Genomic DNA, 72,089 nt, shown 5'->3' on the forward strand with positions numbered 1-72,089 from the left:
TCATGGTAAAATGCTCCATTTTGATGAATATGCCCCTGTGGGAGAGTGAAACACTTCTCTATCCTTGGCAGGCCATCCCCTCCACCCATGCAGTGAGTTTCCTATGTTTGCAAGCTTACTGTACACTGTATTAAATCTGCCTTCATTACTCAACCAACCACAGGGATTGATATGTAATACCATGTGAAGAGAGAAGACAGTGTGTAATGCAAGTGTGAATCCAAGCCCATGTGAATGTGTGAGTTCATGCAGCATTTTTGCACATCATCTTCTATAAAGAGGTATATTTATTCACAGAGAAAATGATGAACATCAACCTGTCATCAAGACACCCTCTCACAACACTCATCCTGTAGCAGCCTCTCACTCTGTATTATAGCACTCTTGCAGGAGTTTATACATCAGATAAAGCACAGGAAAGAGATGTATCTTTGTAGTCCTGAATTTATTTCCATTGGCTTTCTGGCAATGACTGACATCACTAACTACACAATATGCAAGTTAAAGATTTCTATTCAAGCGTTCTCCTTCCTGACCTCAGTGAAGTGTTTTTTTTTTTTTTTCTAAGCTCAATTTTTCACGGTCTTCACACCCTTTCCTTTTTCAAAGGTTTGGCCTAGAAAAACAGCCACACACCCCTCAAACCCGATGGCCATAAGATTTTCACAATAGCAGTTGGCAGGCTTTCCAGGTGAGTATTCAGGTAGCTGTTAATCATGTGCTGTGGAGCCTGTGGTGGGGAAACAGGCAGGGTTCCTTACATGACTGTAGAGAGAGGAAGCAAAAACAGTGAAGAGATGGTATGTTTTCCATGGCTCTGACTGGATGGTATGTTTGCCGTGCCTCTCCATAGAGCTGCTTTTGTTCATCACAATTACATTCTGTCTTTTCCTGGGTTTTTGTAGCCTTATTTAATGGTATCCATTCAAGTTGCCCTGTTGATGTACCTTGAACTAGATTTCCAGAGGCAGTCATCTGCTTTCATTCTGGCCTGAGAGATGGCACCACCCTTTGAGTTCAAAGCCTCTCATTGAACATAACTGGATCACCTGTGGGCAATTATTACCAAAGGTCCTTAAATGTAGTCCACTTTGAACCACAAAGCATTACAATCAGTTCACATTTCTTTAACCCCAAAGATAGCAAACAACTTTACAAAGAGCAGTCATGCATCAATCATAGCAGGTTCTTTTCAGTTTCTTCATCACATGGCCCTAATGCTGTCCGTTAAAAATAGACCACTACACTCTCCACTGGTGCTGTTCATTGCCATTTTGGGAGACAGCCCCTCCTGTAAGACCTCACAAGTGTAACTCATGACTCATGTAATTATTTTATTCTGTGAGTAGCTGCAGAGTTTGTTTCAAGTGGGGTAGTGCTTGTAGGTTTATTGTGCTCGTTAAACATGTGCATACTCAGGTTGCTCATGAGATCCACAGCATTAAGGTGAACATTCTGTATTGTGCATCAAATGAAACTAAATTCTCAGCAAAAGCAGCATGCAAACTTAGAAACACCACCACAGATGCTAAATAGGCATCCAGTGAAATCTTATTCCAGCTACCACTGTATAGACTGGGATTTAATTTTACATTTGAGATTGTCATGTGCATGTGCCCTTGAGAAAAACAAAATAAGAACACATCTCATCTCATTATCTCTAGCCGCTTTATCCTGGTAAGAACACATTTCTAGCATAAATGTATCAACTGATAGAAAACTAATAAGATAAGAGAACCTGGAAATTCATAAGAGGTCTCAAAAAATACTTGAATTAATAAGTACTCTGAATTACTCTTGAATTAGTATTAAGTTGTCTGGTTTTGGGATCTTTTTCCATTCCTTCTATGTAATCAGTACAGAAATTTATATCTGAGTGGCTGAATGGGATTGAATAATAAGAGGTTTCATGTCTTTTACAGTACTTACTCAAATATACAGTGCCTTGCAAAAGTATTCATCCCCCTTGGTATTTGTCCTGTTTTGTTGCATTACAAGCTGGAATTAAAATGGATTTTTGGAGGGTTAACACCATTTGATTTACACAACATGCCTACCACTTTAAAGGTGCACATTGTTTTTTATTGTGATACAAACAATAATTAAGATGAAAAAACAGAAATCTGGAGTGTGCATAGGTATTCACCCCCTTTTGTATGAGCCCCTAAATAAGAGCTGGTCCAACCAATTCGCTTAATAAGTCACATAATTATTTGATTAAGATCCACCTGTGTGCAAAGTGTCACATGATCTGTCACATGATGTCTGTATAAATCAACCTGTTCTGGAAGGACCCTGACACTGCAACACTACTGAGCAAGAAACATGAAAACCAAGGAGCCTCCAAACAGGTCAGAGACAAAGTTGTGGAGAAGTATAGATCAGGGTTGGGTTATGAAAAATATCCCAAACTTTGAATATCCCAGGGAGCTCCATTAAATCCATTATAGCAGAATGGAAAGAACATGGCACCACTACAAATCTGACAAGAGAAGGCTGCCCACCAAAACGCACAGACTGGGCAAGGAGGGCATTAATCAGAGATGCAATAAAGATGCCAAACATAACACTGAAGGAGCTGCAAAGATCCACAGCATTGATGGGAGTACCTGTCCATAGGACCATTTTAAGCTGTCCACCCCACAGAGCGGGGCTTGATGGAAGAATGGCCAGAAAAAAGCCACTGCTGAAGAAAACACGTTTAGAGTTTGCCCAACAGCATTTGGCAGACTCCCCAAAGACACGGAAGATTCTCTGGTCAAATGAGACAAAAATTGAACTTTTTGGCCATCATGGGAAATGGCATGTGTGGCACAAACCCCACACCCTGAGAACACCATCCCTACAATGAAGCACGGTGGTGGCAGCATCTGCAGGGACAGGAAAGTTGGTCAGGACTGAAGGAAAGGTGGATGGCACTAAATACAGGGCAATTTTGGAGGAAAACCTGTTTGAGTCAGCCAGAGGTTTCAGACTGGGACGAAGGTTCATGGTCCAGCAGGACAATGACCCTAAACAGACTGCTAAAGCTACACTGGAGTGGTTTAAAGGGAAACATTTAAATGTCTTGGAATGACCTAATCAAAGCCCAGACCTCAATCCAATCAAAAAACTGTGGCATAACTTGAAGATTGCTGTACACCAGTGCAACCCATCTAACTTGAAAGAGTTGAAGCAGTTTTGGCTTGAGGAATGGGCAAAAATCCCAGTGGCTAGATGTGCTAAGCTAATGGAGACATACCTCAAGAGACTTACAGCTGTAATTGTAGCAAAAGGTGGCTCTACAAAGTATTGACTTTTTTTTTTTTGGGGGGGGGGGGGGGGGAGAGATACCTATGCACACTCCAGATTTCTGTTTGTTTTATCTTAATTATTGTTTGTGTCACAATAAAAAAAAAAAATCTATGTGCACCTTTAAAGGTTATAGGCAATGGTTGGAGGTGAAATGTAGAATATCAACTTTATTGTCTAGAAGAACGACCCAAAAAGCGAATTCAATCTTCTTAGTCTCTAATTTGCACCCTAAAATTGAATTAAATGGTTAAAATATACTGTTTTGCCCAATTTCTGAAGGTTTGTTTACATCTCACTTATGCGCACTTTCACTGCCAGGGGACAGTCGTTGTGATGTCATTTAAGGCAAACAGACTGGGAGCAGTTCTGTGTTTATCTGCGAACCGAGCACACGAGTACAGACTTTGGTCGTGAGAGATTGTGTAAAATGTCTGAAAGCGATAGCGATTTTGAAGTAGGAAGTCTCCAAATTGAATATCGAGAAGTGAAACCATATATGAATGAACCTATGGCCGTTGCGAAGCAATCAGTGAATGTGGCTCACTGGTTTGACTGTGCAGCCTCGGAATCGGACAGCGACTCGGCCAACTCTGATCGTGGTGACCCCAGACCTCAACAAGACTTGCGCCCAAACGATTTATCCTGGTAATTATGATAAATTCTTACTTTCATCGTAATACTAAATAAGAGCCCTTTTGAAGAATAATTAAACCGCCCTCCCTAGTGGATATAGGTAACGATTACTTGACAGTGCGCCGGTAGGCCATATTAGCCTGCCATCCGCGGCATTATACTATTTATAGCCTACTCTGAGCGAGGAAATATCCCTTTGTCTCATTTCCACAATGATTGTACAGGATCCCTCAGGATTTTTGGCTTGTCAATTGTAAGCAAAAGTAAAAATGTTTGCCTCCAATCTTCTCCATTTTGCTTGAGCGTTGCTGGTCCGTTTCTTCTTTGACTGCTTGATTTTGTTTCAAGCACGCAATCCACTCTCTCCGCCTCTTCTCCTCTTCTGGAAAGAGCCAACCCTCTGGCTTCACCCGCACAATCCACTCTCTCTGCCTAGTCTCCTCTTTCGGAAAAAAACAACCCTCTCCCTCCGCCTCTTCTCCTTTTTCAGAAAAAGCCAACCCTCTCGCTCCACCTCTTCTCCTTTTTTGGAAAAAGGCAACCCACTCAGTCCGCCTCTTCTCCTTTTTCGGAAAAAGCCAACCCACTCGCTCCGCCTCTTCTCCTTTTTTGGAAAAAGTCAACCCACTTGCTCCACCTTTTCTCCTTTTTCGGAAAAAGACAATCCACTCTCTCTGTCTCTTCTCCTCTCTCGAAAAAGGTGAAAACTTCTTCCTGAACCAGTCCCGTTGTTACAGTTCACTGCACAACAATAAGGCATGTTTTTTTTTTTTTTTTTGGAAATTCCCGAATGCACGTCTGCACTCAAGCCGAACAGCATTTGGCTTAAATGACATCACGCACAGCGTGGTCACGAAAATAGCTGAACAGAAATTCGCCGCGATCCGCGCTAACTTATTTTAATTATTACTTATTAACAATACTTCTTGGGACCAGAGGAAAATTACAGAGGGTTTTTTAACATATAAAGTTTCAAATGTGCATAAAATTAAAACCATTGCCTATGAGCTTTAAAGTGGTAGGCATGTTGTGTAACTCAATAGTGCCAACTCCCCTAAAATCCATTTTAATTCCAGCTTTTAATGTAACAAAACAGGACAAACACCAAGTGGGATGAATACTTTTGCAAGGTACTGTAGGTATGAGAAGCAAGATATACACTATATGACCAAAAGTTTGTGGACACTTGACCATCATATCCATATATGCTTTTTTGAACATTACATTCAAGATTTAGACCCCATTTGCTGTTATTATAAACTTTCCCCTATATTTTGGAGTGTGGCTGTGGGAATTTGCACATCCAACCACAAGAGCATAAGTGAGGTCAAGCAATCATGTCAGGTGATGAGGCCTGGGGTGCAGTCGGCATTCAAATTAATCCCAAAGGTGTTCAGTGGAGTTGATGTCAGTACTCTGTGTAGGCCACTTGAGTTCTTCCATTCTGGCCTTGGAAAATAATATCTTCATGGACCTCACTATGTGCACAGGGGAATTGTCAGTTTGGAACAGTCCTCTTAGTTCAGGTTAAAGGAAATTGTCATTCTACAGCATACAAGACATCCTTTACAATTGTGTGCTTCCAGCAGTTTGGATGTGATGATTTGGTTTTCACAAACCTTTGGCCATGTAGTTTATTTGGGGGAGAATGAAAGGGGAAGCCAAAGTACCTAATTGATGAACCTGACAGCTGAACATATGTCTTGAAGTACTGATCAGGGAGATGAAAATAGTTACATAGTCAGAGTTGCATCATATGTATATACAAGACGAGGTATTTCCATGCCAAAGTACAGATTAAAACCAATAATGGTACTAACTCTATTTCACGTTCCAAAGAACATGCCAGGTGGTAGAGATAAAATGCAGTGTGGTATAATGAAGGTTATGGATAGCAAATCCTCTTTGATTTTCAGATTTCACAACTAAACCCACAAGAACAAGGGCGTCCAGTCTTATCCACCCAGGGCTGGCGGAGGTGCAGGTTTTTATTCCTATCAAGCAGGAGCCACACCTAATTCCACCTGTTTAATCAGTTGATTTTGGCTTCAGGTTTGGCTTCTGCTTAATGAAAACCTGCACACAAGTATTGTAATAGCACTAACAGTACCAGTCAAAAGTTTGGTCACATCTTCTAATTCAATGTAGTTTCTTTATTTTTATTAATTAAATGGACACTTCATGTATAAAAGTAATGATGGATGTTGCTTCTTTTTTACTTAGTTGAGCGGTTTCTTGACATAATATGGATTACTACAGTTGTGGAATAGAGCTGTTTACTGTATTTTTTGTTATTTACTATTTACTGTTTGATCTCAAATGCATTAAGGAGGCAAGAAATTGCACTAATTAACTTTTGACGAGGCACCTGCTAATTGAAAAGCATCCCAGGTGACTACCTCATGAAGCTGGTTAAGATAATGACAATAGTGTATGAAGCATCATCAAGGTAAATGGTGGCTACTTTGAAGAATCTAAAATATTAAGCATTTTGTTTTTTTTAAACACTTTTTTTGTTTACCACATAATTTCATATGTTATGAACTATAATTCCATATAGTTTTGATGTCTTCAGTATTGGTCTAAAATGTAGAAAATAGACAAAATACAGAAAAAAAACCTATGAATGAGTAGGTGTGTCCAAACTTTTGATTGTTGTTGTATATAGCACTTACAACACCTGCTATTTCAGAGTAATTTCTTAGTCTGTAACACAGGCACATCTCACCTTAATTACATTGGCTTTGCTAATTATACCTTTTACAGTTAAACTTATCTAAAGGGAATTTAACGCTCACGTACTCACAAGTTTTCAAGCGGAATGTCTGACATCTGTGATTTGACAATCATTGGAGTTCTCATTACTTCGCTCCTGTGGAGGATGGCCCCCATATGGACAGATACACTTAAAAGGTAGCTTTGGACAATTAATGCTGTGTTCACATATATACTGGTACGAAAGTGGTATAACTGTATCGATACAAAGTATACCGGTACAGTTTAGTGCATCTGTCCACACTAGCGAGAAATGTTTGTGGTTTTCTTTCATGGTAGTTGAAATGCGCGTGCGCGAAATGTTTCCGTGGTTACCAAGTAACTTCCTTCTGAGAATATGGCGGATGAAACAACATGTGTGTGCTTTTTGTTGTCAATGTACAGTCTGTATTTCTGGTGGTCATTTATTCAGTCGAATCGTATAAAACGTGCGAGGCAGTTGAGAAAGAAACAAAGAAAATGAATTTCTTCCCCTCACTTTCTCCCTCTTCCCTTCTCTTCCCCTCACTTTCTCCCTCTTCCCTTCTCTTCCCCTCCCTTTCTCTCCCTTTTCCCTTCTTCCTCCTTTCTTCCTCCCTTTTTTCCCCTCCCTCCTTTCTTTGCTCCATGTAGCTCCACGGTCGTTTTGAGCCATTTTGACGTTTTATTTACAGCTGGAAAGCACGTGCGTATTGCCGGAAGAAGTAGGAATGGTTCATTGCGCATGCGCATTATATTTGTATCGATACAGAACTGCTTCATCTGTCTACACTACAGCGAAGCGCTACAGTACCGATACTGTACCGGTACGAAACCCATACATTTGTGGGTTTCGTACCGATACAGTTATACCGCTACAGTACCGGTATAGTTGCTAGTGTGGACAGGTGTTGCGGTATGAAAGTAGTATTGTATCGGTACAAAATCCCTAGTGTGGACAGGGTATAATACAAACAGGTGGTGTAGTGGTTAGCACTGTCACTTCACAGCAAGAAGGTTCTGGGTTCAAGCCCAGTGGCTGATGGGGGCCTTTCTGTGTGGAATTTGCATGTTCTCCTCGTGTCTGCGTGGGTTTCCTCCGGGTCCGGTTTCCCCCACAGTCCAAAGACATGCGGTTAGGGTAACATGGGGCAGCCATGGCCTGAGGATGGGCTGAATGCCCTTGAACAAGGCACCTAATCCACAACTGCTTCCTGGGTGCTGTAACATAGCTGCCCACTGCTCTGGGTGTGTGTGTGTGTGTGTGTGTGTGTGTGTGTGTGTGTGTGTGTGTGTGTGTGTGCTCATTGCTCACTTGTGTGTGCATGTGTGTGTTCACTGTTTCAAATGGGTTAAATGCAGAGGTTAAGTTTCACTGTGTGCTTAAGCCTGTGCTTGAGTGTATATGTGACAAATAAAGGTGGCTTGGCTTGGCTTGGTTATGATGGCTTAGGACAACAAATGTCATGATAACCTGATAGGTAAGTAGTAGTATTTATAATCACGGCAAAAGATGACTGGGAGCCAATGCAGTGTAGGCATATCTTCTGGTTCTAGTAAAAACTCTTGCTTCTGCATTCTGGACTAAGTGGAGCTTGTTTATGCATGTACTGGAACATCCAGACAGTAAGCCATTACAATAATCCAATATAGAGGTACCAAAAGCATGAGCTAGTTTTTCTGCACTGTGTAGTGACATTATATTTCCTATCTTAGCAATATTTCTGAGATGAAAGAAGGCTATCCTAGTAATATTATCTATATGAGCTTCAAATGAAAGCCTGAAGTCAATAATCACACCAAGGTCTTTTACTGCTGCATATGAAGAAACAGAAAGGCCAGCCAGTGTTACTATGTCATCTGTTTCTGGAATTAAACATGAATAAACAGTACTGAGTGCGCTAAGGAGTAAACAGTCTCAAATTATTCATTTCATATATAATTCTTGATACCTATATTTGCAAATTCTCACTGTAGAAATTGCATTTTTTAAATATATGCAAGAAGACATTTAAAAATGTCAGTACTGAGATACTAGTGTTGTCATTACTTAAAATCAGTGGTATCATCCGTCTCTGTTACCTGCCTCCCTGCTTCCCACTGTTCCTACTCTCCTGGTACAGTCTCCTATGTAGGTCAGCATTAATGTATGCAGCACCTGTGCTAGTGAGAGCAGTATTAACCAGGGGAGTAGACTGCTATCAAAACAAACTGGCATAACTATTAGAAAACACAACCATTATTCTCATGTCTTTCATCAGTGTAAGATTACTTCAAAAGAGCAACTGTTTTTCTATATGCTTGCACAGAGGGCTGGAGAACCACAAAGTCATAGTGACGCTAGCCCTGTGTAATGAGGCTGACAGATTGCGGCTCAGATCTCTACTGTCAGAGAGGTGAAAGGGCACTGGGGACTGTAAGATATTACTGAGATAAAACACATCCATATGGCACAGTGAAGAAGAAAAGAGAGGCAGTATTCGAGTCTGCAGCTGAGCTCCCCAGGCAGCCTCACACACTGCATTGCAGAGAAATGGGGGAGGCACAGATGCACTCCTCTGCCTCAAAATCAGCAAAACTTCTCTTGCAAAAGAGTGAATGCAATGCTCCAGGTGAATTATTCACACTAAGAGTCTTAGGAGCCTTACTGTAAATCCACTTGGTTTAAAGCGGTCATAAAATGTGGATTTGATTATTGCTTTAAGACTTTACAGATAAAAAAGGACGATTTCTCTTCTGAGTACTTTTCACATCCACATATACTTCATCCATCCATCCATTATCTGTAGCCGCTTATCCTGTTCTACAGGGTTGCAGGCAAGCTGGAGCCTATCCCAGCTGACTATAGGCGAGAGGCGGGGTACACCTTGGACAAATTGCCAGGTCATCGCAGGGCTGACACAGAGACAAACAATCATTCACACTCAGATTCACACCTACAGTCAATTTAGAGTCACCAATTAACCTAACCTGCATGTCTTTGGACTGTGGGGGAAACCGGAGCACCCGGAGGAAACCCACACAGACACGGGGAGAACATGCAAACTCCACACAGAAAGGCCCAAGCTGGCTGCTGGGCTCGAACCCAGGACCTTCTTGCTGTGAGGCAACAGTGCTAACCACTACACCACCATGCCACCCTCCACATTTCCTCACATAAGCCAAAGACAATCTTGCATAGCAGAGGCTGAATGTCCTTTAATAATAATAATAATAATAATAATAATAATAATAATAACTCATTCCAGTGTTCAGACTCTGACCTTTCTTCTGAGATGCTCAGGTTTGTGGAATTGATTCAGAATGTGGGTGACCCCAGTGATCCCCCTCAGGATCCTAATCATGACGACTTCTGGCAGGGAACTCTGACCCCATTTATCCCCACAGAACAAGGTTAAGCTAATGCATGCCTGGTCTGTGTGGGAAGAGAAGCGATACACCCAGGGAATGCTTTCTCATTTATTGACTTTAGATAAGCTAAATGCACCAGCCTCATCCATTTCACTCATCCAAACATGTGTCTGTTACTTGAGAAGTTGTTTCCAACGTGCATTTTGCTATAGTATGTAATACCATACAATTACTAATGACATCACACCTAAAGCTTACAGTAAATAGGATTGCTGACTTATTAAGGGTCTACTATGGCTCTTTGCCAGAACAGGACTCAGACAAGAGCTGGAAGCAGCAGAGGCAGAGCAGAGCACGAGAGGTCTCTGAACTCCCCTCAGGCTGGAATCAAGGGTAACTTAGTGCAGAGTCATACACTCACCATCAAAAATATGTGACACGTGTTTCTTAGAAGTAGGTTCCCATTTAATCTGCCCAGTAACTGCAGTATGCATGAGCAAGTGAGCAGGGAGCTGGGATACGTGGCAATAGCAGAGGAGTTAAAGCTAAAGATAGGCACGCCACAAGGTTAGTACACATACACACACTGCAGCTCTCACTTGGACTTACTGAGTGGACAGAATGAGAGCTTTCACAAAAGATGCTGATGGAGAGACTGTGCTCTTATAGCCAGTGGCAAGATTTAACCAGAATAGTAATTCTGTCAATGCATTATATTCAGTCACAGAACAACACGTGTAACATTTTGAAAAAATATAAGATTTTATTAATACCAAATTCATCCATCCTTTACCTGTAACTACTTATCCTGTTCTACAGGGTCGCAGGCGAGCTGGAGCCTATCCCAGCTGACTATAGGTGAGATGCAGGGTACACCCTGGACAAGTCGCCAGGTCATCACAGGGCTGACACATAGACACAAACAACCATTCACACTCACGGTCAATTTAGAGCCACCAATTAGCCTAACCTGCATGCCTTTGGACTGTGGGGGAAACTGGAGCACCCGGAGGAAACCCACACAGACACAGGGAGAACATGCAAACTCCACACAGAAAGGCCCTTGTCGGCTGCTGGGCTCGAACCCAGGACCTTCTTGCTATGAGGCGACAGTGCTAACCACTACACCACCGTGCCACCCTACCAAATTCATAATATACTAATTAACCATTTGACTGATGAACTTTGTACAAAGTTCACATTTAAAATAGACCATAAAAGATACACTTTGAGGAAACATATTAGCAATTACCCCAGCATGTCTTATATACATATCACCGATGTAAACAACAGGAAGATTAATTTACTTAAGATAACAACAAGTAAAATATTACGAATATACAGAAAATAGCAGATTAAATCCATGGTTTAAAACAATGTCAAAATGAAAGATCTCCATCATTCTTACCAGCAGCAGCAGCAGCAGCAGCAACAACAACAACAACAACAACAACAAAAATCCTTAACAAAATCAGTTTTGTTTAGAAGATATTATAAAAACACAGATAGGACATTTTCCAAGGTGCTATGTTCAGAATATCTGAAAATTGGGATAGAGATCATTGGTCAGTGGTCATAGATGGTCATTGGTTCACAGAATGTGCTCTGGTTACCATGTGTGTACCATGCAACTGCCAAAGTTTGGATTTAGAGCAATTCAACCACAGACCACATCTTGGTTGGAAACGCTGTGCTACTCAATTTCTGCCAAGTTTGGATAGCATCTTCAAAATGATTTAGCTCTGCATCCAAGACACAGTCCACTACTGTGAGCTATACATAGCCCTAACCTTGTACTGAACTCCTGAACAACCCCCTGTGTTTTAGTGCTGCTAGAAGAGCTATTAAAACTTCTGTAATCAGATCAAGATAGCTATGTTTGAATGGCTGTTATGTCTCGAAGGAAGAGCTGGCAATCTCTCCACTGAATCATACTAAATCCTTTGACTAAGCTAACAATTTTGAACACAATATGACATGCATTATATTTGTTTAGGCCATTTATTATTATGCAAAATAAAATAAAAAGTCCTCGGTGTCAGTGTCTACATTTTGAAAAGTGTGTATTTTTGCTTTATTGTTCCATCAGTTAAATGGAAAAAACACACACACACACAAAAAACCCCAACAACACCCACTCTGTAGCTGCTCTGAGTAATACTTGGTTCAAGCAAACCAATACTGACCACAAGAAACACATAATTGTAGTATATAGAATTGTAACCCATATGGTAATTGCTGCAGGTCAGAAAGGACTTCAGGGAAGGCTTTTGTCAAGCTCCAAGTTTTCAATACATCTGTGCATCTGGCTAAAAATATAAATATGCATTTCTGTTTCAATCTCATCGGATAGATCAAAGTCTCCACAGTGAGCATGAATGTGAACTTGGTCCTTAAATTACATAATATTACTGTAAGAAACAGCTCATAGAAAGGTCAGAGCCAGTGAACTCAGGAGGCTCTGCAGATGGGGCCACAACTTTGAGGCCAACATAAAGGGAACAGCTCCCTCCTTTTCAGTATTCATCGTATGTTCACTACAGTTTGGCACAAAGTAATTTATGTCTTAACTGACTCCCTTTAATTTGAATCAGTATTTTAGTGCTGTAATTGATGAGACTAAAGCTTTGATTTAAGATAAAGAAGAACATTAAAGAGTATTGCACCCAGGGGTTGGTGGTATCAATGGGCGAGTAGGGCTGCTCCCCTTGCCTTCCAAAGATTAAAAAAACAAACAAACAAAAAAACAATATAAGGTTTCATTTTTGGTATCCAAATCATCATATTTGCATTTAACAAATATTTTAAAGAGGATTATTTTGTGTTTTTGTGAAACCGAGTGCAACAGCACCACCAGCATTTGTGAGAAAAAAAGACAGAATGGTATGAAGCGAGATTGTGGGCTAAATGTAACAAGACCAGTGCTGTAGACTTACACAGTGACAGTCTGGCAGGTGATTATGCAGAGTAAAACACCCTCTAGATGTGATCTCCATTTGGACTAATATTGTACTTTGGTGATACGTCCATTATATGTCATCAGCAGTTGTGGTACAGACTCAGTCACAGACGTAATAAAAGTGAACAAAGTGGATTGTTTATGATCTTTTTTTCCCCTAAAATGTGTTTGGAGGAGAAAATAAAAGTAGATAGACTAAGCACACATTGTCTAATCACAGTACAAATTACATGAAAGGACAGCAGAACCATTTGTTGAGAATGTTTTTTGGTTTGGATGAAAGGGTTCCTATTTGGAGGAAACACAGTATGAAGCCAGTTGAGCATTATAGATGAAAAATACACTAATGTAGCTCCCTATCTCCCATTATGTGTGTGTGTGTGTGTGTGTGTGTGTGTGTGTGTGTGTGTGTGTGTGTGATAATATGACCCAATGTGTGTGATAATATGACCCAATATTATTAACATTTACTTAAAAATGCCCTAGAGCAACTTACAGATTCTGCTTCTTCCTCTTCTTCTTCTTCTTCTTCTTCTTATTATTATTATTATAAGAGACCTAAGAATATAATTTATTACTCAACTCTAATAGTGTAATTGTCAAACTATTGATAGATACTAGACTTCAGGCCTCCCATCTAAAATGACAAGGATGATTATTCATTTTTAAAAAGAGGCCAGTGGTAGGTAATATTGACACAAACAGCATACATTCTGTTGTGAAATAATATTAAACTCTTGTACAAGCAGACTTACAGATAATGAGAGGGATGTGATTGATTGAACAGGGAGTGTTCCTTTATTGCAAAGCACCAATATGCCACAGCTTTCTCTAACACTGTTATCACTCACTATGCAGATACCTTCATGAATAGTGCAGATATCTTAACTACATGTGCTGTGTGACAAAATTGAAAAAGCACATGCCCTTGTACAATAATGTAGTGTATGGTTTCTCAGACTGTGTCTATGAGGTCTGCTGAAAGTGAAATTTCAAATTCCATATTTTCAGCTTTGTAAATTCTGAAAGAATGAAGTATTACATGTATGTAACACTATTACATGTAGTAACAATCTGAAATATGAGACATATTAAGCCTAAATAAGTGGTTTAGAGCAAGCACTAAGATGATCTGTCCCAGTTATGGCTTTTGACCCTCACAACCCTCAATACTGGGGGTTGAAAATTGAGACACGGAAGCCTCAGTGGGTCATAAAAAAAGATTTGTTGCATCTCTACAGGATATACTGGGACAGAGATACTCTTACTGTTATATTATAAAGTCAGAATACAGTGCAGATAAAGCTTGGGATTTCCAGTAGCATTGCTCTGCAGTACTAGCTTGAGGATGTGTTACTCCAATACAGATTGGGGGGGGGCACAGGATTAAAGGGAGGAGGAAAATACCACATTCTTGCCAAAGCACACAGGCAATGCTCTTCTTAAAATACACTCTTGTGCTGTTGAAGAATGGTGAAAAAGTAGATAGTTTTTTCATTAATGCCACTTATTATTATTATTATTATTATTATTATTATTATTATTATTATTATTATTATTTAAAAAATATCATTAGTTTATGCATGGGCTTCTAGAATAAAGCCTCCACTGTATCTTTAACAAATAAATGCTGTTAAAGTAACACTTACCCCTTCATGTAGCTATCGCCAAGACAGAGAACATTAAAATTCTAAAAAACACTGTTTCATGTCACAACACCACATTTAAACACCTCTTGGTGTTTACATTATGAATATGTGGCCTCTTTCTATAAAAGCAAACAAAAACGCTAAAGTCTGTGGGATACATCAGCCCAATAATAACCATGGAGCATCATGACTTCGCTTCTCACAGGTAACACACACACACACACACACACACACACACACACACACACACACACACACACACACACACACACAAAACAAAAAAAAACCCCCAAACCCCCACACACACATATTCCAAGCACCTCTGAAAAGACAGACTTGCTGACCACGTGTGTGTTGGCTAGCAGATGGTTATATTCTGCATGAGTCAGTTGTGTTGGGGTTTTGTCTGGGCAAGCTAGATTGTTTTTCAAAGGTCATTAGGCAAGGACTGTTTCAGTGAGTATTAGAAAACCTGGCAAATAAAGAGGACAGATCAAAGTCAGGCAAGAAATAATAGTGATGTCCTTGTTTTCACTTTGTAGCTTATATTTAAAAACTATATTACTAATAACAGCATACAGTTTTTGATATATTCAGGGAATATTCTATGGTGATTGTGCTTGTGTGTGTGTGTGTGTGTGTGTGTGAGAGCGAGAGAGCCCTAGTGTTCAACAAATGCCAGTAACATAGGTGAAAATGATCTACAGTCTTCTGAATTTCAGCTTTGTGTACAACCACAACCCACTTAAGGAGAATACAATTAGTTTTCCCCACAACACCGCTGATGTAACATAAGCTATTCTGTGTGTGTTTATGCATCAGTTCAGCACTGCTCAGGGTAACACGATGCAGATTTTCTCTAAAGACCAAAGCACCTGATCAGCAGAAAGTCACATGAGGCCTCTGCGAACATTTTTGTACCTAATAAGTCATATATTTTACAGATTTACAGCTAAGCCAAAGCAGATGAGCTGTCTAGTGGAATGTGATCATTAAAAAACCCAAACATATAGTGGATATTATTATTATTATTATTATTATTATTATTATTATTATTAAGGACCTCTGTCTCAGATATTTATAATAGAACATCACCAGCATGGTGTGCAAGACAAGTTAGACAGACAGACAGACAGACGATAGATAGATAGATAGATAGATAGATAGATAGATAGATAGATAGATAGATAGATAGATAGATAGATAGAAGCATGCATAAATCATGAAATAGAGAAAGAAAAACGAAGGTGGTACAAATCATCATGACATGCCTGTTTCCATGGTAAAGTAAGACTCCTTGTATCACTATGGCAACAGAAAATGTTGAGCAAGAACGTTACATGTCAAATGTAGAGACAGTAGGTAAAGTAAGCATGTAATATTTATATTTACTGCACTTTTTCATAAAATCCACAATAGCCTCTGTGAGACTGATGTGCCCTTAGACATCAGCCTCTCACTTTCCTTTCACTGATCAGTCTGCAAAGTCAGCTATTGGATAGTGTGGCATCCTAAATTAGGCCTACTTATGTAACAGATCTATTGGATTAAAGACACTAAGTAAAATCTTTCCACAAGTCTTTATCTCTGTTAGTCACTCTTACTGCTACCCTCCAACCACCATCAGACATAAATAACCACGCTGTTGTTTGTGCTGTTTCAAGATTAGGACAGATAAATTAACTTATTGCATAAAAACAGTATGAGCACTCAACACCCTGAACACTGAGGTACATAAATAATTTTGCAATAAGGGATATTTTAGTATGGTTGCATGAAATTGCCTGCATGAACACAAGTTTCAACTAAAGAAGCTTCAACTTTAACTAAAAGCTTGAAGGATTAATGTGAGAGCAGCGCCCCCTTATGGATAAAAAAACCCTGACAGATCTAATCTCATCTCATTATCTGTAGCCGCTGCGACAGGGTCGCAGGCAAGCTGGAGCCTATCCCAGCTGACTACGGGCGAAAGGCGGGGTACACCCTGGACAAGTCGCCAGGTCATCACAGGGCTGACACATAGACACAGACAACCATTCACACTCACATTCACACCTACGCTCAATTTAGAGTCACCTAACCTGCATGTCTTTGGACTGTGGGGGAAACCAGAGCACCTGGAGGAAACCCACGTGGACATGGGGAGAACATGCAAACTCCGCACAGAAAGGCCCTCGCCGGCCATGAGGCTCGAACCCGGACCTTCTTGCTGTGAGGCGACAGCGCTAACCACTACACCACCGTGCTGCCCGGTCCTGGACATCTCATCTCATCTCATCTCATTATCTCTAGCCGCTTTATCCTTCTACAGGGTCGCAGGCAAGCTGGAGCCTATCCCAGCTGACTACGGGCGAAAGGCGGGGTACACCCTGGACAAGTCGCCAGGTCATCACAGGGCTGACACATAGACACAGACAACCATTCACACTCACATTCACACCTACGGTCAATTTAGAGTCACCAGTTAACCTAACCTGCATGTCTTTGGACTGTGGGGGAAACCGGAGCACCCGGAGGAAACCCACGCGGACACGGGGAGAACATGCAAACTCCACACAGAAAGGCCCTCGCCGGCCATGAGGCTTGAACCCGGACCTTCTTGCTGTGAGGCGACAGCGCTAACCACTACACCACCGTGCTGCCCGGTCCTGGACATAATATAATAAAATAAAATAAAAATTAAGTTATTTCTTTCAAGGCATTGTCTAGGCACAAAATGGCAAATTAAAGAAAAAAACACCATAAAGTGTCAACATAAAGTTGTTGGGCCACCAGAACAACTTCAATACACCTTGGCATTGATCCCACAAATCTCTGGAACTGCAGTTAATGGCAGCTCCAGCCCACAGATTTTGGTGGGGCAAGATGACAATAATAATGACATGGCTTCAAACAAAATTAAATGGAGAGTCTATTATGCTAGACACTTGACTTATGCTATAAACTATCTAGTGAGTTTTTAGACTAGGATAGTGAGAGGTAGTTAACAGTCAGCAACTTAGTCATCCAGCATACAGTCTATCAGCTTGTTTTGAACAGTTTTAGACATAGCTTTATTCAACTTTGTTCGATACAGCAGGTGTGCTTCCTGTCACCATTATCACAGTGTGAACACACAAGATAATATCATTAACCAGGATTCCCAGGGTTAAACAAAAGTTCCAGCCCATCTATATCTAAATAAATAAATAAATAAATAAAAAATACACACTCATTGTGGTGCACACTCATTTCTGATGTACCGATTATCCACTCCATAATTCCCATTTCCCTCTCCCAATCCTTGCAATATATCTTACAATAGAAATGGTTATGTACATCATAGACACACTACCTGCACTTACACTCTGTTTGCAGAAATTTACTAGAATGAAATTCCAATTATTTGCTGTAAAACAAGATCATGGCAGCAACAGAATACTTTTAAACTAGCCCAATTTGGCATAAAAACTGCAACCTTGGCAAACTATTAAAGGGGAAATCTCACCCTTCCCAGAAACCTTTTAAATTCTTTTGACTGATCCATTCCATTTTTTGTATGGTTATTCCGTTGTAATGGACCAGAATCAGTTTTAGCCATCTAGTGAGCAGCCATGAAGGAAAGAAAATACCAGGCATACTGTGTTCAAAACTTCCACATATGACATATAGATCAAGAAAAAGTTTGAAATTGGTTTTGAAGGGATCACTAACAGTGAATTTGTGGAGGTTTTGCTCCAGTGTGCATACATTGCCCTGTATGTAAACAAAAACAATTAATTGGAATCTGGGAGGGTGAGCTGGCCCCTTTAAGGTAGACTGCCTTCCAGATTTTTCAAGTTTAGGCCATAAAAATAATTTTCCCTGACACCTAATTATTTTTGTTTAGCGGACCGAAAGCCACTGAATTTGAATCACAGACTTCCAATTTTATTATTTTTTAAAAAAGAGAACAATTAATGAATTTAGGGCCATGTGGCCCTAAATTCTCCACTATTTTTTCCTGCTTCACCGTGACCCAATTCAAGATACTACGTCATGCATCACATGGTGGGCTTTCCCTGTTCATGCAAGGCATTGTGGGATACAGATTTGAAACAGGAGAGAAAAATGGAGGACACGAGTGTGCGAATGAAATGTGAAAGACCGACTACAGTAACGGAAAGTGAGAAGAAAAGATGTTATATTGTGAAGGAAAGGAAACGCAGGACCAAACTAATAAATATCATCGGTCAGCGAGCACCTCGGTGTGATCAACTGTTCGTTTAGCGACAGAATGATGTAACTGTCAGTGCACGGTCAAAGGTAAACCTGTAGATGGCAGTAATGCAACACTGTGGATGCCAGCTGCCTTAAAACTCAAAAGAAAAAGAAGAAAAAGGTAAACCTGCGCATGCACACATGAACTTCCTCTGTCTGCTTGACTGTGTGAAGCAAGTGATTTCATGCACATTATTTGCGAGGGAATCCCCTCAAATTAAATAACTTCCCAGCCACAGAATGGCCTGATATTTCGTGAGATATTACAGAAATAAACATGTATCACAATGACCAAATTTCAGAGGGAACTAAATTTCACTGATTTTATGAAATCGAAAAGCTATCTAGCTTTAACTATCCTGTCCTCTTCTCATCCCCAGACCAGACCATGAGGCAGTGTGATTCCTACACCAGTGGACTATCAGTGCTTGTTGCAATTCCCAGTTTTGAGCTGCAATAATAACTCTGTAGAGCTATTTAGGGGCAGTGAGCATGCTGCCTGACTGCAATCATACAACATCTAGGAAGGCATCCAAATCAATGGAATATTAGTTTCTATCGGTCAATGTTTTTTCAGTTGTTGGGAGAAAAAAAAAGTATTTCAGCACAAGTTTTAAATGTAGTCGATGTTAATGGGTTCCCTGTTCATAGACAAGCTGCTACTGAACACCATTCTTCCAAAATTCTTCAACTTGTGTTTTGTTAAGGGACAAGCAGCCCAAAGGGGCAGCACGGTAGTGTAGTGGTTAGCACTGTTGCCTCACAGCAAGAAGGTCCTGGGTTCGAGCCCAGCAGCCGACGGGGGCCTTTCTGTGTGGAGTTTGCATGTTCTCCCCATGTCCGCGTGGGTCTTCTCTGGGTGCTCCCGTTTCCCCCACAGTCCAAAGACATGCAGGTTAAGCTAATTGGTGGCTCTAAATTGACCGTAGGTGTGAGTGTGAATGGTTGTCTGTGTCTATGTGTCAGCCCTGCGATAACCTGGCGACTTGTCCAGGGAGTACCCCACTTCTCGCCCATAGTCAGCTGGGATAGGCTCCAGCTTGCCTGTTACCCTGTAGAACAGGATAAGCGGCTACAGATAATGGATGGATGGAAGCAGTCCAAAATCTCCCATCGGTGTTCGACTGGGTTAGATGTGGTAACTGTGAAGGTCACAGCATATGATTTACAGCATTTGTATATTCTTCAAACCATTCCTGGAGCCCTCTTGGGATGGGGCATTGTCATCCTTCTTTCGATATAGGATGAAGATGATCAGTCAAAAGAACTTTGAATATTGATTGCACTGACACTAACTCTGCTGTCGAGGGGACATGGGTCTCCATGTCCCCTCGACGGAAGAGTTAGTGTCAGTGCAATCAATATTCATCTCATCTCATCATCTCTAGCCGCTTTATCCTGTTCTACAGGGTCGCAGGCAAGCTGGAGCCTATCCCAGCTGACTACGGGCGAAAGGCGGGGTACACCCTGGACAAGTCGCCAGGTCATCACAGGGCTGACACATAGACACAGACAACCATTCACACTCACACCTACGGTCAATTTAGAGTCACCAGTTAACCTAACCTGCATGTCTTTGGACTGTGGAGGAAACCGGAGCACCCGGAGGAAACCCACGCGGACACGGGGAGAACATGCAAACTCCGCACAGAAAGGCCCTCGCCGGCCCCGGGGCTCGAACCCAGGACCTTCTTGCTGTGAGGCGACAGCGCTAACCACTACACCACCGTGCCGCCCCGCAATCAATATTCATTATTCTTTAAGTTTGGCAAGCCCTACCAGCTTCAAATGCCCATAACAGCATAAAATGGCACTGATTTTTCTTTAATTGATCACCCGTCTGTACGTGCGAGCGCGTGACCGCGTGGTCCCTTTAATGGAGCGCTCGTGGACTTGTTCCTGAGCGCGCGCGCCGCTCTCGGTGTGTCTCCGCCACTGTCTGTCTCTCTCCGGAGTGTCTGAGCGCCTCGAGCCAATCGGGGTGTGTCTGCACAAACAAGGAAGCCACCGCGCGCAAACAACGCCACCGTCACCAGTGGAGCTAAAATGCAGCACAATGAAAAACTGACGAGCCGAATCTGACACTTGTTTGGCTTGCAAGGCGTCTAGAAAACATGAAGAAGCAGCAGCAGCACCAAAGCCCCGCTAAGCTCGCGGCGGAAGTGCGCGTGCCAGAAGGCGAAGCCACCGTGCAGCATCTCAACGAGCTTTTATCCGACGGCAGCGGCGTCTACAGTTTACCAGCGCAACATTTCAACGAGGTGTTTCCTCGGATTTACATCGGTAACGCGTAAGTTATGGTGGCCTACTGTTCTGGGCTTTCACCTGTTTACCTTCATTCCGGTAAATTACACTGGCAGGTAGACTGGGGTTCATCAGCCCATCCTGATTTTATTTTCAAACATGACACTATTCAGGGCTTCAGAACAGAGCGGGTTCATTTTGATCACCTTTCACCACCAGTCTCCCAGCATGGCACTCAGAGAGTTAAACCACTGCTCCAGTCTTGTAGGTTAATTGACCCAGTTTCTCCTGTTGGTATGAAGCAGTATTTGAACAAAGCCTGTACTCTGGAAGGAAAGAGCAAATGAGTTGTGGCTCGGGTGTCCATCCATCCATCCATCATCGGTAGCCGCTTATCCTGTTCTACAGGGTCGCAGGCGAGCTGGAGCCTATTCCAGCTGACTATGGGCGAGAGGCGGGGTAAACCCTGGACAAGTCGCCAGGTTATCGCAGGGCTGACACAGACAACCATTCATACTCACGGTCAATTTAGAGCCACCAGTTAGCCTAACCTGCATGTCTTTGGACTGTGGGGGAAACCGGAGAACCCGGAGGAAACCCACGCAGACACGGGAAGAACATGCAAACGCCACACAGAAAGGCCCTTGTCAGCCGCTGGGCTCAAACCCAGGACCTTCTTGCTGTGAGGCAACAGTGCTAACCACTACGCTACCGTGCCGCCCTCATCCATCCATCCATCCATTATCTGTAGCCGGTTATGTGCTTGGCTTATTTTCTTTGAATAACAAAAGGGACAAATTTACTTTTAGTGCATCTGCTACAGTCGACTCCTCCTTCGTATTTGGTGGTGTAAGTGGTTAGCACTGTCACCTCACAGCAAGAAGGTCCTGGGTTTGAGCCCAGCGGCTGACGAGGGCTTTTCTGTGTGGAGTTTGCATGTTCTCCCCGTGTCTGTGTGGGTTTCCTCCGGGTGCTCCAGTTTCCCCCACAGTCCAAAGACATGCAGGTTAGGTTAATCGGGGGCTCTAAATTGACTGTAGGTGTGAATGGTTGTTTGTCTCTGTGTCAGCCCTGCGATGACTTGGCGACTTGTCCAGGGTGTACCCTGCCTCTCGCCTATGGTCAGTTGGGATGGGCTCCAGCTTGCCTGCGATCCTGTAGAACAGGATAAGCGGCTACAGATGATGGATGGATGGAACAAAAGGGACAAATTTACTTTTGGTGCATCTGCTACAGTCTACCTGTCCTTCATATTTGGCAGCATGGTGGTGTAAGTGTACACATTGTAAGCATTGTTGCCTCACAGCAAGAACGTTCTGGGTTCGAGCCCAGTGGCCAATGAGGGCCTTTCTGTGTGGAGTTTGCATGTTCTCCCTGTGTCTGTGCGGGTTTCCTACGGGTGCTCCAGTTTCCCCCCACAGTTCAAAGACATGCAGTTAGGTTAACATGGGACGGCCTTGGGCTGAAGTGCCCAAGAGTGGTGGCGCGCATGTACACAGCGGCTCTGCTTTCCTATGATGAACTAAATTTTATTGTACATTTGTGCAGTGACAAAGGTCTTCTATTCTATATTTATATGACAGATTATGCTATATTCATTCTGAGAATAAAACAGATTAAAAAGTGGAACAGTAGCCTATTAATGAACACCAACTGCTTATTTATTTATTTTTAATTTTTTAAACAAAATTTAAACTCCTATCTAAATTAATTTTATGCCATACTTTAGCTCTTTATCTTATTTGCCATCATACCAGAATCCACACGTCTACTGGTAGAAGCATCCCTAGGCATGAGAAGTGTGTATTTACTGTTTCCCAAAATGTGGATATATTCAAGGTTGGTCATTTCAGCAGATGATATTATCTGTCTCAGCTGCCCAAAATCAATATGACCAGCAAACAGTGCATCCAGTGCTAAGCAGCTAAAAGAAAACAATGCATAAAGATGAGGAAGGTAAAGATGGGATTAATTTTCTGTCCCACTGAGTAGACCAGAGAGGAACCATCAGGGCCTTCTAGGCCTTCAGAGAAGGCTCAAACATGTCAGCATTTTAAATGTTATATTTAATTTCTTTCATTCTTTAATTTATTTCATAATTATATTAGAATTATTCTCTTCTAATTTGGCCTCATTTTCTATCAAATTTGCTTCAGAAATGAAAGTTACTGTCCTGAAAACATTAAAATAGAGTTATCCAGTGAGATTGTTTTGTGTGTTGTCTCTAGGCCGAGAATAGTTTAGAGCTGGCTCACTCGTTGGTTAGGACTTCATTGCCTGGACAGAAGGCTTTGCCAGTGTATGTTTATGTAGGAAGTGACAGATAAATTAACCAATCAGATTTTGAGTTATAGTGGGAGGGACCAGAAATTTATCTCCCTAGGTCTTCTCGAAGGCCAACGTGAGCTTAACCATGAGTTGGCACCATCAGTGCAACAGTGAAGTCACCTTCCAGCTGGTGTAGTGTTCATCAGTAGCGTTAGCGAATACTAATAAAGCAGTCAAGCGAGTGTTCTCGTGAGCACAGGCTAACAACCGAGAAACTAAGATTTCTGTCTCCAGACTCTTCTTCCACACACACACACACACACACACACACACACACACACTCCACAGTATTTTTCACTTGCACTTCAGTATTAATTTCCCTATGTAATTTACTTAGTTACTTTTAAAATCAACATTGACAACTACACACAACGGAGCTACCTGGCAGCCTGCCACTAATCCCTTGCAAAATCCTTTGCCCTGTTGCTTTTTTTGGTGGGTCTGACTAAGTTTTGGATGAGCTGAAGTCCCAGCACTAATAGTAACAGTTCACTACTGGAGTAGACAGGAGACTAAAGGGGATCTCTAGAACACACACATATAAAAACATATAATGAAAATTTAGAGCATAAACTGTCAGCGTGCCTAACATTCTTGCTCTTGTTTAGTCACATCCAACTATAGGCTTAACAGTGATGTGTATTTTGTAAAATTATCCAAGTGTATACAAACACTTTTTAAGATGTTTTATTGCTGTTAGTCAGAGTCCACGTTACAATCAGATTTGGACTTTTTCATTTCCATATCCTTACGTTTGTGAGCTGATCACTGATTAGAAAAAGTTATTTATATATATATCTTGAAGTGTAAAAACAATCTATTATCGTCAGATCTAAAGCTAACTACGATGAATGAGCATGGTCATGATACAAGACATGGACATGATTTTCCCCTACCAGCTGTGAAGACAAATTGGGGAAAACGAAGGATTCCATATCAAGCCATTAAAGAATGGAACAATCTAAAACTTAAACAGTGCTTTAATATTTCTAAGTTTAAGTCAAAATTCTTTCAATGTATATGATTAAATTTTACATTTTTTACACTTAAATTTCACTTTCATTCATAATTTTTAAATTTGTTTCACCTGACTATTCAAAACTTTGTCTTAAACCTTCATTTTTATACTGTAATAAGTGTACAGGACCTTCTTGAAAATCACTTTGGTGAAGAAGCATCCTGTTAAAATACCAGTGTAAATAAATAAAGTTCCTCTCAGGCTGGGAAGCTATGGCATGCTTCTTTGTTTTAAGTATTGAATTGTCAACTGAAATAGAAATGAGAAGATGAAACATGACATACTACAGATGCGGAGCAAAAATCCATAGTGTTGAACAATGCTGAAAACACTCATTGTTGTCCAGCTTGGCAAGTCCAACACTCCAGGCTTCAGTGTGTCACTATTTCAGCTTCTTGGCACTTTTAAGCAGGCCAAAATGTGATGTGTTAAAAAGTCAGTGAAATATGTTTCCTATATTTTTTCATTTATAGCTCCGGGAGAGCTTCTCCCAGCTTCCGAGGGAGGCGGGGGACATTGAGTCTGAGTGGACCATGTTCTCTGCCTCCATTGTAGATGCGGCTGTTCGGAGCTGTGGCCGCAAGGTCTGTGTGCCTGTCGTGGCAGCAATCTCCGAACCCGGTGGTGGACACCGGAAGTAAGGGATGCTGTCAAGCTGAAGGAGTCCTATCGGGCCTTGTTGGCCTCCGGAACACCTGAGGCAGCTGATGGGTATCGGCAGGCCAGGCGTGCCACAGCTCGGGCAGTTGCAGAGGCAAAAACTCGGAACTGGGAGGAGTTCGGTGAGGCCATGGAGGAGGACTGTCGGTCGGCCTCGAAGAAATTCTGGCAAACCGTCTGGCGCCTCAGGAGGGGGAAGCAGTACTCTGCCAACACTGCTTACAGTGCGGGTGGGGAGCTGTTGACCTCGACTGGGGATGTTGTTGGGCGGTGGAAGGAATACTTCGAGGATCTCCTCAATCCCACCATCACATCTTCCATTGAGGAAGCGGAGGCTGATGACTCGGAGGTGGACTCGTCCATTACCCAAGCCGAAGTCACTGAGGTGGTTTGCAAGCTCCTCGGTGGCAAGGCACCGGGGGTGGATGAGATCCGCCCTGAGTATCTCAAGTCTCTGGATGTTGTGGGGCTGTCTTGGCTGACACACCTCTGCAACATCGCGTGGCGGTTGGGGACAGTGCCTCTGGAGTGTCAGATTGGGTTGGTGGTCCCTCTTTTTAAGAAAGGGGACCGGAGAGTGTGCTCCAATTATAGGGGAATCACACTTCTCAGCCTCCCCGGGAAGGTTTACTCCAGGGTACTGGAGAGGAGAATTCGGCCGATAGTTGAACCTCGGATCCAGGCAGAACAATGTGGTTTTCGTCCTGGTCGCGGAACACTGGACCAGCTCTATACCCTTCATAGGGTGCTCGAGGGTTCATGGGAGCTTGCCCAACCAGTCCACATGTGCTTTGTGGATCTGGAGAAGACATTCGACCGTGTCCCTTGTGGTATTCTGTGGGGGGTGCTTCGGGAGTATGGGGTTCGGGGCTCTTTGCTAAGGGCTGTCCGGTCCCTATACGAATGGAGCAGGAGTCTGGTTTGTGTTGCTGGCAGTAAGTCAGACCTGTTCCCAGTGCATGTTGGACTCCGGCAGGGTTGCCCTTTGTCACCGGTTCTGGTCATAATTTTTATGGACAGAATTTCTAGGCGCAGCCAGGGGCCAGAGAGACTCCTGTTTGGGAACCACAGGATTTCATCTCTGCTTTTTGCGGATGATGATGTCCTGTTGGCTTCTTCAAACTGGGACCTTCAGCATGCACTGGGGCGGTTTGCAGTCGAGTGTGAAGCAGCTGGGATGAGAATCAGCGCCTCCAAGTCTGAGGCCATGGTTCTCGACCGGAAAAGGGTGGCTTGCCCTCTCCAGGTTGGTGGAGAAGTCCTGCCTCAAGTGGAGGAGTTTAAGTATCTCGGGATCTTGCTCACAAGTGAGGGAAGGATAGAGCGAGATCGACAGGCGGATCGGTGCAGCCTCCGCAGTGATGCGGTCGCTTTACCGCTCTGTTGTGGTGAAGAAGGAGCTGAGCCAAAAGGCGAAGCTCTAGATTTACTGGTCGAGCTACGTTCCGACTCTCACCTATGGTCATGAGCTTTGGGTAATGACCGAAAGAACAAGATCGCGGATACAAGCGGCCGAAATGAGTTTCCTTCACGGGGTGGCTGGGCGCTCCCTTAGGGTGAGAAGCATAGTCACTCGAGGAGCTTGGAGTAGAGCCGCTACTCCTCCACATCGAGAGGAATCAGCTGAGGTGGCTCGGGCATCTCTTTCGGATGCCTCCTGGACACCTCCCTGTGGAGGTGTTCCAGGCATGTCCCCCTGGGGAAGACCCAGGACACACTGGAGGGACTATGTCTCTCGGCTGGCCTGGGAACGCCTCAGTGTTCTTCCCGAGGAGCTGGTCGAGGTGTCTGGGGAAAGGGAAGTTTGGGCTTCCATGCTCAGACTGCTGCCTCCGCGACCCGGCCCCGGATAAGCGGACGAGACGATATTTATTCATTGAAACCAACTTGTCTATAGAGCAGTCTATGACAAAGGTGGTATTGATTTTGTTGAAATACCCAGTGTTGAAGGATTAGATGCCACAGAGATGATGACCTTTGAAATGAAAAGAACTTTATAGGATTTTTTTTTCCGTAGATTAATTTTTGTAGATATTTTGTAAATTAATTCTACTCCAACAAATTAAACTAGTTATTACGCAGTAGTGCACAAGTTAGAAACCAGAGTACTAATATTTATTAGATGATACTCATCACCTTAACAGTCTACTTTGATGCTTATCTTTTGTCAATATTAAGCACTTTTTAACAGGACCAGGCATATACGGTAGGAGATGTGTTGTGGAGTGGTTTCTGTTGTAGGCATGCTTCACCTCTTTGTGAGGATTCTATTAATAATGTATGTGTCGAGAGTGCATTGAGCTGGGGGTGAGGGAGCACAGCAGGCCACTGAGGCCACATCCACACGACAACGGCAACGTGATGTTATTTAAAAAAAAATATCGCCTCCAAATGGGCAACGATCAGTAGAAATCAGGTCCATATGGCAACGCAACGCTTGCTGAAAACGATGCAATACACATGCCACACCTCTAGGGGCGCTGTAAGACGGTCCCTTCGGACACACCAGAACAACCCATACGAAAAAGAACAGTAAAGGACTTATAAGAGTTTACCACTGTCTTAGTAGTAAATCCTTATAAATATAAATAAATATATATGCCATGTATGATTTACTCCTGAAAGTGGCCCATTTTGCATTTTCCTCATACAAATTTTTTATGAAAATCTAGTATGTATGAAGTGAACATTGTGCATGGTTTTTACAGATAATGTGTATGATGAATTACACTGTCTTTGTATGCTTCATGTAATGTTTGTAGTTTTAAATTATATTTTACAGTTTAAAATGTACATGCCTTTTATATGTAAATCCAACACAAACATATGTGGATTTACATATAAAAGGCATATACATTTTAAACTGTAAAATATAATTTAAAACTGCAAACATTACATGAAGCATACAAAGACGGTGTAATTCATCATACACATTATCTGTAAAAACCATGCACAATGTTCACTTCATACATACTAGATTTTCATAAAAAATTTGTATGAGGAAAATGCAAAATGGGCCACTTTCAGGAGTAAATCATACATGGCATATATATTTATTTATAAATCCTTATAAGGATTTATCCTTATATTTATAAGGATTTACTACTAAGACAGTGGTAAACTCTTATAAGTTCTTTACTGTTCTTTTTCGTATGGGAATAGAAGTAAGGACGCATGCGCATAAACTATTATGCGCGAGACTTCATATTAGCCACAAAGTCAGGAAAATCTGTTCGTAAAATTACATTATAATGACCAAATACAATGAAAAGTATTTTTCCAGTCTCACCTGTGAAAGGTAATCCCATGTGATCTCGTTTGGACAGTAAACCTGTTGGTACAGTTAAACGCAGCTAATCTTTATTCTCCGCTTTGACCTTTCCAATATGGCGGCGAGGATGACGTACGCGGAAGGCGGCGTCTTTAATGGGCCGGAATAAATTGAATACTACACGTTGATGGATTAATTTGCTGTTTCTCACCTGTGAAAGGTAATCCCATGTGATCTCCTTTGGACGGTAAACCTGTTGGTACAGTTAAACGCAGCTAATCTTTATTCTCCGCTTTGACCTTTCCAAAATGGCGACGAGGATGACGTACGCGGAAGGCGGCGTCTTTAATTGTCCGGAATAAATTGAATGATACACGTTGATGGATTAATTTGCTTTTCTACGCCCTTTTTTGAGGAATGTACTGTAGGACTTAAACCATCATCTGAAGAGGTGAGATCGCTCCTTATTTTTGCTGGCGGGATTGACTCTGCCCTAAGGGCTATTCTCTCTCTCTCTCACTTTGCACCAGGCATTACACAATAAATATTCACAGTGAAAATATTTTGTAAGCGCGTTTCATGAACCAAGTTATAGGATTTCTTGACAACTCGCATCGCAATGAGATCATTGGCACTACTGGTGTTAAGAATCAGACCATTTTATAAATGAATATTTTGCTGTAGAGCTGCAGTGTTTGTACAATTGCATGTTTTTGCTTCACTATTACTGTCACTATTCTGCTTCTTGCATTACTACTGTGAACTAACACTGAACATAATAATAATAATAATAATAATAATATCCAAGCTCGTGTTTCACTTTCACTAGTGCTCTGTAAGGCTTTTTCCTGGTGATATTCGTTACACTTCTACCCGGCGTGAAGCATTCAGTCATGTGGTTGTGACGTCATCGTAAACAAATCCGTTTTACTCATCCAGACGACTTCACAACGGCAACGTTGCCAGATCTTTCCACTCTGGAACCCGTTCTCAAAAAGATTGCGTTTTGGGCACCCAAAACGCCGGCGCCGTGTGGACGCCAGGCCTAAACGATAAGCAATTGTATCGGAGTCACCTGAATCCGTTGCCGTGTGGACAGGGCCTGAGAAGTATGACTGCAATCTCCTGCAGCTCTCAGTGGATAGACTAGTTCAGGGTGAAAATTTGATTGTTTTTGGGGATTAGATCAGGCTTCACACTTGATCATCACATTGGAGTTCATAACCCCTCAACTTATTAAGTAATAATGGGGGAGGTTTTTTTTGTAGCTAGTATTTGTAAGGTATTATATTGTAATTACTGCTGAAGCAAAACATGCAGAAGATGGTGATTATGTTAAGCAAATGGGATCTATTACATTAGTGAATAGTTTTGGGAGGAAGTGAACTTTATCTTTTTGGTAAAATGCAACTCATTATTCCTTCATTCATCTGTCTACATAGCCATTTATGTTTGTACTTGGATTGGATCATGTTCCAGTATAGCATATGACTGAAAAAAAGAGATATAAAAGGCCTAGCCTGGATGAAGATGAAAATGTTGCAGGTGCTAGAGCAGAATGGAAGCAATGCAACTGCATGATCACTGAGCACTCCACTCTGCTTGCAAGCATTTTCTCTTGTCTTGTTTTCTTTCTCTCCCTCAAAACCCTATTTTGGGCATGGTGCTCAGAGCCTGTGTCTCTTTATATGCCTTTGGGTAGCAGCCAAGATCTCATTGCTGTGTCTGTAGTGGTTTAGAACACTGCTGTCCCTTGAGGTTCAGTAACATGGATTGACATCTCCACTGTCTAAAAGTGGCTCCACAATTTATTCCTGTCAGGTTCCAGCTAAGCATGTCAAATAGTGGCAGTAGAAGAAGCTTTTCTTAAACTCTCTGGATTTTACAGTATGCAATGAACACTAAGTAGCAAGAGCGCCATTATAGAACCATTAATAATTTATGTAATGATATGGTAATGTGCATGTGTCTGTAACGAAGAAAGGAAGATGCAAAAGTTATTCATATTCAATGTAGTTCAGTTAGTGAAAGGGAAAAAAAGAGCCTTTTCAGTTGTTTTATTCTTCAAATGACAGAGTGTTAAACCTAACTGAGTCAGCACTGTCAGAATTTCTGTGGATAAGATGAGGCTCATGCGAGTTCTTTTTCTGCTCATCAGGTTTGTGGCCCAGAATGTGATGCGTCTACAGCGGCTTGGCATCACACACATACTCAACACAGCAGAGGGCAACTCCTTCATGCATGTGAACACCAATGCTGAGTTCTATGCAGGAAGTGGGATCACATACCATGGCATAAAGGCCAATGACACGGAACAGTTTAACCTCAGTGCCTTCTTTGAGGAAGGGGCTGACTTTATTGATAAGGCTTTGGCACACGCAAATGGAAAAGGTATGTCACAAATCTTGGTTATTATATACTTTTGCGAACAAGTCCTTCTCTATTACACACCAGGAGTAATTCCTCTTCAAATATATCTATATGTATTTTTGAGGTGTAATTTTCCAAGTTTGAAAGTATGCACGGTATTCATAGCTCACATTTATCTATGGACTGGAGCGCTGCTCAGACAGATGCATACACGGCAGAGTTGACTGAAACCAGGCTTTTCACGGTTATATTAATTGTTTGATAAACTGACAATTACTGTGCCTGGAAACTGAGAAACCAGTAAAGCACTGTAATTACCTCAACTAGGAATATTCAAGGAAATGAGCCCCATTATATTCTCAATGTACTGGGCTATTATTAATAATTCTATCCACATTCACTGGATGGGCGGCACGGTGGTGTAGTGGTTAGCGCTGTCGCCTCACAGCAAGAAGGTCCTGGGTTCGAGCCCCGGGGCCGGCGAGGGCCTTTCTGTGTGGAGTTTGCATGTTCTCCCCGTGTCCGCGTGGGTTTCCTCCGGGTGCTCCGGTTTCCCCCACAGTCCAAAGACATGCAGGTTAGGTTAACTGGTGACTCTAAATTGACCGTAGGTGTGAATGTGAGTGTGAATGGTTGTCTGTGTCTGTGTCAGCCCTGTGATGACCTGGCGACTTGTCCAGGGTGTACCCCGCCTTTCGCCCGTAGTCAGCTGGGATAGGCTCCAGCTTGCCTGCGACCCTGTAGAAGGATAAAGCGGCTAGAGATAATGAGATGAGATGAGATTCACTGGATATGAGCAATCGTGCGCTCTGATTGGCTACTTTACGACTAGGATCTCAGCTCATATATTGTGAGTAGAGAAAAACAAAATGGTGGCGCATGTTGCTGAACCAACCGAGGACAAAATAAAAACTCCACTCGAAAACAAAACCTCAAAAAAAGCAGCAAAAATAAAAGTATTTGATGGTAACAATGTATCTTTTTATTTTTCAAGAATTATTATTATAGAATTTTTTACAAATTGCTACGGTCATTTCGCCGGTTTGTTACATTCTAAGCTGAAATGATTTTGTCGGACGTTTTGAAATTTTTTTTTTTTTTTGAATTTGCAAAAAATTAACATAAAAATGCTCTGTTTCTCAAAATCCAGTGAATGTGGCTAGAATAAGTTATTCCACTCAATCTTGTCGTATATGGCTTATACCCTACTCGGCACCACATACCTCGTCGGCTATCAGCTCATGTAAGTCTCGATTTCGTGGAATAGCTATTAAATCTTTTATTTAAACGTTGCCTGCTTTTAATTTCTGCTTAATTTTATTACTCTTAATTGGTTTGTTCAATTGTCTTTTGTTTGCATTTGTCTGACAACATATTGCAATTTCAAAAATGAAACTTATTTCTAAATATAATTAATTTAATAATTCATAATACATATATTGTGTGTAGTTCTGTACCAAAGTCTTAAGCTCATTTCACTTATGAAAGCCGTTAAAAACAACATGGACAGATTTTCATTCCCCCACAGTCTTTACGGAAAAGTAACGTATATCATATATTCCCACCTACCTGTATTTAATGGAATATTATAGAGCGTGATCTTCCGCGAGATGTGTAAAACATGAGACCGGCTATGACGCATAGTCCAATGTTGTGAAAAGCCCAAGTGGAGACCTTCGCTCGTTAGCAACATAGCACAAGTCGAGCTGCATCACGTCTCTGGTGAGAGTTGTCTTTCTGTTCCTGAACATTTTTGTTCAAAGAGAGGCTATTTACAACACTTTTTTTTTGTATATCTGCTGAGGTTTTCTTTTCTTGTTGTTGAGTTTACTGCCAGTTGCTTTACATTAAAGCAGTACGAGTAGTTCTGTCGCAATATCATTACATCACTGCCAGCCATGTCACGACTGCTCACAACACATAAATGTGATGGCTCCAATTCCCACTGGAGCCATAGCAAAAGATTACTGTAAATGTTATTAGGTTTGAGTTTGCCATTTTTCTCCCATTCCCCCACGACATCATTACAGCATAACAGTGGAAAATATGTGTGAATGGAGTATGCGGTACATGTAAGGAAAAAAGTTTAAAAATTACCTTAAGAGCAGTAGAGAGCACTAAACAATAAAAATATATCAGTAGTCTTAGATAAACTACAGATAGTTTTATGACAACACTGGCTGGTAAGTTTTTCTCAGGATATTTTTGTCTGAAAATGTGGTTTTTAGATCATTTTTTCTTTACTGACACAATTTTTTCTGTGACTATTACTTTTTAAAAAAATTATTATTATTATTATTATTATTATTATTATTATTAATTTGTTCCCTTAACCTCATGTTTTGTGCCATGGATTTTATGCCAGCTGTGACAAAGCAGAAGAATTATTATAAAGTATCAGCATTCTTGACCAGAACCAAGACATGTTAAAGAGGACCCCAATCATTTAAGTGAGAATTTGAGCAGAAGCACAGAAATCTCTGATTATTTGCTGTACCCCGGCCCTGTTTCCCTGCTCACATTCATGACTGTTGTGTTCAGAGAATGCTCGGTGACATTCTGTGAACAGACCGAGTCACTGAATCTTAATGAGACCAGGGAGTGTCAGAGCACAAGACACACATTGATCTTGCACTGGAGAGAACATCTGCTCAGGTTTGCAATAACATGTGCGAAAGGTTATAGTTAGTGGAAGGTCACTGTTGCAGGATTGCATTAGATCCTGTTTATATCTGGTTTGTTTCATCATTCTTGTATTTGCATTGTATCTTTAAGATTTTACCCATATGCATTTACACTTGAGAAATGTGTCTACAGGGAGCTGGACTAAAACCCAATGGCCAATATATGTGAAATATGCAAATCAGCTCATTCCACTTGACCACCAGTGTCCTATGTCATTTATTGTGTCTTCTTATTGTCTGGAACAGATTGTGTCAGTATTAAAAAAAAATCATAGTCATGATGTCATTTTTTTAATTCCATAAAGGCATTCATGGACCACATAATGATGGAATGTATTGTGAGGTACAGACATTTATTAAACTGTATCTTAGAAAACAGATTTAAATCTGTTTAAATGTATTGGATGAATAAACAATTGCAGTTTTACATTATTGTGGATAATCCCTGTCTGGATAAAAGCCAATGCTCAAGACACACGAAAGTGTAAATGTGTATTCTCCGATAATCATGTATACTGTGCATATATATAATATATGCGCGCAGTATACATGATTATCGCAGAATACACGTTTACACTTTCGTGTACTCATATCACACACACTATCTTATTTATATATTAAAAAAAGCTGGATAGTACAGTGGTAATGCTCACTGACTACGACGCAGGAGATCGGGGTTCGAATCCCGGTCGGGGCAAAACATCATCCAGTAAAGGTCCTTAGGCAAGACCCCTCATGATGTATCAGCCTACCTCAGGAATGAGTGAAGACATAACTGATAGTCATACCGGCTCAAACGTCGCCCGGGTCAACAAGATCTGCGTCAGTTGCTAGGGAACCAGGGCAAACTGATGAGAAATGGGCTACTGGAACAAGACATCAATGGACGAGGACAGAAAATACGGAATTGCTGGAATGCTACTATACAAGCAATCCCAGAGAGAGGGGATACATGCAGCGAATGTGGGACCATTGGATACTTCGAAACCCACAATCAAGGCTAACAAAGAAACAGCTATTAGCCCAGTGTTCCAACATCCGTAGTCGAAATCTACTATCACAACTAGAGATTAATGAAATACAACAACGATGCTACGGCAAGGGGGAGCCAGGAAGACAGGTCAGCGGGGAGATGTCATCATCATCCCCACAACCAGAGATTGGGTACCAAGCCCCAACAGCTAACAGCCTCAACACAAGAGCTGCTGACCTGAGAAGGAAGATCGTGACCCAACTGGAAACCTGGAGCCCCCGACGAATACCGAAGCTGAGTTTCCAAGTACCTTTAGAAGATCTACTAGTAGATGTGAATGCTGCTCTGAAGACAATCTCCACAAGAACCATCACTGAGACCAACAAGCTGATACACAGTACAGCAACAGTAATCATGGAGATGCTTGGACACAAGGTGGGCTCGGGACATAACAAACAGTATCCACCATGGAAGAGACGATTAGAGGCCAAGATAAAGGCAGCACGGAGAGAAGTTAGCCAGCTAGCTGAACTACAGAAAGGGAACATGGTGAATAAAGGGGTACCCAGGAAGTACAACTCACTCTCCATACCAGAGGCACTCGAAACTGCCAAACAGTGACTAACAGCTCTGGCCACCCGGTTGAAGAGATACACCAAGGAGGGAGAGGCCAGGAGAATAAACAAGCTGTTCTCCACTGAACCAGCCAGGGAAACAACAACCGGTCAGACCCACCAAGAGCTGAGGTGGAAAAATACTGGAAAGGCATCACACAACACCGATGCCCAATGGTTAGTGGACCTAAGAGCTGACCATAGCAACCTCCCAGAACAAGAACCAGTAACCATCTCAATAGCAGACATCCAAGAAAGAGTATCAAAGATGAAGAGCTGGACAGCACCAGGCCCCGATATGATCCATACGTACTGGCTGAAGAAGCAAACTGCACTCCATGAACGCCTAGCAGCACAGATGAACCAGCTGCTGAGGGATGGGACCCACCCAGAATGGCTAACCCAAGGCAGGACAGTCCTAATCATGAAGGACCCCCAGAAGGGACCCATCCCATCCAACTACCGGCCAATTACCTGTCTCTGCACAACATGGAAGGCCCTGTCAGGCATCATTGCGGCAAAAATGAGTAAGCATGTGGCTCAATACATGCGCGAGGCACAGAAAGGAATTGGCAGTAACACCAGAGGAGCCAAGCACCAGCTACTGGTCGATAGAACAGTCGCCCGAGACTGTAAGAAGAGACAGACCAACCTGTGCACTGCCTGGATTGACTACAAGAAAGCCTACGACTCAATGCCACACACATGGATACTGGAATGTCTGGAACTGTATAAGATCAACAGGAACCTAAGGACCTTCATCCAGAACTCAATGGAAATGTGGAAGACAACCCTAGAGGCCAACTCAAAACCTATTGCCCAAGTCAACATTAAGTGCGGCATATACCAAGGAGATGCGCTATCACCACTGCTGTTCTGCATGGGCCTGAACCCCCTCAGTCGGATCATCACGAAGAGCGGCTACGGGTACCGATTCCGTAGTGGGGCAACAATCAGCCACCTGCTCTACATGGATGACATCAAGTTGTATGCCAGGAACGAGCGAGAAATAGACTCGCTGAGCCACACCACCCGGATCTACAGCGATGACATAGGGATGTCATTCGGATTGGACAAGTGTGGCCGGATGGTCTCAAAGAGAGGCAAGATGATCCGGACTGAGGGGATTGACCTACCAGAGGGCAACATAGGTGATATCCAAGACAGCTACAAGTACCTTGGCATCCCACAGGCTAATGGAAACCATGAAGAGGCCACAAGGAAGTCAACCACAGCCAAATACCTCCAGAGAGTAAGGCAGGTCCTGAAAAGTCAGCTGAATGGTAAGAACAAGGTCCAAGCCATCAACATGTATGCACTACCAGTCAGCAGATACCCTGCTGGTATCATAAACTGGCCAAAGGAGGAGATAGAAGCCACAGATATCAAGACTAGAAAGCTCCTCACCCTGCATGGAGGGTTCCACCCCAAGTCCAGCACCCTGAGACTATACACTAAGCGGAAAGAGGGAGGCCGAGGGCTAGTGAGCATCAAGACCACGGTCCATGATGAAACATCGAAAATCCGAGAATACATCAGAAAGATGGCCCCAAAGGATGAACTGCTAAGTGAATGTCTCAGGCAGCAGAACCCTGATGAGAATGCAGAGGAGGAGGAGGAACAGACAACCTGGAGGGACAAACCCCTGCATGGCATGTACCACTGTCAGATAGAGGAAGTGGCTGATATCAAGAAATCCTACCAGTGGCTGGATAATGCAGGACTGACAGACAGCACAGAGGCACTAATCATGGCAGCACAAGAACAGGCCATAAGCACAAGAGCCATAGAGGCCAGGATCTACCAGAGTAGATCAGACCCAAGATGCAGACTGTGCAAAAAAGCCCCTGAAACAGTCCAGCACATAGTAGCGGGGTGTAAGATGCTAGCTGGATCAGCGTACATGGAGAGGCACAACCAAGTGGCTGGGATAGTATACAGGAACATCTGCAACCAGTATGGAATAGAAGTACCCAAGTCCCAATGGGCCATACCACAGAAGGTGGCTGAGAATAACAGGGCCAAGGTTCTGTGGGACTTCAGCTTCCAGACTGACAAACAGATCCTGGCTAACCAACCGGACATAGTGGTGGTGGACAAAGAGCAGAAGAGGGTGGTGGTGGTGATAGATGTGGCGATCCCAGCTGACGCCAACATCAAGAAGAAGGAACATGAGAAACTTGAGAAGTATCAAGGGTTGAAAGAGCAGCTGGAACAGATGTGGAAGGTCAAGGGTTGCGTGGTCCCCGTGGTAGTGGGGGCACTTGGGGCAGTAACCCCCAAACTGGGAGAGTGGCTCCAGCAAATCCCAGGAACAACATCTGAAGCCTCAGTCCAGAAGAGCGCAGTCCTAGGAACATCGAAGATACTGCGCCGAACCCTCAAACTCCCAGGCCTCTGGTAGAGGACCCGAGCTTGAGGATGACATGGATACCACCACCACTAGTGTGTGTGTGTGTGTGTGTATATATATATATATATATATATATATATATATATATATATATATATATATATATATAATATATACACACACACACACTAGTGCATCTCAAAAAGTTAGAATACCATGAAAAAGTTCTTTTTTTCATAATTTAATTAAAAAAGGTAAACTTTCATATATTCTATATTCATTACATGTAAAGTGAAATATTTAAAGCCTTTTTTCTTTTAATTTTGATGATTATGGCTTATAGCTCATGAAAATCAGAAATCCAGTATCTCAAATTATTAGAATATTCCCTAAGATCAATCAAAAAAGGATTTACAATACAGAAATGTCCAACTTCTGAAAAGTATATTCATTTATACACTCAATACTTGGTTGGGGCTCCTTTACCATGAATTACTGTATCAATGTGGTGTGGCATGGGGGTGATTAGTCTGTGGCACTGCTGAGGTGTTATTGAAGCCCAGGTTGCTTTGATAGTGGCCTTCAGCGTATCTGTATTTTTGGGTCGGGTGTTTCTCATCTTCCTCTTGACAATACCCCATAGATTCTCTATGGGGTTCAGGTCAGGCAAGTTGGCTAGCCAATCAAACACAGTAATATCATGGTCAGCAAACCATTTGGTAGTAGTTTTGGCACTGTGGGTAGGTGCTAAGTCCTGCTGGAAAAGGAAATCAGCATCTCCAAAAAGCTTGTCAGCAGATGGAAGCATGAAGTGCTCTAAAATCTCCTGGTAGATGGCTGTGTTGATTTTGGACTTGATAAAATACAGTGAACCAACACCAGCAGATGACATGGCACCCCAAATCATCACAGACTGTGGAAACTTCACACTGGGCTTGGATTCTGTGCCTCTCCACTCTTCCTCCAGACTATAGAACCGTGATTTCCAAATTAAATGCAAAATGTACTTTCATCTGAAAAGAGGACTTTGGACCACTGAGCAACAGTCCATTTCTTTCTCTCCTTAGCCCAGATAAGACACTTCTGACATTGTCTCTGGCTCAGGAGAAGCTTGATATTAGGAATGCGAAATTTGTATCCCCTTTCTTGAAGATGTCTGTTCATGATGGGTCTTGATACACTGACACCAGCCTCAGTCCACTCCTTGTGAAGCTTTCCCAAGTTCTTGAATCAACTTTTCTTGACAATCCTCTCAAGACTGCGGCCATCCCTGTTGCTTGTGCACCTTTTCCAGCCACCCTTTTCAGCAATGACCTTTTGTGGCTTACCGTCCTTGTGGAGGGCAGCAGTGATCATCTTCTGGACAACAGTCAAGTCAGCAGTCTCCCCCATGATTGTGGTTGTGTGTACTGAACTAGACCGAGAGATACTGTGTGTTCATACTGTTTTACTCAAACTTGAAATTAAATATTCTAATATTTTGAGTTTTTTTTTTTTTTTTTTGTACTGTATGCCTGTGGCAGTGGGGGCGTGGTCAAGCACCGGTCTGTGACAGGAGGGTGGAGTCAGGGAGGGTAAGTGGCAGAATCACTACACCTGATGTCAGTTAACCTGTGTTTGTGTGTGTCTTCCCAATGACCGCGCCCTACTTAAGGAGGGAGAGCAAAAGCAGAGGAGCTCATCCCCGAACCAGACGCCGGTTGTGTGTGTGTGTGTGTGTGTGTGTGTGTGTGTGTGTGTGTGTTAGTTGACGAGTTGTTCACTGAAAAGTGTGGCAATAAAACCACTGTTTCCGAACCTGATCTCTGTCCTGCCGTCCTCTGTGCTCCACCCACCCATACAAACTGCTACAGTGGTGCCGAAACCCAGGATCTGGAGTGCAGCAGCCGAACAGCCCCCTGGAGTCCTCCCCGTTCGCCGAACTGGTCCACGCCCTCGCCACGGCCCAGCAAAGCCAGCACCAGGCACTAGTCACCCTCCGAAAGGAGCAGGAACAGCGGTTCGAGGCCCTGGTGCTGGCCCAGCAAGAAGATCGTCAGGCGTTCCGGCACCACCTCGCGTCGGCGGGGTCCACCAGCGCTCCCACCGCGGGCCCGTCCCCCCTCACCCTAACCAAGATGGGCCCGCAGGACGACCCCGAGGCATTCATCACGCTCTTCGAGCAAGTCGTGGAGACCTCGGGGTGGTCGATGGAGCGGCGCGCCTTCTCCCCCTGCTAACGGGAGAGGCGCAACTGGCCGCGCTACAGCTCCCTGCCAACCGCCGGCTGGCCTACGCAGACCTCCGCCGGGCCGTCCTCCAGCGTGTGGGGCGCACCCCTGAGCAGCAGCATCAGCGCTTCTGCGCTTTGCGCTTGGAGGAAGTCGGCCGGCCGTTCGCGTTTGGCCAGCAACTCCGGGACGCCTGCTGGCAGTGGTTGAGGGTTGAGGGCCAACAACCACGACGCCGAGGGGATCATTGACCAGGTGGTACTGGAGCAATTCGTCGCACGCTTGCCAGCAGGAACCGCGGAGTGGGTCCAGTGCCACCACCTGGCGTCGCTGGATCAGGCAATCGAGCTGGCAGAGGCCCATATGGCAGCTGTCCCGGCGGCAGGACAGCAGACAGCCTCTTCTCCCCTCTCCTCTCTCTCTCTCTCTCTCTCTCTCTCTCTCTCTCTCTCTCTCCTCCTGTGTCTCGTCCTCGCCCCATTTCCCCACCGCGGAGGCGGGGGTCGGCGCCACCGGCGCCGGCCCGCCGCACCCGCGGTGCCCTCCCGTTTCTCCCTTCTGTGTCCCCCCCCCCCCCCCCCCCCCAGGTGAGTGAGTCCCAGAACACCGGTGCGGAGAGGAAGCCCGGGCCGGTTTACTGGCGCTGCGGGGAGCCGGGCCACCTCCAACAACGGTGCATGGTAATGGAGGTGGGCGCGGTGGTTCGGATCCCCGACGCGCTAGGAGCCACCCTCGATTGGGCTGGAGCGTATCGCATACCGGTGAGTATACAAAGGGATACATATCAGGCGTTGGTGGATTCTGGTTGTAATCAGACCTCAATTCACCAAAGCCTGGTGCAAAACGAGGCATTGGGGGGAGCACAGGGGGTGAAGGTGTTGTGTGTGCACGGGGACGTTCACAGCTACCCTTTGGTGTCGGTCCACATTTTTTCCGAGGGGAAAAATTTATAGTGAAGGCGGCGGTTAATCCTCGCCTTACCCACTCTATAATTTTGGGGACTGATTGGCCGGGATTTCGGGATTTAATGACACACTTGGTGAAGAGTGGGTCCTGCCATTCAATAGGGGGAGGTCCCGGTGTCGTTTTAGCGGGAGCAGCTGTCGCAGAGCCGTCTACGTCATCTCCGCGTCAGAGTGAGGAGCCGCCGGCCCCTCCTCTCTCTGTTGTGGAATCCCTCGTGGATTTCCCATTAGAGCAGTTGCGAGACGAAACTCTGCAGCATGCGTTTGACCAAGTGAGAGTAATCGATGGTCAAACGCTCCCGCCGAACGCCACCCCGTCCTTCCCCTATTTCACGATTATGAAGGATAGATTATACCGAGTGATGCAGGACACTCAAACTAAAGAGCGAGTCACGCAGCTTTTAATTCCGAAGAGCCGCCGGGAATTGGTATTCCAGGCGGCTCACTTTAATCCCATGGCTGGACACCTAGGGCAGGATAAGACACTAGTCCGAATAATGGCCCGATTCTATTGGCCGGGGATTCTTGGCGATGTCCGTAGGTGGTGTACGGCGTGCCGCAAATGCCAGTTAATAAATCCAGCGGCCATTCCAAAAGCGCCTTTGCGCCCTCTACCGTTAATTGAGACCCCGTTCGAAAGAATTGGGATGGATCTCGTCGGGCCATTAGATCGGTCAACACAAGGGTACCGCTTTATATTAGTTCTGGTGGACTATGCAACGCGATACCCGGAAGCCGTGCCTCTTCGCAATATCTCAGCACGCAGTATTGCGGAGGCACTCTTCCGCGTCATCTCCCGAGTTGGAATCCCGAAAGAGATTCTGACTGATCAAGGCACCTCGTTTATGTCACAAACACTAAACGAACTGTATGGGTTATTAGGTATTAAGCCGATCCGCACCAGCGTGTATCACCCACAAACGGACGGTTTAGTTGAACGGTTTAATTGCACCCTCAAGAACATAATTAAAAAATTCGTAAGTGAGGACGCACGTAACTGGGATAAATGGCTCAAACCCTTATTTGCTGTGCGAGAGGTCCCTCAAGCCTCCACGGGGTTCTCCCCGTTTTAATTATTATATGGGCGTAAGCCGCGCGGCATTCTAGATGTGCTGCGAGAAAATTGGGAGGAGGGACCTTCAAGTAAAAACGAAATTCAATACGTTCTTGACCTGCGCGCAAAACTCCACACCCTCACGCACCTAACCCAGGAGAATTTGCGGCAGGCCCAAGAACGGCAAGCCCGCCTGTACGACAAGGGTACGCGCCTTAGAGAGTTCGCACCGGGAGATAAAGTACTCATACTGTTGCCCACATCGAGCTCTAAATTAGTCGCCAAGTGGCAAGGACCCTTTGAGGTCACACGGCGAGTCGGGGAAGTCGACTATGAGGTGAGGCGAACGGACAGGGGTGGGGCGCTACAGATTTACCACCTCAATCTACTCAAACTCTGGAACGAGGAGGTCCCCGTTGCGTTGGTGTTAGTGGTTCCGGAGAAGGCGGAGCTGGGGCCGGAGGTTCAAAAAGGCGCATTGACATCGCATACCTCTCCGGTCCCCTGTGGAGACCACCTCTCCCCGACCCAACTCGCGGAGGTTGCCCAGTTGCAGACCGAGTTTTCGGACGTGTTCTCACCCCTGCCCGGCCGCACCAACCTCATAGAGCACCACGTTGAGACGCCCCCGGGGGTGGTAGTGTGCAGCCGCCCTTACAGGCTACCCGAACACAAAAAAAAGGTGGTTCGGGAGGAACTCGAGGCCATGCTCGAAATGGGCATCGTCGAGGAGTCCCACAGTGACTGGAGCAGCCCGGTGGTCTTGGTACCCAAGGCCGACGGGTCGGTCCAGTTCTGTGTGGACTATAGAAAAGTCAACGCGGTGTCTAAATTCGACACGTACCCAATGCCTTGTATTGAGGAGTTGTTCGATCGACTAGGTACTGCTCGCTTTTATTCAACACTGGATTTAACGAAGTGATATTGGCAGATCCCCTTGACTCCACTATCCCGAGAAAAAACAGCCTTTTCCACACCGTTTGGTTTACACCAATTCGTCACACTTCCGTTTGGGCTGTTTGGGGCGCCCGCTACGTTTCAGCGGCTGATGGACAGGGTCCTCCGCCCCCACGCCACCTATGCGGCCGCCTACCTCGACGACATTATCGTCTATAGTAATGACTGGCCGAGGCATCTCGAACATCTGAGGGCTGTCCTTAGGTCGCTGAGGCGAGCGGGTCTCACAGCCAACCTGAAGAAGTGTGCGATTGGGCGGGTGGAAGTACGGTATCTGGGCTTCCACTTGGGCAACGGGCAGGTGCGTCCCCAAATTAACAAGACCGCAGCAATTGCGGCCTGCCCGAGGCCCAAGACCAAAAAGGGGGTGAGACAGTTCCTGGGGCTGGCTGGCTATTATCGTAGGTTTATACCTAATTAGTCGGACGTCACCAGCCTGCTGACTGATCTGACTAAAAAGGGGGCACCAGATCCGGTCCAGTGGACGGAGCAATGCCAGCGGGCTTTTTCTGAGGTAAAGGCTGCACTGTGTGGGGGGCCACTTTTACACTCCCCTGACTTTTCTCTCCCTTTTATGTTACAGACGGATGCGTCGGACAGAGGGCTGGGGGCTGTTTTGTCCCAGGAGGGGGAGGACCGCCCAGTCTTATACATCAGTAGGAAGCTGTCAGTGCGGGAGGGGTGCTACAGCACTATCGAAAAAGAGTGCCTGGCAATCAAGTGGGCAGTCCTCGCCCTCCGTTACTACCTGCTGGGACGCCCTTTCACCCTCTGTTCGGACCACGCACCCCTCCTGTGGCTCCACCGCATGAAGGATGCCAACACGCGGATCACCTGTTGGTATCTGGCGCTCCAACCCTTTAATTTCAAGGTGGCCCACAGGCCGGGGGCGCAGATGGTTGTGGCGGGCTTCCTCTCCCGTCAAGGGGGGAGTCGGCTGCAGGCCGGACGGCCGCCTGGCCTGAGTCGGGCAGTGGGGGTATGTGTCAGCGGGGGCGTGGTCGAGTGCCGGTCTGTGACAGGAGGGCAGAGTCAGGGAAGGTAAGTAGCAGAATCACTACACCTGATGCCAATTAACCGGTGTTTGTGTGTGTCTTCCCAGTGACCGCGCCCTACTTAAGGAGGGAGAGCGAAAGCAGAGGAACTCATCCCCGAACCAGACGCCGGTTGTGTGTGTGTGTGTGTGTCTGTTTAGTTGACGAGTTGTTCACTGAAAAGTGTGGCAATAAAACCACTGTTTCTGAACCTGATCTCTGTCCTGCCGTCCTCTGTGCTCCACCCACCCATACAAACTGCTACAATGCCATACTGATTAAAATTAAAATAGAAAAATGCTTGAAACATTTTAGTTTGTGTAATGAGTCTATAATATATAACATTTTCACAAATAACTGATGGAAAATATTGAACTTCACAATATTCTAATTTTTTGAGATGCACTAGTGTGTGTGTGTGTGTGTCTCATCTCATCTCATTATCTCTAGCCGCTTTATCCTTCTACAGGGTCGCAGGCAAGCTGGAGCCTATCCCAGCTGACTACGGGCGAAAGGCGGGGTACACCCTGGACAAGTCGCCAGGTCATCACAGGGCTGACACATAGACACAGACAACCATTCACACTCACATTCACACCTACGGTCAATTTAGAGTCACCAGTTAACCTAACCTGCATGTCTTTGGACTGTGGGGGAAACCGGAGCACCCGGAGGAAACCCACGCGGACACGGGGAGAACATGCAAACTCCGCACAGAAAGGCCCTCGCCGGCCCCGGGGCTCGAACCCAGGACCTTCTTGCTGTGAGGCGACAGCGCTAACCACTACACCACCGTGCCGCCGTGTGTGTGTGTACTAGGAGAAATGAAGAACATGGGGGGGGGGATGGGGGGGAAAAGAGCCACAGAGGTTAAGTTTGAATAGCTTTGCAGGATAAGCAAAGTAGGAGCTGGTGAGACAATGCAGGGGTATGGAGTGGTCAGTAATGAATGCATATATTGGTGTGCGTGTGTGTGTAACAGATTTTTAGCCTGTGAGAGAATAGGATGATGCTGTGTTTTAGATAAATTATTAATATATTTCAGATAAATTTCACCTCACCGTGTGCTTAGCCTCCTCCTTCACTCTGCTCTAACTTTAGGAAAAGTATACGTTCACTGCCGAGAAGGCTACAGCCGCTCCCCGACTATGGTCATTGCTTACCTCATGCTGTGTCATAAAATGGATGTGCGAGTGGCGACTGCTACAGTGAGGCACAAGAGAGAAATCGGGCCCAACGATGGCTTCCTGCGCCAGCTGTGCCAACTCAATGAGAAGCTGGCCAAAGAGGGCAAGCTGATGACTAAATGATAAGCAACACGTATCATTCCTCTGGTGTCAGAGATTTATCTGCTGAAAAGATCTTACCAGGCTAGCACCCCCCCCCCCTTCTCTCTCTCTCTCTCTCTCTCTCTCTCTCTGATACTATATATCTTGTTCTATATATCTTGTATTGACTATGATAAATGTCCTGCTTCTCTGCCTTTATTTGATCACAATTTCCCACAGTAATGTACTATGTAGCCACATGCAAAATAATTAAATTTAATATATTTTACAATATATTTATATTTTGCAAGATATTATATGACTTATAAAATATTCCAGTATATTCCATTTACATGTGGAGTGTAAAATACTCCTACAGCCATCTGTTTGTATGTCTAGCATCTTTGGAGCTCTTTAGCCCAGTTTGCTTTCAATGGTGTAGTTTAGAGCACAGTCACGCCATAGTCTCCCACTGCCGGATTTTTCACAGTGATCGATCCCATTCCATTTTATATAGGGTTATATATGGAGGAATTTAAAACAATGCAGAGTATACACATACCTCTGTGCAAAAAAGCACCAAAATTACACTTTAATGGTAGATTATTGATTTGGCTCATTGCAGTTGACACTACTGATTGATATTTACATCAGTGCTCATACAGTGAGGTTTAGACCACTGACAGGGTATCCCAGTGTTATTTTCATGTTAGTATTGCTTTTTTATTTATTCATATATATACAGTAGCTACACATGTGAAGTAAGCATTGTTCAGTCTATCTATCTGTTTGTCTATCTATAAAATTTAATTATTCTATCCACATTCACTGGATATGAGCAATCACATGCTCTGATTGGCTACTCTGCTACTAGGCTGTCAGCTCATATACTGTGAGTAGAGAAAAACAAAATAGTGGAGCGTGTTGCTGAACCAACCGATGACGAAATAAAATCTCTACTCAAAAACCAAGCCCCAAAAAATAAAAATCAAAAAGCAACAAAATATGGAATAAAAGTATTTGATGGCCTTTTTTTTATTTTTCAAGTATCATTTATTATAGCATTTTTCACAAATTGCTACTGTTATTTTGCCGGTTTGTTTACATTCTAAGCTGAAATGATTTTTTTCGGATGTTTTGTCTAAAATTTTTATTAATTGAATTTGCTAACAATAAAAATACTCCATTTCTCAAAATCCAGTGACTGTGAATAATAAAACAGTTATTTCACTCAATCTCATCGTACATAGCTTATAGTCAACTCAGCGCAACACGCCTCATCGGCTGTCGGCTCATGTACAACTTGATTTCGTGGAATAACTGTTATCATTATCAGCCATGATATAGGTTAGGTTAACTGGTGACTCTAAATTGACCGTAGGTGTGAATGTGAGTGTGAATGGTTGTCTGTGTCTATGTGTCAGCCCTGTGATGAGCTGGCGACTTGTCCAGGGTGTACCCCGCCTTTCGCCCGTAGTCAGCTGGGATAGGCTCCAGCTTGCCTGCGACCCTGTAGAACAGGATAAAGCGGCTAGAGATAATGAGATGAGACACAGTGCAACATGAGAATCGCAAACATCCGACATGTCAGTTTACTCCCTACCAATCCAAAATAATACCTGAACCTTTTATCCTCCTTGAGATCACAGTCAAACTGTAGCAGAACCATTAAAAGCAGTATGTTTATGTGCTTGCTTATGTAATTGTAAGTATCAGACATCAGATACAAGGCCAAGCCATGCTTTATATAGGGCATTACTGGCATATATACTGTGTTTTTTAGAGGATTACTTTAAACCAATCTAATTATTGGGTCTTTCTCATAGCCCTGATGTCGAGAGAAGGATTACAAATAGGGATTGTAAAGTATGTTCAATTCAAATTGGACTGAGAGCACAAAAGAAAGATCTGAGCATCAGTAGTCAACTGAGTGATGCTCACTTGTCTTTGGTTTTTCCTGTATTTTGTAATGATTAAGGAGACTCGTATCACTTGGAACCCACTAGAAAACTAGGCCACATGAAACCATAGAGCATTTTTTTTTTATTCCGATTTACTCCAATTTCTATATTTATATGCAATGCAGAAATATATACGTGTATATAAATAGTTAGGTGTTGACATTTATGAATGTATTATAAACTGTATGTATATTACTACAGTATGAGTTCTTAAACTAATATCCAACTTGTTGTAGCCATGATTCATATGTTAATACATTAATAAGGATTAATAATAATTATCAGTATTAAAATTAATAACAATCATAATAATCTAGAGCAGGGGTTATCAACTAGCATATCAGGGTCTAGGCCAGCAAAGGATTTTGTTTAAAACAAAACTTCGAGTCTGTACATCCAAGTTTTGCAAATAGATAGAAATAATAACCCCTGTGCATCTGCCGCTCAGCGACCAGTTTCCTCATGAATACGGGAATGACATCACTGACACAGAGACCCCATTTAGAGATGTGGGGAGGCAAAAGTAATTGGGCAAATCGAACAAAGAAATACATATATTCTTCAACAATTGATTCAAACAGAGCAGCAAATAATGACATGCATAGAAACCGAGACAGACGTTCAGATCACTGCCAAGTAAGAAGACCTTGGGTGCAGAAGAATACACAGAAGAATACCTGTGTATTATGAAAAGCAGAGCAACAGGTGCACTTCAAATATTAATCTTATCAAAAACAAAACACATTTATACCTTCTGTAGCAGTTCTTTTGTTGCGTTTTATCCAACTTTATGGCAACTTACCATACCAGGTGTTAGCCACAGTGGTAGAGACATTAAGTCAGCGAACAAATGTCTCATTTCCATCTTTGTTCTCTGGGGAGAGAAGTGAGCAGATAGCATTTTTAAAGGGGGACTTGGCACTGTAAAGAAAAACAAAACTTTTTAAAGATGAGTGTGCATGATTTTATTCTCCCTAAAAAAAAAAAAAATCAGTTCAAGCAGACACATTTATGAAATTGTTTTCTGTACTCAGTTTATTATAAAAGTTGTTCAATTTCAATATGGAATGAGAACCAGCAGGCACTTTTGTAAGCATGACATTTTTATGTGGTCAGACCTTGACAAAGTTTAGCTGAATACCCCTGCTCTAGATCTTCAAGTATTATTTTGAAGGGTTTACAGTTTCTTAAAAGCTTTTAAAACATTACAAAAAATCATTTTATTCTTTTTTTTTTTTTTTTAAATTACTGTCACGTTTTCTTTAAAAATCCTAATCATATATGAGAGGGCCAAAGTCTGTCTTCACAGCTAGCACTGTCACAGGCTACCTCAAAGCATCGATTTCATCTGTCCTATTTAGTTTTACACACCAGTTTTCTGTACCATAATGTCCTGTTTTTAAATGGTAAACAAAAATGTGTATTAAGAAAGTTTGAACCTTAAACATTCCTATATTGTATTCTGGAGACCTAGGCTTTCTGAAACCTAATCTACTGTAGATACTGAATCCTGTCTGCCATCATAAGAAAAATATCATGTACTAATGTGGATGGCAAGCAAATGTCACTTATTAGCAAGTTATTTATGATGAAAATGCTTTTTCTTTGATTATCTAACTTTGCTACCTTAGACAGAAATCCCTCATTCACCGCAAGAACTGGTTATAAAGTAAGTATTAGAAGAGAGTCACCACCCAACAATGGGCATAAAGGGTACGAATGTGCGGTTTCTTGCCTGTTAGCCCCTTATCTAGTACTCATCTCGGTAGTGGAGAGATACACTGCCACCTACTGTTGGCAAATGCCTGTGATTGTTATCAAATAGAATTATCATTAGGTAATATTTAATATAAAAATGTACTTTAAATGCTTGAAGCTGGTAATGAACTACTGTATGGCTTAATGATATCAAGAGTGATTGCAATGCTGCTTGATAATGTTTTATGTCCTCCTCTGTGTCTACTATAGTGGTATATTGTTTTGTACTTATCAGGATGCCTCTTAAAATGGTCAACGTAAACCAAACTACTAAATGCTATGCTATATTTAAGGCGCTTATCTGATTGTCTTACCTGTGGTCTGCACTGATCCTTGCTGATGAATTTACTCTAAGGTATTATACATATATTCTGATCAGCACAAGTATAATTGTTGTGTATTGTCTGTACTTTTGTACTTTTTAGAAGCTGTCCTGTCTTACACACTGACACCTACGTATGCTAACGTGTGTGTGTGTATACACACTAGTTACATGTATTCCATGCTCTGTCTATTGTGCCAGAATGATTGATTGTACTATTACAAATGAGAAACCCTACCAGTATATAATTATTATTAAGTACCTTAGAATGTTCTTCAGGTGGGTTTGGCATGCATTTTCACACTGCCAAATTATTGTTGTTTAGATTGAGACACATGTTCAGAGTGAGGCACAACACAATCTGTGTTTAGTTCAATTTATGTCAAAGGCCCAAAATATTAAACCTCTTAAGAATATTACACTGTAGAAGAGGGAGAAGGGCACAAGAGCTGTCCTGTCATCCCACCACAAAGCCTTACTCTGAAGACTGATTATATATTTTTAATTTAAGTACTCACTCCACAAAGCAAAGGATACAGCTTATTACAAACACTTTATATATTGAAGTGCACTTCATTTTAAATGACTGACATGTTTCTTGATTTTAAATGACTGATATGTTTCCTGCCCTGGAAATATTGTATTTATGTCCAACTGTTGAACAATAAATTGCTAAATTTAAAAAAAAATATTTTTTGAGCTGGATTTCTTAAACTGATCATAAGCTATGAATCAATCCCCTTTCTCTCATGTTTCACGTTTCAGGTTTTTATCTTTTTTTTTTTTTTTTTTTAAGTATGACAAGAAACCATGTATATCAGTAGTTTAATATTGTACTATTTCAATGTTCCTTATTGCTCAATGCCATAATAAAAAGCTCTTACTCTTTGTTTTCTGTTCAGCAGATATGAGAAGGGCTCATTTCTCATACACATGGAGTTGCATGACAGTACTCCATTCGTTGAATATTACTTTGCATGTTGCAACTTTTTTCTGCGGCCCTTTGACTTCAGCAGATGGAGCAGATGAACTATTGTACACAACGGCCTTTAAGTACCTCTGGAAAACTGGGAATACATTAAGAAAAATTCATTAGTCATCATTCTGTTAGATGGCCAGATTTGACTTGATATAGGAATGAAAAATGGATGAGTTTGCCATATATTATATTTACTTTCATGACCATATGTTAACCGTTAAAATAGGTTTTATAATGTGGTGTGTGTGTGTATATATACACACAGTGGTGCTTGAAAGTTTGTGAACCCTTTAGAATTTTCTATATTTCTGCATAAATATGACCTAAAACATCATCAGATTTTCACACAAGTCCTAAAAGTAGATGAAGAGAGCCCAGTTAAACAAATGAGACAAAAATATTATACTTGGTCATTTATTTATTGAGGAAAATGATCCAATATTACATATCTGTGAGTGGCAAAAGTATGTGAACCTTTGCTTTCAGTACCTGGTGTGACCCCCTTGTGCAGCAATAACTGCAACTAAACATTTCCAGTAACTGTTGATCAGTCCTGCACACCGGCTTGGAGGAATTTTAGCCCATTCAAGGAACCTCATCCTGGGGGAGCCCAGGAACCAAGACTCAAGGAACTTCATCCTGGGGGAGCCCAGGAACCAAGACTCAAGGAACTTCATCCTGGGGGAGCCCAGGAACCAAGACTCAAGGAACTTCATCCTGGGGGAGCCCAGGAACCAAGACTCAAGGAACCTCATCCTGGGGGAGCCCAGGAACCAAGACTCAAGGAACCTCATCCTGGGGGAGCCCAGGAACCAAGACTCCCATACGTTGACTTGGCCATTCCAAAACATTAACTTTATTCTTTTTTAACCATTCTTTGGTAGAACGACTTGTGTGCTTAGGGTCGTTGTCTTGCTGCATGACCCACCTTCTCTTGAGATTCAGTTCATGGACAGATGTCCAATTTTCTTTAGAATTTGCTGGTATAATTCAGAATTAATTGTTCCATCAATGATGGCAAGCTGTCCTGGCCCAGATGCAGCAAAACAGGCCCAAACTATGATACTACCACCACCATGTTTCACAGATGGGATAAGGTTCTTATGCTGGAATGTAGTGTTTTCCTTTATCCAAACATATTGCTTCTCATTTAAACCAAAAAGTTCTATTTTGGTCTCATCTGTCCACAAAACATTTTCCCAATAGCCTTCTGGCTTGTCCACGTGATCTTTAGCAAACTGCAGACGAGCAGCAATATTGTTTTTGGAGAGCAGTGGGTTTCTCCTTGCAACTCTGCCATGCACACCATTGTTGTTCAGTGTTCTCCTGATGGTGAACTCATGAACATTAACATTAGCCAATGTCAGAGAGGCCTTTGGTTGCTTATAAGTTACCCTGGAGTCCATTGTGACCTCGCCAACTATTACACGCCTTGCACTTGGAGTGATCTTTGTTGGTCGCCCACTCCTGGGAAGGGTAACAATGGTCTTGAATTTCCTCCATTTGTACACAATTTGTCTGACTGTGGATTGGTGGAGTCCAAACTCTTTAGAGATGGTTTTGTAACCTTTTCCAGCCTGATGAGCATCAACAACACTTTTTCTGAGGTCCTCAGAAATCTCCTTTGTTCATGCCATGATACACTTCCACAAACATGTGTTGTGAAGATCAGATTTTGATAGATCCCTGTTCTTTAAATAAAACAGGGTGCCCACTCACACCTGATTGTCATCCCATTGATTGAAAACACCTGACTCTAATTTCACCTTCAAATTAACTGCTAATCCTAGAGGTTCACATACTTTTGCCACTCACAGATATGTAATATTGGATCATTTTCCTCAATAAATAAATGACCAAGTATAATTTTTTTTGTCTCATTCGTTTAACTGGGTTCTCTTTATCTACTTTTAGGACTTGTGTGAAAATCTGTTGATGTCATATTTATGCAGAAATATAGAAGATTCTAAAGGGTTCACAAACTTTCAAGCACCACTGTGTGTGTGTGTATATATATATATATATATATATATATATATATATATATATTTTTTTGGGCGGCATGGTGGTGTAGTGGTTAGCGCTGTCGCCTCACAGCAAGAAGGTCCGGGTTCAAGCCCTGTGGCCGGCGAGGGCCTTTCTGTGTGGAGTTTGCATGTTCTCCCCGTGTCCGCGTGGGTTTCCTCCGGGTGCTCCGGTTTCTCCCACAGTCCAAAGACATGCAGGTTAGGTTAACTGGTGACTCTAAATTGACCGTAGGTGTGAATGTGAGTGTGAATGGTTGTCTGTGTCTATGTGTCGGCCCTGTGATGACCTGGCGACTTGTCCAGGGTGTACCCCGCCTTTCGCCCGTAGTCAGCTGGGATAGGCTCCAGCTTGCCTGCAACCCTGTAAAACAGGATAAAGCGGCTAGAGATAATGAGATGAGAAATTTTTTGACAGATATTCCACAAAATTGAGTTGTACATGAACTGATAGCTGTGTTCGACGAGATTGAGTGGAATAATTGTTTTATTGTATCCACATTCACTAGATTTTGAGAGAGCATTTTTATTTTTTGCAAATTCGGTAAATAAAAACTATACAAAACATCCAACAAAATCTTTTGTGCTTAGAATGTAAACAAACCGCCGAAATGACAGTAGCAATTTGTGAAAAATGCTTTATTATTATTATTATAATTCTTGAAAAATAAAAAAGATACGTTCTTACCATCAAGTACTTTTATTCCATATTTAGTTGCATTTTTTTGTATTTTTTTTCCAAGTAGAGTTTTTCTTTCGTCCTTGTTTGGTTCAGCAACATGTACCACCGTTTTGTTTTTCTCTGCTCACAGTATACAGTATGAGCTGATATCTTAGTAGTAGAGTAGCCAATCAGAGCACATGTTTGCTCGTTTCCAATGGGGGAAAAAATAAAAAGATATATATTTTTTAGAGCATATGAAATGGGTAAATACCTTCAGCAATTCAGTCTTTTACTGCAAATTTAAGACCATGCGCCTCCCAACCAACAGATGGAGACAAAAGCTTCAATAAAGCCTTCTTTTTCTTTGGTCTCTGCACTTGCTATCCCAAGAATTGTTGAAATGTCCCATGAACTTGTTGCCCCCCCCCCCCCAATTCAATACTTAAGACAGCATCATTGCAGATTTGCATGACTGTTTCCTGATGATTTGATTGAAATGGACTTTGAGGTCTTTCAGCGTTTACACAGCACACCTGCATACTGGGGATGAACTGGCCTGCCCTTATGCGTCCACGAGGATCATTGAAAATGCTCAAGTCAATTGGCTTGACAGTGTGACCGATCTTGTTTTCCATGGCCCTGTTCAGGCAGCAATTACCTGAGGCCAGCTGTGTCTTCCTCTGAGACCATTGTCCAGGGGCCTCCTCCCTGTCACCCTCCATAGACCCGAGACATGCTGGACGTCTGAGCCAGAACTGTACGGGAAATAAAAGAAGAACACAGAGAAACACACTGGGCCAGAACAGAATAGGCTAAGGATTTCTTCTTTATGCTTCAACTTTGACAGCTTTGTGAGGATTCCAAGATGCATTCAACCAGTAAGCATTTTGAAATATTTGTCATTGCACAGTGACAGCTGGCTGTAATGGTGATGTTTATCACAGAAAATGTCTGGCCTGAGGCTCATCACATTGGAGTCTGATAAGAGGACACACTACCATCAACACAGGAGGGAGCGCCGTAATTGGCCTTCATTCCCATCAGTTACCTCAGGGGGTACACACACACACACGCGTGCACACACACACAGATTAAGATGTGAAGTGTAATAAATATTACAATATTTGGAATATCTCACAGCCTTGGTGATGTTTTATGTTTTTGATCAGTCTGCCTATTCAGCATACAAAAGGAACAATTAAGAAAAAGGCTAAGATGTATTAATACCAAAAAACAAACAACTCATTTATAAGAAATGATTTTTTTTCTCTCATCCATCTCAAATGACCGTATTAAATGAGAAGCACATGAATTTTTTTTGTCCCATTCTACACCACACTCCCATTGTGAAAACTTAACTAAAGGAAAAAAGGGGAACATCTGCAGAGCAGTGCTAATTATTGGGAAATATGGGGAGAGAATGGGCTTGGAATGGATGGGCTTCAGATCCTCTTCCAAGCGCCTGCGCCCGCAGTGGTGTTGCTTGTTTCATCTCCGTGTGCTCTGTTGTTTTACTGCACTGTGACGATCCCGCAGGCCTTTGCCAAGCACGCCTGATTTTTATTAAGGAACTGTCATGTCAGAAACAGTCAAATATGGCCGCATGGCTCCTTAGGGTCCAAGTCAGTGTGATACTGGTGGGAGCACTTGTATTTGGAACAAAACATACTGGGCTTTTATCTCTTTACTTTAGAGGACTTCTGGCTTGGTTGGAAGCCTTATAATTCTTTCAAATTTTTTTTTTTGTGAAATTTGTTCTGTGAAACAAAAGGTAGTAATAACAGACTCCTACAACCATAATGCAGATTCATCTAAAGCACCACTTGATTATTGCAGGAGATCAAACATAATGACCTTAAATTATCCACAGACAAAACAACCACATGAAACAGGATTTTTACATTAAAACATACAAAGCTGGGACTGGGAGTGTACAGAAAACGTTTTGGGTGATGGACAACATGTCTGTACACTTGTGTGCACACTTAACATTAGGGCTGGGTTGGATGAGGAGAAATTAGAGAGGAAAATAATAAGAAAAGGGTTTTACATCCAGATGGGAAATTTACTTCTTTCATCTGCCCTATTCTGTTGTATTGTGCTTTACAGTGGTGCTTGAAAGTTTGTGAACCCTTTAGAATTTTCTATATTTCTGCATAAATATGACCTAAAACAACATCAGATTTTGACCTGGCGACTTGTCCAGGGTGTACCCCGCCTTTCGCCCATAGTCAGCTGGGATAGGCTCCAGCTTGCCTGCGACCCTGTAGAAGGATAAAGCGGCTACAGATAATGAGAATGAGAACACCAGATTTTCACACAAGTCCTAAAAGTAGATAAATAGAACCCAGTTAAACAAATGAGACAAAAATATTATACTTGGTCATTTATTTATTGAGGAAAATGATCCAATATTACATATCTGTGAGTGGCAAAAGTATGTGAACCTTTGCTTTCAGTATCTGGTGTGACCCCCTTGTGCAGCAACAACTGCAACTAAACGTTTCCGGTAACTGTTGATCAGTTCTGCACACTGGCTTGGAGGAATTTTAGTCCATTCCTCCATACAGAACAGCTTCAACTCTGGGATGTTGGTGGGTTTCCTCACATGAACTGCTTGCTTCAGGCCCTTCCACAACATTTCGATTGGATTAAGGTCAGGACTTTGACTTGGCCATTCCAAAACATTAACTTTATTCTTCTTTAACCATTCTTTGGTAGAACGACTTGTGTGCTTAGGGTTGTTGTCTTGCTGCATGACCCACCTTCTCTTGAGATTTAGTTCATGGACAGATGTCCTGATATTTTCTTTTAGAATTCGCTGGTATAATTCAGAATTCATTGTTCCATCAATGATGGCAAGCTGTCCTGGCCCAGATGCAGCAAAACAGGCCCAAACCGTGGTACTACCACCACCACGTTTCAGAGATAGGATAAAGTTCTTATGCTGGAATGCAGTGTTTTCCTTTATCCAAACCTAACATTCCTCATTTAAACCAAAAAGTTCTATTTTGGTTTCATTCGTCCACAAAACATTTTTTCCAGTAGCCTTCTGGCTTGTCCACGTGATCTTTAGCAAACTGCAGATGAGCAGCAATGTTCTTTTTGGAGTGCAGTGGCTTTCTCCTTGCAACCCTGCCATGCACACCATTGTTGTTCAGTGTTCTCCTGATGGTGGACTCATGAACATTAACATTAGCCAATGTCAGAGAGGCCTTCAGTTGCTTACAAGTTACCCTGGGGTCCTTTGTGACCTCGCCAACTATTACATGCCTTGCTCTTGGAGTGATCTTTGTTGGTCGCCCACTCCTGCGGAGGGTAACAATGGTCTTGAATTTCCTCCATTTGTACACAATCTGTCTGACTGTGGATTGGTGGAGTCCAAACTCTTTAGAGATGGTTTTGTAACCTTTTCCAGCCTGATGAGCATCAACAACGCTTTTTCTGAGGTCCTCAGAAATTTCCTTTGTTCGTGCCATGATACACTTCACAACACATTTGTGAAAGATCAGACTTTGATAGATCCCTGTTCTTTAAATAAAACAGGGTGCCCACTCACACCTGATTGTCATCCCATTGACTGAAAATGCCTGACTCTAATTTCACCTTCAAATTATCTGCTAATCCTAGAGATTCACATACTTTTGCCACTCACAGATATGTAATATTGGATCATTTTCCTCAATAAATAAATGACCAAGTATAATATTTTTGTCTCATTTGTTTAACTAGGTTCTCTTTATCTACTTTTAGGACTTGTGTGAAAATCTGATCATGTTTTAGGTCATATTTGTGCAGAAATATGGAAAATTCTAAAGGGTTCACAAACTTTCAAGCACCACTGTATATCACTTTCATCATAAATACATTATATATGTACAGTATGTACGTTTATCAAATACATTTCAATATTTTAAACATTTAACTCTGTGGTTATGAATGCACTGAAAGAAATCCTATATAAATTAAAGATTAAAATAAGATTAGGGTAAATAAAGACTTTTATTCTTAAGTGCCTAATAGTTTCTACCCATAATCTGACACAGTTCAGAAATAATCGAAATGAGAATGAAATAAAATATTGCTTGAGTTATGAAAATATTTTATTGTATGAAAACAGGGGGATTGCATACAGTACATAGTGAGGTTTAGCTGACCTGTACACATATTTAACAGTTATTCCATGAAATTGAGTCACACCTGAGCTGATAGCCGATGAGGCATGTAGTGCCAAATTGGCTATAAGCCATGTACAACGAGATTGAGTGGAATAATTGTTTTATTCTATCCACATTCATTGGATTTTGAGAAACAGAGCATTTTTATTTTTTGCAATTTTGATGAATACAAACTTTATACAAAACAGCCGACAAAATCATTTCTGCTTAGAATTTAAACAAACCTATGAAATGACAGTAGTAATTTGTGAAAAATGCAATAATAACAATAATAATTATTATTATTGAAAAATAAAAATGATACATTCTTAACATCAAATACTTTTATTCCATATTTTGTTGCTTTTTTTTGTATTTTTTGGGGTTTTGTCTTCGAGTAGTTTTTACTTCATCCTCGGTTGGTTCAGCAACACGCTTCGCCATTTTGTTTTTCTCTCCTCATGGTATATGAGCTGATATCCTAGTAGTAGTAGAGTAGCCAATCAGGGCAAATGATTGCTCATATCCTGTGAATGTGGATATAATAAAACTCAATAAACAGGAACTAAGGCTAAATATAACTCTCAATATAACTGTAAATAAATGGAGTCAAAAGGCTAAGTGAAATAGTAAATGCTGTGACAATACATTCATTAGTATAAATAACCTTTCCATCTAGAACGAGTGCTGAGACTGTGGTTATGTCTGCTTGATTCTGGGCTTCAGTCAAAATCTTTCCTCTGACTCCATCTACAGTGGCTGTCACACAACAGATGCATGACCCCATTTATTAGCTCTGTTTATAATTAGCCTTTATAGGATTACACACCTGAGGCCAAGATTATTTTCACATGCTTGCTATCTAGTTTTATAAATCCTGTAAAAGACAAACTTGTGAAGCTTTCTCAAAACAGTACTTGAAATATTTTCTTTTTAGCTCCCTTGGATAAGCCACATAAATTGCGCATGTTCACCAGATGAAGTTGTTTAGGCTTTCATGGTTAATTAATGCACCTTCCTCTACAATTCTGGGGAAAATATGACATTCCACATGTGTGCTGTTGCACCTTCCTGTCATCAAAAATACACGTCAGTGTGTACTGCCTTTGTTTTCAGCTGGCCTCACTGATTGTATGAGTCATAGTCTGCAAAAGATTATGTGCTGCTGTAACTATAGCCAAGCTCTTGGACTAGCAAACAAGTTCTCTACAAAAATGACATCCAATGAAAGTCAAGCAAATCATATTCACTCACACTTAATTAATTAAAGTTTTCTTCATATGCACAGGATGTTACCTATGATATCCTTTTACAGTCGATGTCCTGCAAACTACATTAAGGTTTTTTTTTTTTTTGCTGTAAGATTTACAGCTTGTATTCTCTGACTGATGAGGTACAAGAGCACAACTTTGCAGCCCCAGCTGAGAATCACAATCAGACTTCACTGACACCCTTTTTCTTCTGAGCATCACTCCAGTGTGCAGCTAATAAAGCAACTACAGTGCACCAAGAACATTTATAAACCACACCGATATTATTGCACTGAAACCATTCCATCATAGCCTGCTTACACACACACACACACACACACACACACACACACACACAAAAGCATCTTAATTCCCCTCTACTAGAAAGGGTAAGCAAACATGACAAAAATCAGATGATGCAAAACCTAAAGTACTTGGGATTTTCAGGTCGTGAGAAATGTTTCTGTGTAAAATCACACTTCAAAATTCTGGACTTGAGCTGGTACACAACATTGTGATCTGGACTTTAACAATGTCAGTGAGAAGCCAAAGTCCCGATGAAAAGAATTCAAGAAATATTGCATGATTCTTGGGACCAACCCCTTACGTTTTTATTTTATAAAAACCTCTTTGCTGTAAATCCTAGTGTGGATACAACTGGTGGGGCTAAATAGCACAGCACGAGCTCACCCCATTACTGGGGAAAATATAATGTTCACTGCTCTGTATGTTCTTGTAGGAACACTTTGAAGACTTGCACACATTTGGAGAGAATAATTTGCTCGCTAATTAATGGAGCTTCTAAGAATAGCACCTGTGGCTTCATTTGAGCTGGCAGGAAGAAATCAGGGTGGTTTACACAGGGACCTCTCGCAGGCTCTGAGGTTTGCTGAATTCCACAGTGAAACCGCAGCTGAACTAAACTCCAATTACATGTAGTGCAGATTGAGTAGTGAAAGATGGCTAGAGTTTTTTGTTTTTGAGATGATGCTGACCAGATTCTTTTAGCTCCTTTCTTTTAAAATGTGAGTTAAAAAAATATGTTATGAACTATTTCGTGAGGCGATTTGATAAGCATGCAACTTCATGATTATATACATAATTATCGTACAATACATAGGAGCCAAACACATAAATGCTCCAATCATTGTAACCTGGATGAACTATTCTGTTTAATCTGTAAAACCAGGCAAGATCATGAAATTTATATCACATTAGTTTCATGGGTTCTATGTGCATAGTAGAAAATCAGCCTCTGGACTTTTGGAACATGAAGTAAAGTAAAAAAATATTCCAGGATCCATGATCACTGTCCAAGTGTAGAATTTTTGCTTACAAACTGGTGAAGTCACAGAGATCCCAATTTAAAGAAAAGAGAAGGGGTATTCTGCAGGATTTATTCAGTTAATGCATTTAGACATTACTTTTAATGTCATATAAATGAGGATGAGTCTAATATAGAGAACAAAAATAGTTATTTTAGTCTGAATAAGAAGAAAATTATGCTCAATTTAAGAAGAAAATTATATGCATTAGTTAACATTTTACTTTTCCACATCATCTACATATAGCAGCTTAAAATCTCTCTCTCTCTCTCTCTCTCTCTCTCTCTCTCTCTCTCTGGCTGTAAAAAGTCTGGACTGAATTTGAAAGCTGTTTAACCCTGATCTGATAGCATAATAAAACATGCATGGAACCTTTTCACTTGCAAACCCTGGGATGTATAAAAAAAAAAATGTGCCAGAGGGCAGGCAGTCAGTGTGGAAATGAAATGGACAGTGTGGCCTTTCCCTTCTTTCATAATGACCAGACTAACAGATGAAATTCACAAACACTCTTTTTACCTTTCAGTCTCTCATTTATAGTAAGAAAATGCTACACAGCATCAGACTCAGGATGGCACTGAGAAAACCTTCTGATGCAGACTATTAATTTTTTTCTAGGTAAATAAAAAACTAGAATTTCCCCCCTTTCATTAAAGAAGTAATAAACAAGGCATACTGGCATGAGGTTTGGACCAACAAATTTTTTTTTCCTTTCCTTTCCTTTCTTTTTTTTTTTTTTTTGCTGAAGTGACATGAAATGTTTCTTGTTTGCAACTTTTGCTGGTTTGGGTTCCCTCAAGAGGGCAGTATTTCTTACAAATGAGTCATCTTGCCTGAGATAATTATACGATAACACATCTATAGTTGAGTTTTTCCTTACACCATAAAGAAGACCTGAATTTTGACTTCATGCTCAGAAGAGTCTAGTCATAGCATTAATAGCTGTAAGAATTAGTAATCAACCTAATAACAACATAAATCGCATCGATCACTAAACATTGTACATAAAAGAGTCATAGGTCTGTTATTTTAAGGGAAGAAATTACAACAGCAAGTATTTCCATTTAATGAAGTAATTTGTGAAAACCATTGCATGTAACTCTGCATCTATGGAAAAAAAATGTGAGCATGAATGAGCATTGTAGTGACTAACAGATGGGATATATCTTAAAACACATTTTACTGTACCACATAGCATGTTTAAACAGTATGTCACCATGTGACTGACAAATAACCTGTGGGTTATTGTGTGGTTCAAGCTCAAACCACTCAATGAGGTCTTCTCATGGCAATAGAAGAGAGGCCTCCAGTTATATAAAAACTTTACTTGTATTTTTTAATTAACATTATGTTTCTAATTGAAATAATACACATAAATACACACAAAGTGCAAATATATTTTATTCATATGTCATAACATGGCGGCACGGTGGTGTAGTGGTTAGCGCTGTCGCCTCACAGCAAGAAGGTCCGTGTTCGAGCCCAATGGCCGGCGAGGGCCTTTCTGTGTGGAGTTTGCATGTTCTCCCCGTGTCCGCGTGGGTTTCCTCCAGGTGCTCCGGTTTCCCCCACAGTCCAAAGACATGCAGGTTAGGTTAACTGGTGACTCTAAATTGACCGTAGGTGTGAATGTGAGTGTGAATGGTTGTCTGTGTCTATGTGTCAGCCCTGTGATGACCTGGCGACTTGTCCAGGGTGTACCCCGCCTTTCGCCCGTAGTCAGCTGGGATAGGCTCCAGCTTGCCTGCGACCCTGTAGAACAGGATAAAGCGGCTAGAGATAATGAGATGAGATGAGATGTCATAACATGACATATATTTTAAATAGTTTTCTATATCTAAATATACTGTATGTGGATGGTCATGGTTAGTGGTCATGAATAAAAATATTTATAAGTGAATTAAATGTTTCCTTTGTTAAAAAATGGTAGATTATATTGGCATGATATATTTAATATCTGTAGTAAATGTTTCTAGAGAAACAAGATGTTTTGGACAGATGTCTCAGAACAGCTTCTGAGGCTATATGAGGTCAAACACTGGGTGTGAGGCAAGAGGAGGCAAGCATAGACAATCCGTCTTCTGGCATGTTTTTGGGAGGTGCAAAGGAAACCAGAGAACCCAGAGGAAGTGGTGTAGAGATGCGAGAGAAGATATTAGTGGAGACGCAAGTAGAGATGTGAGTGGAGGTATTAGTGGAGATGTGAGTGGAGGTGTGGCATGGTAGTGCAGTGGTTTGCACTGTCACCTCACAGCAAGAAGGCTCTGAGTTTAAACCTTGTGGCCAGCTGGCACTTTTGTGGTGTGGAATTTGCATGTTCTCCCCACGCCTGTGTGGGTTCCCTCTGGGTACTCCGATTTCCTCCCACAGTAAAATAAACATGTGGATTAAGTCAACTAGCTACTCTAAATTGCCCATAGGTAAGTACGAACAGTTGTTCATCTCTGTGTTAGCCCTGAGAAAGATTCATGATCTACCCAGAGTGCACCCCACCTGGGGTAGAGTGCACACCATCTGGGTCAGAGTACACCCCACTTGGGTCAAAGTGTACCCCATTTGGGTCAGAGTGTACCCACCCCACCTGGGTCAGAGTGTACCCACTCCACCTGGGTCAGAGTGCACACCATCTGGATCAGAGTGTACCCCACCTGGGTCAGAGTGTACCCACCCCACCTGGGTCAGAGTGCACACCATCTGGGTCAGAGTGTACCTCACCTGGGTCAGAGTATACCCCTTCTGGGTCAGAGTGTATCCCATTTGGGTCAGAGTGTACCCACCCCACCTGAGTCAGAGTGCACACCATTTGGGTCAGAGTGTACCCCATCTGGGTCAGAGTACACCCCATCTGGGTCAGGGTGAACCCCATTTGGGTCACAGTGTACCCACCCAACCTGGGTCAGCGTGCACAGCATCTGGGTCAGAGTGTACCCCACTTGGGTCAGAGTGCACCTCACCTGGGTAAGAGTACACCCCATCTGGGTCAGAGTGTACCCACCCCACCTAGATCAGAGTGCACACCATCTGGGTCAGAGTGTACCCCATCTGGGTCTGAGTGCACCTCACTTGGGTAAGAGTACACCCCATCTGGGTCAGAGTGCACCCAATTTGCTTCAGAGTGTACCTCACCTGGGTCAGAGTGCACACCATCTGGGTCAGAATACACCCCATCTGGGTCAGGTTGAACCCCATTTGGGGCAGAGTGTACCCACCCCACCTGGGTCAGAGTGTACCCACCCCACCTAGTTCAGACTGCACAGCATCTGGGTCAGAGTGCACCTCACCTGGGTAAGAGTACACCCCATTTGGGTTAGAGTGTACCCACCCCACCTAGGTCAGAGTGCACACCATCTAGGTCAGAGTGTACCCCATCTGGGTTTGAGTGCACCTCACTCGCGTAAGAGTACACCCCATCTGGGTCAGAGTACACCCGATTTGCGTCAGAGTGTACCTCACCTGGGTCATAGTGCACCCCATCTGGGTCAGCGTGTACCCTATGACCCTAACGAATAAGCAGTATAGATGATGGATGGATGTGAGTGGAGATGTCAGTGGACATATGAATGGAGATGTGAGTGGAGCTGTAAGGTTTGGGACGCAATAATGGGCCTCAGTACCCAAGGAGAAATAAAAACCTCTAGGGTTCTTCATTTCTCTTCGTGCTCCTCCTTGTGTGTGTGTGTGTGTGTGTGTGTGCGCGCGGGCGCGTGCATGCGTGCGCGTGTGTGTGAGCGGATCCTCCCCCTGCGCCGGGCCGCTTAATTGCGAGGCTCGCGCGGAGTCTGAGCTACTTAAACGGCTCCCGGATGGGAGAACTCCGAGAGTGCAGTGAAGTTCCGTTCTGCTGAAGGTGCCTCAGTGCAGTGTTAGTGTGGCAGTGTGTTAGTGACGCTTGCAGTGTTAGTGTGTCAGTCATGCAGGTGAAGTGGGTGGTGATGTACCGGAGCGCGGTGCTGCTGCTGCTGCAGGGCTGCCTGAGCGCCGCCGCCGGAGGATGGAGAGAATTAAAGAACGACGCTACGGAGCTGAGCCCGGAGTTCAGCAGCCACACAGCACATCCAGCCCACCACCTTCAGCCATCTAACAACAACACGATGAACGAAGCCAAAAACGGGGGCAGGAGGGTGTCAGCTAATAGCCCTGCATATGGCAAGTATTTGTTCAGAAATCCAGCTGTTCTACCTGTTGGGACTCAGATTAGAAAGTACTGAACATCTGTAAAAGGCTGCGATTTTCACTTTTTAAAAGTAATTTGTGTTTAATTTGTGGCTACTGATTGTTTGTTTAATTTATTTTGCTGTTTTACTGAAAGTTACTCCGCATGACACAAATTTAGTTTTTTAAAAAAATGTAGCTCCTGTTCATTACTACTCTCATTAGTATTATAGAGAAGTGTACAAATGCACCTCTACTTTAAACCACTATGGTTTAATTGGCTGTAATCTATTTAATTCAGTTTTGATTATATTTCTAAACATATCTGCTCAAAGTTTGCTACTTTCAGTCTGGTTTGATAAAGAGTGTTTGAGTTTTCACCGAAATTGTTTGACAGGACTTGGCTTTTGTGGCCCCAAATAAGAATTTCAAAGCGTGTTGGATCTCAGTTGTCAGAATAATTTTACTCTGCAGGCGGCCTTTCATATCTGCTGCTCAGAGAATCCTGGACTATTAGAAAAAAAGTCTTCTTTAAGATGTTTTCAGGAGGTTTATATTAATGGCTCTTAGCTTTGTGAAAGGATTCTAGTTTAGATTCTAGTTTTAGAGCTCTTTCTGAAGGTTAGAAACTTTAATGTTTCCCTCAGAGGCACAACCAATGAACCTGAGATTTGCAGAGTAAAAATGGAGTAAATCATAGATAGTTTCTTTATGAGATACTAGAAAAAAATGAACAGATAACCAACAAAATGCGCTATTTAATAATAACCACAACAATACCCAATAATAATAGCCGAGTGTAACTGACAAATGGTTTAGCGGCCCTCATGGCTTTACATCTTCTCTGTACACTTCATTTATTTTCTTTTTTCCTCATAGATGGAAAATTTCCTCTACCTCCAAGATATTTAAGTTATAGTATTAGATTTTAATTAGCTTTTGGATTTTGAAGTTACAGTATTAAGAAGCATTGCATATTAATAAATTGTGAGGAAACATGCAAAGCTGAGTTAGAGAAAGTATGAGTCTGTGTGTTGCAATCAGGTGATGCACTGATAACTCAGTGTTTTGTGTGATTTCCGCTCTGTTACACAATTAGTCAAGGTCCACATTACGATCTAATTGCATCAGTATGTTTCCGAGCAGAATTGAATGTAGTTGGCTCGAGCATTTCTTAAGGGTATTTTAAAATTGTTATTTAAATGCGATGGTGCTTTAGTGAATGATTCCCACCTGTGGTTAATGGACCCTGTGGTAATCTCTGTGGTACGTGATCTTTTCACTTGAATTGTGGCTGTCAGTATTGTAGTGAGGTTAGTGACTTTTCATTCATTTAATGCTTCAATGTGGGAGTTACAGTAGCTGGACTATTTATATTGACATGATATGATAAATACATGATTTCAAATAGCATACATAGAAATAGAATTTTTCAGCCCCCCCCACCAAAAAAAGATGCTTAACAACGAATGTTAAACAAAGTCACATCAAAAATAAAAGTAAAAAAATGGTTAATTTCATAAATATGATTATACTGAGAAATGAACAAGAAAAATTTATATCTGTCAAGTTATCTGTAACTTTAGAATTGTAACACTGTCATAAACAGAATCAAGTTCAGAAGATAAACTAAAGGGACCATCACAAACCCTGTGGCCATTCCTGAGAGGTGGGGTGTGTGCAGTCCCTAGTGGACAGTATGGGGTCATGCTGAATATGCTCACCTCTCTCTGGCTGACCTCCAGTTCCTTCGCACTTTGAAGGGGAGCGATGTCACTGGGCCTTCATAAAACAGATCGGGTTCTCTGAGAATGAGAAGAGGGAAAACATGAACTCATCACACACATAAATCCTTTGTTGTTTCTCTTTGAGTTGAGCTGCAGAAGGAAATAAATCCTGCTGCAGTATCATTTTTTGAGCTCGCCCTTCCAGTATCTTGTATAGTAATTTAATGTGTTGTCATTGGGAATTGAGCAATACCTTTCTGATCTTGGCTTCCAGCTGAAAAGCTTATTTGAAATTAATTCACATTAATCAAGATTAATTTCAGTTTAGACTCTATCACTTGTACGAGTGCTTTTGAATTTTAGAAAGCTTAGAAGAACTGATTTCTCCACTAATTAAACACTGGAAAAATAATTCTTAGATCATCATAATAAAATTGATGACAGAATTTGAACTTAAGTCAAACATGTAACTTTTACATATTGATATATTGTTCATACTATTACATTAAATTGAGTTCATAAATATACTATGTAATTATGAAATGAGTTTAACATAAACCGACCATTAATTGTATATTTACTTTTTGTTGCACTTGCACATTTTACTTCCCTTAATTTAAATACATTGATCCACGAATTATCTTTTTCAGTGACAGGAGTAATAAAACCAATGCTTATAATAAAACAAACCACATTTTACTACAGATTTCAGCAGATGTAGCAGTTTCAGGCCTGAGCTTATTTTCTCTTTTGCCCCCTGTGTAGAAGCCTCTGAGCTGAGCTGCCGAGAGCTGCGCATTACCCGTTACATCACTGATGGTTTATGTCGTAGTGCCAAGCCAGTTAATGAGCTTGTGTGTTCAGGCCAGTGCCTGCCTGCTCACCTGATGCTCAATTCCATCCTTCGGAGCAAGTGGTGGCGCAGCAGCTCTTCTGAATACCGCTGCATTCCAGCACACTACCGTATGCAACGTGTACAGCTCCACTGCCCCAGCGGTAACAGTCGGACCTACAAAATCCGAATGGTGACTTCCTGCAAGTGCAAGCGCTTTACCCGACACCACAACCAGTCAGATGCCAAGAATCCGGCTTCTCAAAGAACACGGCAGAACAAGAAGCGTGCACGTTTCCAGCAAATACGGGGCCGAAGCAGAGAGCCTACTATCAGCAGCAACTCGTACTGAGAAGCAGCTGTCCATGCATGTGAGCTCATAAAAGACTCTGTCTGTCTGTCTCTCTCTCTCTCTCTCTGTCTCTCTCTCACACACACACACACACACACACACACACACACACACACACACACACACACACACACACACACACATTGTCCAAATACCAATCAACAAGTTCAAGGGGTAGAAGACTAAATAGAGATAACAACCTGGCTGAAGCATATGCACCATTTAATGAGATCAGCAAGTCTTTGGTGTGTTTCACAAGTCATAAAATTTGCATGGTCAATTGAACTTGAATTAATCCCAATAATAGAGATGTTTGACAACAGAAAAGTAGACGGCTGTTGGACTCTTGCTTAAAATGAGGTTTGTAGTTGTGGAAAGTCAGTGTAGAGAATTCGATGGTTTATACTGTATATTCACAGTATTCCTGTGGAGGGCTGATGATCTAATTTTCTTGAAGTTCATTAGAAGGGTGATCAAGATGAACATTGACACCAAAGTTAACAAGCATAACCATGACCAAATCCTACATCAGCGAGGCTGCAAGCTTATGGCTGAGGTGAATGTTTGTATAGCTGAAATGAAGTCATCTCTTTCGGGTGTACTGTAGCTCATGATCCAGCTGCCCAGGAGTGCTGGGCTCAGAAAACGTGCTGCTGGCGACACATTGCTGAAATTCAGCATTCTTAACCCTGGTCACCTGCAAGGAACTCATCTGACAGGCTGCAGTGAGGAATTCCCACAGCATTACCTTTCCAAAAGAGACCTTATAGGAACTGTCAGCTGGAGCCGAGCCCACAGTCAGTGACAGAAAGTAGGAATGGTTGGGTCAGCACTCCATGAGCTGAGTCTGTTAGGGCCAAGAGCAGCAAACACTGTTTCTCTGTCCTGTCTTAATTACTAAATAGATCCATTCCTGTGTTTAGGATTTGAGTCATAAAAAGCCATTTCCTCTCGACGTGGTCAGTTCCTGTTTGTTTGAATAGCAGAAAAAGGGGGCCCACATGCATGTAGGAATCTACAACAATTGTGCCTGTTGTTACCTTAGGGGCAGAGCACTTTTCTACACCACCCCCGTTCTCTGGAAACCATTTGGAGCTTCTTGGCCAGTTGGAATAACTAAGTAGTGTTAATGGTTATCTAATTGTAATAACAGTGCGATTTAAATGCAAGGACATTAAACCAACAATCAGCATGTACATCTACATGTAATCTCAGTATACCATTTCATTATAAAAGCTTCCATTATATTATACAATGTATAAGCTTTACAAATGTGCTGTGAAATTAATTGAAGATTGACTTCTCTGGATGGAAAAATGACCTGACAAAACAACAATGTCTTCCAGTGAAGCCATGAAAGCAGTGTGCTTTTAACAACTGGAGCTGCCCAAAGAATCAATTCCTCAAACATCCGTAGGAAAGCTTTAAGAGACAAACATGAAATACGGGACTGAACTCTGGATGTAAGCACATGCTGATATTATACAGGATGTACAGTAGGAGAGCTGTGGAATCCCAAGACAGACATTTGCCTGTCACATCCAATCCAAGTGTCTTGCCTCCAGTATATCTAATGAAGAATATTTCACTCATGTCCGGACATTGTTCAACTCCAGAATTTTTTCCATCTTGCTTCCCATCTCTGTTTTCTATACATAACTAACCATGTTTGCTTCTTTTTTTCAATTGTATGTTTTGAAAAAGAAACTGAAAGTTTTTTTTTTTTTTGCCATGTAAGCCAAATTGCCATGTATTGGACATAGTGTACTTACTTGGTCTATTGATACAAAACCCTTCAAATGAGTACTGGATGGAAGGATTGCAGCTCTCTCCAATCCTGAAAGAGACTCCTATAAAGAATGAACTGTATATTTATTTTTGAATTTCAACATTTAAATTATTTATGCAACCTTTTTTTAAATGTAAAATAATAGCCATTATTGTTCCATATGACATAATAATGAATTTCCTAACAAAACGAGAACACAAATAAAGTAAGTCAAAGTATATTTGAAAGGCAATGTGTTTATCATTCTTTTCAGAGTGCTCTGATGAATTCTGTCTCCCGCACGCTAAGCCTGTCTCTCACTGAGGGCTTGATAAACAAAGTGCTGCAATCGGGAAATGAAGGATTTGTTGCACTTTGGAATGTCTAACAGGACTTCATAATAGGCAGGAGAAAAACAGTTTTCACAAAAGAATTGTTCTGTTGGACGAGGTTGGTTCAGTCACTTTTTGTTCAGAATGTTGAACTGCAGCTGTAGACCAGCATTATGTTGTTTGTTTACCTAAGCTTCCTTCATACCATAAAGGATACTTTTCTTAAATCACCTAATCTAGATGACCTCTGTGTTTGTCATGCTTGTCATGTTTGTTACATACTAGAGCATTGTGAACAATGGCTCATGAAGGAACTCCCAGCACGCACCTAACCAGGTCCAGCCTACATGGTGCACAAAACACAACAAGGTGTTTATGCTGTAAATCATACAAATGACTGTCTTCCAAACTTCGATGTGATTTATAGCAGGTTTATATGGAAGATGTTGCTAATCAAACACAGAGGCGTACCAAACATGGAAAAAATTACTTTTTAGACTAAATGGTTTTCTTTACTATTGCCAGTTTTCTACAACAGTCATCTGATCTCCTGGGATCGTCTATTATTGCCATTTTCAACATCACAATCAAGCTATATCCACAATCACCTTGCATGTTATGCTTTCACTCAAATGTAGCTGGCAGGCATAGCGCTTACTGAGTAATTCAAGAACAAGCATTGGAGACTAGCACAAGAATAGTACTGGAGGAAATTGTCACTGGCAGACTATCTGTCCTGAGTTATGGCACCAAAACTGAGTAATTACTCGACAGAAACCTGGCACAGATTTTCTGAATCAGAAGGTAGGCAGGGGTGTGTGAGCGGTCAGACGGGACCAGCTCCTCAGAGTGCGTTTAACATTTCAGTGGCTTCTCTACAACGTTTCAAACACATGGTGTCTGAACAGGCCACTAAAATCAGGTGTCAAAAGAATGTAGTCGTTCTACATTCCAGGCGTAAGGAGCACACAACACAGCTTATATTAACCAATGTATGAACTGTGCAAGTAAAATTGCATTATATATTATTTTATTATAATGTAATTTTATATTTAGTCCATTTATCTGGTATGATATTAAATTTATCTGGTTTATCCAGTTTAACTGATAAATCAGAAAGACACTGAACAACTAATAAGCCAGTTTCTATGTCTGTAGTAGGTTGTCTGAGACAAGTATTTAAATGTGCAATGTTTAATATCCTCTCTCTCTCCCTATCTCTCTAACATAAAATGTTTCCACTTCATACACAAGATGTAGAAATTATAAATGGACACAAATCTCATTCATTTTTCCTCTTTACCTCAAGTAGCTTCTCCTCTTTCAGTTTCATTGAATATACACATTTATTCACTTACACAGCCCTGTAGACCACTTTCACGTAAACCTCAGTCTCCTCTGCACTCAACTCATCCGACCCAAGCTGCATGTCTAGCAGATAATACTGCTTTCAGCAGATTTTAAAGGTTTACTATCTCCTTTGATCTTGATAATACGAGGGTCAAATGTCTCATTTCTCCAGCTTGCACACAGTTAGAGTTTGATTGTACTCAGATGCTAAGAGATTATTCACCAGACCAAAATGAAAGACAAATCAATTAAAATGTATATCAAGTATCACCATTTGAAGATGATTGAGAAGTATTAAAGTCAGTGTGCTGTGTTACATAAGCAAAGAACGTTTGAACCTTTGGTGTTCATCACTCGTACTGCAATAATAAACATAAACAGATGCTCCTGGCATGCAGAATGTCTCATTCAGAATCAAAAGCCTTTAAATGTTCCCATCAAGAGCAGTTACATATCAGCTTTACTATTCTCCTCTGCATTCTTTATTCAACTCATAATTTTGGAAATTTTTTACCAGGAACTTGAGATTCTGTTGTGTCCCTATTCACAGACCTAAAAATTTGAGTCAAGGTGCTCCAGAAAAAGATCTAATTTCCTCAAAACACATGGAACTATGAGGGATGTATTCAGAGAAGGATGTTTGTGCTGCACTAGCTTTATCAGGTCATGTGCACTAATAGCTTAGAACAAATCTAAAGCAGAACTGCACTTGGCATGGAGACATGAAAGCACAAGTTTAACTAATTTGGAGTCCTCCATGGTGCACGGTGCTGTGGGGATATTGTTACAGTTCAGGGAGAAGGATGTTGAACAGGAGGAGGAGGAAGAAACTTGGGTCAAGGCTATGAAGAGGCTGGAGCTGCTCAGTGTGTCCTATAGCATTATATTCAATATACGCACAAACCTTCAGAGGCTACAAATTGCTATTGAAGCTGAGTTCCTGGGCCCTGGAGGGACAAGAGGCCACACGTAAGCAGGGTGCACATCGATGGCCCATGCAGGATGCTTGTATAGGAAACACTAGGGGAGCAGATGAGTGCAGGGACAGACGGTAGCATGTCACGGGCCAGCAGCACCCAGTGAGCCATAGCTGCTTGAGCCAAGTACAAGAATCCAGTAAAGGTCAAGCTCGTGTCGGAAGGAAATCAGCAGCAGAGTGGATAGGACTGGTCAATATTTCAGAACAACAGTAACCACAAACAATGGTAGAGGCATGTATTGCTTGTCTCCATTTGGAATCAATAAAATGACAATCTAAGACCAAAATGTGCAGAACCTCACACAAATAAACAGGCTCAGTTGAGGCACAGGGGCTCTGAGCAATCTGTTTTTGTGGAAAGCAAGATAACATTCATCATATTGTGCTCCACAGCTTTTGCCAACAGGGTGTTGAGTGCTGCCTCTAGACTGCAGTTTGTTTGTTTAAAAGATTACAATTCGTCCAAGTCAAATAGACACCTTGAACATTTACCCTGCTCTGACAATAAATGGATGCCAAATGGTTTGAGAGCATGTGCTGAACATTCCTATATTCATGAGGGGGGATAGAGGCCAGGTAAAGGCTAGCACATGCACGTATGATGTCATCATGTACATAGCAATTAAGCACATGATATCACAGGCCGCCTGTTGGGAGTCGAGTCCACAGAGGAGATGGAGAATAGATGCTTATAAAGATAGGGGCACCTATTAAGTTGTGATTTTACGATACCTTTGTGCATTACTGCTTCAATTCAGTGAAGGTTATGCACATACAAAAGTAAACAAATATATTTAATAAGTCATAATTAAATGCAGGAGTATATTTTTCTGGCAGTGAAGACTACTATGCCCTGTTGATGGGTTTTACTTAACGTTTGCTTTTGAAAAAGGTGCAAGTTGATTTTCTGACAGGGTCTATGGAAGAGTATGTCTTTTAAATGAGCCGAATAGCACATTTTCTCCATTTGCTTCAATGAATATACTATATTTTTTTCTGGGAGTCTCTTCTGAGAGATCCAAACTCACACGACTACCAAGAACAGTTAGCACAAGAGACTCCCAGCAAAAAACTTTTTTAAAATATTGTTTGAAGCCCTGTAATTTCCACTCATTTACACAAATTATTCTTTCTAAATCACCTACAACACAACCAATGTCTGCAAAAGATGCACAGAGTTTAGGGTAATTTTTAAATTACTTCCTAATCTTCTTTTTAACTTATGAATGAGAAATGTTTGTTTCTCATTTTCACTTATTCTCTTTTATCAGCACTGGTGCCATTTGCAGATCATAA

The 72,089-nt window shown here is 42.2% G+C and overlaps 2 protein-coding genes across 4 annotated transcripts in view; both read left to right on the plus strand.

Moving 5' to 3' along the window:
- The first annotated feature begins 20,834 nt into the window (after positions 1 to 20,834).
- On the plus strand, positions 20,835 to 49,584 carry dusp3a (dual specificity phosphatase 3a). The gene is made up of 3 exons (XM_060939875.1): positions 20,835 to 21,148; positions 30,538 to 30,770; positions 44,695 to 49,584. Exons 1-3 carry the CDS (start codon positions 20,973 to 20,975, stop codon positions 44,901 to 44,903), a joined length of 618 nt encoding a protein of 205 aa, XP_060795858.1. The 5' UTR covers positions 20,835 to 20,972; the 3' UTR covers positions 44,904 to 49,584.
- Positions 49,585 to 63,058: 13,474 nt separating this feature from the next.
- sost (sclerostin) overlaps positions 63,059 to 72,089 on the plus strand; it is a 17,168-nt gene continuing 8,137 nt past the window's right edge. Inside the window, exons 1-3 of one of the 3 annotated variants that reach the window (XM_060939877.1) lie at positions 63,059 to 63,447; positions 65,946 to 66,383; positions 67,711 to 68,380. In XM_060939877.1, coding sequence (XP_060795860.1) covers positions 63,213 to 63,447; positions 65,946 to 66,364 — 654 coding nt within the window. In that variant the 5' untranslated portion in view covers positions 63,059 to 63,212 and the 3' untranslated portion in view covers positions 66,365 to 66,383; positions 67,711 to 68,380. Of the gene's footprint in view, positions 63,448 to 65,945; positions 68,381 to 72,089 lie in introns of those variants that run through there. The other 2 variants (XM_060939878.1, XM_060939876.1) reach the window with 2 other exon arrangements.

Source organism: Neoarius graeffei, chromosome 14, assembly GCF_027579695.1.
Source record: "Neoarius graeffei isolate fNeoGra1 chromosome 14, fNeoGra1.pri, whole genome shotgun sequence".
NCBI lineage: Eukaryota > Metazoa > Chordata > Actinopteri > Siluriformes > Ariidae > Neoarius > Neoarius graeffei.

Coding starts and splice junctions, on each gene's coding strand:
- dusp3a (XM_060939875.1), top strand. CDS start 20,973: ATGAAGAAGCAGCAGCAGCACCAAAGCCCCGCTAAGCTCGCGGCGGAA. Junction 21,149..30,537: donor CGGATTTACATCGGTAACGC/GTAAGTTATGGT, acceptor TCTGCTCATCAG/GTTTGTGGCCCAGAATGTGA. Junction 30,771..44,694: donor GGCACACGCAAATGGAAAAG/GTATGTCACAAA, acceptor CTCTAACTTTAG/GAAAAGTATACGTTCACTGC.